Raw genomic sequence first — 62,751 nt, 5'->3', positions numbered from 1 at the left:
CAGGTGTTGAAACTGTGTTAGCACATCTCACATCTTGGATTAAAGAGAATAAACTGCTGGGTAAACAAAAAGAAATGCTGAACCACATATCCAAGCTCCCTCCACCCACCATGTCTGAACATCAGTCAAAAAGCTTGTGCTTAGATGTGGAGGCATGTCCTCAGAGTTTAAAAACTGTGATATTCACAATAAAACGTAAAGCTGCACCCAGAAGAATATGGCTGATGTAAAGCAGGGTATTAGCATGGAAAATGGAAATATCACAAAGTATTACTTTGTAAATGCATTTACAACTCTTGTTACTAATTGGAGTTGAAATACAAGGATTGTTTGTAAAAAGTGACAACTTCATTGGATTTTACAACATTGTATCACTCTTATTTCAATTCAGAGCAACACCTTTGCTGTGAAATCATGTGTTACAGCTGGGATAGATTAACAAATCTCCAAAGGTAACTAAGTATATCACATACATAAAAAGAATAATAAAACCCACAGGCTGCTTCATCATTTATCACAAAACACAGGTTGGAACAACACAGACACATTACAATGATTAATGGCAGGAGAAGAACACAGGAATATGTTGTTTACCTGCAGGAGATATCAGCAGACAAATGCAAGAGCCTGACTTATCAGTTAGTATTATTATAGGATTAGAAGTAACATATTGAACATGTGGATATTTGACAGACTCGTCAAGAATATTCTCAGTCGCCCAGTGAATTTAAACCACTGGGGTACAAAGTTAGACAGTATTTTATATAAAAGCACAGAACTTAGGATTAAGGAAGGAGAGCCTTTCAATGACATTACCTACTGAAACAAAACAAAACAGTCAATGGATAGGATGTACATTGGTTCATATCTCATTTTAATTGAAAAATCATAAACAAGACATAAAGCCATGTAAGGAGCTCTGTGAGGCTGTAGTTAGGCCCAGCGGTGCTTTGAGCTAAATGCTAACATCACCATGCTAATATGCTACTTAGCACTAGACATGAGTACAGTTGAGGCTCGTGGGAAAGTCATTCATTTTGTAGGATTTGGTCATAAACCAAAGAATTGGATGAAATTCAAAGAACAGCAACGAGATCTGAGAAAGAATAATATAAATATAAGGTGTCAATATTGATCATTTTCAAGTTCAAACTTGTATTTTGCATTTTTACTAATGTTACATAATGTAATAATGTAATGTACATTTTCTCATACTGTCTCTCTGAATATATCTGTATACAGTCTCTGTCTGAGATGCTCCGTTTTAGTGCCTGTCTCTTTAAGCATTCCTCCTGTAAATGTCCAGTCTGCCAGATCTTGACCATCTCTTGGGAGACTTTTGCAAACCTTGGGTTACCATCTAGACACAACCCACTCTCAGCATCTCTGCATGACAGTTACATCCCTGTATCAGCGCTTTCTACCTATATATAGTATAGTTATAGTATAGTATACTACTGGTGGCTCGTTTAAAGACACAGTTTCTGAATAAGGGCTGTGTTGTTTTGATACTTTCACAGTATTTATATTAGAGATGCACCGATCCGATACCAAGATCAGATATTGGCCCCGACATTGACTAATTAGTTGCTCGGATGAATAAGGACGATCCAGTCATTTTCTTTTTTATTAATCATACACAGCAATACAGTTACAGCGATCTAGTCACTTCAATTCTTTGTTTGTAACACCGGTTTGAGTTCAATATTACATTTTAAAATACCTGTTTGCCGTGCACTTTACATGGAAGTGTTATTTCTTTATTTTTCCTGCTAATGTACACTTTGTTATTTGTTAATAAATAATATTAAGTACATTTATATCTGTGTTCATTTGTTACCTTTCTTCAACAAGCCTAACAAGAGCTGGGTCTGTCAGACGTTCCTGTCTGTTATAGGGAAGGTTTTCGTTGCCACCGTACTCTACGGGGAATTGTTGGGTCTATGTAAATCATAAATAAGTCATAGAGTGTGGTCTTTACCTAGTTTGTAAAGTTTCCTGAGATAACTTTTGTTATGATTTGGCACTATAAATAAAATTGAATTGAATTAATGTTTATGTCAAGCCTGATGCCTTCACTCACATGGCAAGATATATGGTTTATTCATTCAACAGTAGTATCGGATCGGCAACGGGTACCAGCTTGCTTTATAATATAAAAAAGACAAGGATATCTCACTTTTTTACAATATGGGACCTTTAAAAGTCAAAGAAGAAAGCGTGATTTGAAAGTTCAAATTCCTCATTAGCTCTCAGCAACATTCACAGTGATCTGAAACCATTGGTGGCACCATGATTGACTGTGGTCGGCCTGTGGGCTGGTGATGCTTTTGTTTTTGAGTCATTTTCTTTGCACTTTGACTAAAAGGCCAGGAGAGCCCAAAAGGAGCAAGAATCTGGTCAGCGTACCTTACTCTTAGTGGTTACAAATTATTCCAGACAGTTTCTTAAACGTTGAATACCCAAAGATAAAAAGGTCTTTGGATGTTCAACATTTAAACTTGATCACTACAAACAAATACTGGGTAGGCACATCATCTCAAAGACCTGAAATAATTTCTTCACTCAACACAAACAAATACACTTTTTTATGAAATCCTAAAGTCAATAAAAGTCAAATCTTTGGCAGAAAGATGTAATTGCAGGCAAGCCTGTTCTTTCAGAGCCCTCACTCTTGTCACGTTCACTATGTGATGACTTTTTTCTTTTTTGCTCTTTTGTAAACTTTATTGACACACATTTACCTCTCTACTTCCAGTCCGTCCCCTATATGTTACCCTCTTAAATTCATACACACACACACACATGTTCCTATAACACTTGCCCTTACTACAAGCTTGACTCAGAAGTTGGAAGTTTCTGATTTCTGATTACAAGTGAAGGCAGCATAACCTGCAGTGACAAGCTCCACCGGCAGACTGACTGCTGTCAGCAGTGTCACTGACATGGCAGCGTATTTACATTTAGAGAGGCAATGTCACCATGGACACACAAATTGGAATACAGTACAAGTAGAAGTGCTTTCAGTAGTGGGTCATATGGTCAATCACGATTGTTTCAACTCACTCCTTGATCGATAGATACCTAACAGACAATTAACTGGATGAAAATCTTATGGATCACAAATTTAAAGGAGATTCTGCACACCATACTGTAAAATTGAGTTTACTTTAGTGTAAAATTGTTTTTTCAAACTTAATTTGAAAACATTTTGTCTTATCTTCTTACATTTTTCCACCAGATGAATGTGAGTCAACTCTTTGAATGCCAAAGACATAAATGTACTAACTACGTATTTGACCCTTGCATGGTTTGTAGCTTCAAAGGCCTCTTTGCTTATGTTTTGTTTGTGGCCCAACAGAGCCATAACTCATAGCGCTCCATCCTCCCACAGCTCATCTCTGCTCAACTATTCCCACAGTGCCGTTTCCTGGGTCAGATTGCACGAACCTCTATGGCTCCCTTGCCCGCAGATTTATTGGTTGAAAGCTAATTTGTCCATTATACACATACTAAATTTTAGGCTTCAGTCAGCAGGATGCCGGCAACTGAACAAGGAAGGAGAGAAGGAGAGGAAGAAAGCCACATTTCCCACTGGATCCAAAGGTTTTACCTTACCTGTGCATCAGTGCTAATGTTCAAAGAGATTCTTTAGAGTAAAGTGCTTGATAACACCATTATTAAGTGTTAAATACAGCACTGTCAGAACAGGCTGACTACATGAATGTAGAAAAACACAGCCAGCAAGAAAGGAGCAGATGGGAGTTTTGGTTAGTGATTGTACACGCACAATGTGTTATGATCAAAACTTTGGAGGCTCTGCCAGCATGGGTGTAACTTTTGGAATATTAGTTTTGGAAAGTCACAAAAAAAGTTAAATGTACAAGTGTCCAAATGACACAACAGAGCTTTTCTGTGTCTCACTGTCTGAGTAGTAGTCCTAGAAGTAAAACTTGACAGGAAGTTAGTTTTGCCTCTTCTTGTATCATATACATTACTATTCATATGGTACCCTGTGGGGCAAATAATTAACCTGACACGCCAGAGGGTTTGTTACACAGAACCATCTGAGAAGCAGTCATTGAAAAATGTTGGGAGGAAAGCAAATTTCAAAAAATACCTGCTAATTGATTTGATTTACCATTAACCCTTGCAAAGCTAGTCAGGAAAAGAGCCAAAACACATTTTCTATAGAGAAAAGCCCATAGTGCTATTCTTTGCTCTTCATTCAATGAATAAATCCTCTCTAGTTCTGATATAATTGATGCTATTGTAGCATCTAACCTCTTCAGGAGCCACCATTGTTGGTTTGAGCAAACAGTCACCTCTCCATGTCTTGACATACACCTAAACCAGCCCCACAGCTGCCAGTAGCTCCTCACAGGATCTTGATTGGTCCGAGCCTCTGGTGATTTGGACACAAACACACATGACTTGATGTCAAGATCTTTTCTCATCTGATCTCATAATATTGCGAAAATCCAGCTGCCATGCAAGGTAAGCAAATAATGCAAGGCAGAGATCATTAACCATCAGTTCTGCCTATTATTTTTAATGGCCATTTGAACTTCCAGTGCATCTTCAGTGCCGACCTGCATCATACTGGACAAGTTGGTGTAACTCAAAAAGTCGAGTGACATCACATAAATAAGAAATATTCAAATGAATTAGCAGATTGCACTGAAAGTCATGCTCCCCAGAAAGTGAAACCTCTCTTGGATGTTCCATTTGCGTTCCTTAAGGAGAAACTTCAGTTTGCTATGTGCATTTACTCCCAGTGGGATCTAAATGTAGCTTCGTCACGGCACACACACACCTTGTGATTGGCTGTCCTGTATGGCTGTGAGGCTAGGGGGCTGGGCTTACCTAGTTCCATCCGGCCTGAGTAATTAAGACGGCGTTCAAAGACAGGAGGGTGAGAGAGTTGTGGAGAAGAGTAACCTTGAGTACCTCAAGGAGAGATGATTTCCATGTTCCCTTTCTTTTGTGCCATTACGTTTGTTTAAGTTTTGTTCGTGTGCTATATGTCAAAAATGAACTGTCAAATGGAGTCCGAACGTAACTGAGTGTCGGACCGCTGGGAGCGAGCTGACCAAGTGACGGCCGGCAAAGGAGGCCAACAAAGAAGCAGGTGAGCCCACACACTTCACCCCCTAGCCTGGCAGCCCAATCGTTCCCCTCTGAAACGTACAAATGGGCAGCCAAGCCTCAGAAGCCCTAGTGTATGCCTATATGGAAATAGTATAATACCCAGGGTTGTGTTGGCCGTGTCATACTAGATATTTGGTAAATATTGGTTTCTTACTGAGAGTTAGATGAGATGATTGATAACACTCACAGAGTAGGAGCAGAAGGTGATCAGCCGATTAGTGCTGGTTGCCAAGAAATGGTAATACCACATAATTCAATGTGGAAACCACAAATTGTTGTTTTTGCATATGAATTTATTTATGAGATTCATAAAAAGTTGTTCATTTGTGAGTTTGTGAAATGGTAGGCATATTTTTTTTTAACTTTGGACAGAGCCAAGCTAGCTGATGTTTCCACTTGTTTCCAGTGGTCCTGTTAATCTCCTCCTGGCTATTCTGGATAGCATATTGATGACTCCATCTTACAATTTTAAACTGTAGGTACAGTGGACATTCAGCTTCTCAGGGCTGCTAGAAAGCCTTTAGACTTTTAGTGTTTAATCAAGTTAAAAATGCAGTATATAAAAATCCGAAGCCAGAATTTGAAGCAGAGTGAGACTTCTTATTGCATCTCTCCCGCTCTCATTGTCCTGAGCCAATAGGAACACTCTCTGAAATAACCTGTGATTGGCCAAAGTCTCTCATCACATGCTAGGTTTTCTAAAGCCTGAAAACAGGTGAAAGATTATTATGGATTTTTGTTTAACATCGCCAAAAATAAATTAAAATTTACTACCCTAAATGGATAGATGTAGAGATAGATAGATGTACTAACACTGCCTATGCTGAAAATATATTTTGCTGTTGGGTATTCTCACTTCTTAGCCTAAGGTTAGCTCTGCAACACATACAGTTTAAAGCCTTTCATAGATTTAGATGATTATTCTGACCATGTCGAATTTGGTAGTTAATCTAAGAATAAGAAGAAGAATTCATTTATTAGTCCCGCAATGGGGAAATTCAATTTTCACTCTATTATTATTTTATTTTACACACACACAGGCCCGAAATACACACACATGCACAGACAGGACCTATATACATGCAATTAATGGAGAGATGTCAGAGCGAGGGGGCTGCCAGTGACCGGCCCCCCGAGCAGTTGGGGGTTAGGTGCCTTGCTCAACAGCACCTCGACAGTGCCCAGGAGATGAACTGGCACCTCTCCAGCCACCAGTCCACGCTCCATTCATGGTCCACACAGGGACTCAAACCAGCGACCCTCCGGTTCCCAGCCAAGTCAACTATGGACTGAGCTACTGGATAGGATAGGATAATATTAGCATTTGACTTGCAGTCTGCACCTCAGAGAGTTCTTCAAGTTAACAATGTAATAGGCTTAATTAACTGATGGTCAAATTAAACTGCTTCTTGTTTTCAAAGGATTCCCGGCAAAGGCTCCACTTTAAGAACCACTGGAGTAAGGAATCACAATCTCAGCATGATACAAGCCGTAATTGAAAGACTTCACAGGACATAATTTCCAACTGCTGAAAGAAACAGGCTCAAACTGTAGTCTATTTATGAAATGATCAGTGATTTGGATAAAATGAACATTATCCTCAAACATTCTTACAGTATATTTATATCTATTTATATTTTTTATATATATTAAAGGACAAAAAATGTATCTATTTGTGTTCAAAATAAATGTGTACATACATGGGTGTATGTGTATGAGTACTTTGCTTTTATTGAACATTAGCAATTATTAATATCCCTGGAGAGCATGAGGTAAGGCTGAAGTTCACGTATTTAGGAATGCTTTATTCGGATAATTTAGATGTCAGTGTAAGTGTCTAATATTTACTATCTGCACCTTGCTTGTTCATTTAAAATATATGTGCCATTACATATCACTAGCATTTCAAGTCCTGTGCACATAAAATTCTGGTCTCTAGACCCTTTGGCAATTGTGTGACAGGATCTGAGTAACTCTTATTTCCTGCCTATTGATTTAGAATTCAACAAGCAGCTCTAAATGTGACAAAGGCTTTATTGTGGTTGTGAATGGACAGGGCTTATGGCACATGGTATTTCTGGCTTCACACAGCAGTAGATCTTAGCCATCTATGGTATGTTCTCACAAGCTACATATCAACTTTATGTTCTTCCAGCTGAAAGTCAAATCAATACAGCGTAAGTGTCCATTTCAAAAGTGTCCATTTCCTTTAGCTGCTTTTGAAAGGCTAAATTAAATAAATGCTAATTGTATTTAATATAAAGAGTTCAAGTTACCAGCCCAGTCACTTTCCCGTTAATTTATGTCTTTACTGTCAGACATATTTGAACTACAGACCTAAAAAATTACTATATGCCAGTGTTTGCTTGGACAGGTAGCAGCAGCTCAGACAATCCATTATCATCATCATAAAACATCCAAGCAGCCTGCCTCATCAGCTGCAGGATGCATGGACATACAATCCTGCAACAGCAGCATCACAACATTCACACTCAATTGCTGTAATTGCACCTTTATTAGACCCCCATTCACACTTTTTACAACCGCCGCAAAGAGCAGGTCGCATCTGCGAAAATGGCCTAAAAGCATGGGGCTGCTATAAACAAGACCCTTCAGTACCATTAGACAGAGTGGCTGGAGGAAGCAGACGGGCCCTGTGCTGCCAACATTGTGAGTAAATTCAATTAGTGTACTTCATTAGAGTGTAGTAAACACACTTGCAGAAAGACCATAACCTGATAAATACTACTAAGGTTTCTTATTTTAGAGGGATATTTTAGTATATATTTTAATATACTACAATTTAAATTTTGTCACTGCTTTTCAGAAATATGTTTGAGAGCCCAGGAGTGTCCAAAAGTCAATGCTGGCTGATTTTAAGTTACATATGCTAATTAGTTACGTAACAAACTTCTTTTTTCAAAACCAAACCATGACCATTTCTTAAGTTAATTGATAGAGCAACTAATTTGTGTGGAAACATACTTGTATAAAAGACGAGGTTGCCTCATGACTAAAGCCCAGTTCAGGCCAATGATTTGCAGCGCAATGAAACCGCTTTAGAACGTTGCAGGTCAAAGTTGCAGTCACAACAGTCGCTTCTCCGCTATGCAACATATATAAAACCCTTGAGTGAAGCTAGGCGGAGTCAAGGCGGAACAAAATTCATCTGGCGAGAGTCAGGTTACAACAAGCGTGTGTGTGAGAGAGAAAGAGACGGAGACAGTGAGGGTTGAGTGAGCAGTATAATAAATAATGAGAGGGAGCGCGGTGATCTAGAACAAAACAGTGAATCAGGGAAATAAAACGTCATTTTTTTTTTTTTTCTCACAACCAGAAATGCAGTTGTAGCAAGTATCTCACTACCTCTGTCCTCATTTATATTTTATAATGCTACGAATTATATCCAGTAACGAAGAAGTACAGAGAGACATTTCTATGGAGACGATATATCGTCTCGTCTCGTCTCACTGGTGCGAACTGGCAGGTTTCAGAACGTTGCAATCCTGCACATTGCAAGTATTTTCAATTTTCAACTTGTCTCGTTGCAAATCTTTGGTCTGAACTGGGCTTTAAACAACCTTTATCAAATCAAATCAATCTTTGTTTATATGGCACTTTTTATACTTTTTACAGCAGCACAAAGCGCTTTACAGAAAATAAAAGCAAAACAAAACATGAAGAACAGAGGAACACCATGAAAACCCAAACCTCCCACCCCCACAAATATACACACAGAGATACACAAAGACACACACTCTCACCACACACACACACATAGCCATACGCACACACACATACACCCACACACATTCACTAGCTGTCGCTGAGGAGACATGGGTGGGCACCGAGATCTGAGTTGAGGAATAAGCTACCTTTGGGGGCCGTTCACACTGAGAGGAATCATGGTCCATGGCTGCAGGGGGCGCCGCAACAGGGAACCCCCCAGCCCATGCAAACAGGAGGCTCCACACCACGGTTTAGAGCTCTCAAGCCACCCAAGCCAGGGCCTTCCACGGGACAGCACCCGCATCGGTGGACCAGAGACAACTCCCGTTGTGGTCGGCACCAAGAAGGAAACACTGGAAAACCGAGGGGCTAAAACAGTAAAATAAGATAAAAGGAATAGAAGCTAAAAACTGAGGGAATAAAAACAGTTAAAATAGTAAAATAAGATAAAAAAAAGTGTAGAAGCTAAAAACTGAGGGAATAAAACAGTCAAAACAGTAAAATAAGACAAAGGACTAGAAGCTAAAAATAATACAAAATATAAGAAGCATAAAAGGAATAAGAACAAATCGAACAGCTCAGTTAAAAGCCTGATTAAAAAGGTTGGTCTTGAGCCTCTTTTTAAAAACATCCACATTCTCTGCGTCCCTGAGGTTCTCCGGCAGGCTGTTCCACAATCGGGGGCCATAATAATAATGCTCTTCCCATGTGTTTTGGTTTTTACTTGTGGTATGGTTAAAAGGCCAGCATAGGAGGACCTCAGGGTCCGCGGGGATCGATAGGGTAAAAGTATTGCAGATAAATAAGAAGGCGAGAGGCCATTGAGACATTTAAAAACTAGTAAAAGAACCTGAGGGGGCACTCACACTGTCCATCCAAGTACCCTAGAGCACGGGGCATGGTAGCAGTGGACAGTGTGAGTGCGCCCATAAAATCGATCTTGAAGCACACGGGGAGCCAATGCAGCGATTTTGTGATTATCTAAATTACACCTGATGTCATTTAAAAAATGTAAAAGTGCGGTATCTGTTCTGTGGTTCCTCCTAAAACCAGACTGATGGGACTCTAAACTATGACTTGAGTATAAAGAATCGTTTACTTGATTCTTTTCTAAAATCTTTCTTAAAAATGGTACGTTGGATACAGGCGGGTAGTTATTAAAAACATTGGGGTCTAAATCACTCTTCTTCAGAAGGGGCTTCACCACCACCGTTTTAAAGGACGTGGGGAAGACACCCGTCCGTGGGGAAGACCCCCATCCGTGGGGAAGAGTGCAATTCACCAGATACAACAGCTGTTCCTCAAATAATCCATAGAGGGTTTTAAAAAATGGTGTGGGAATTTTATCTAAAAGGCAGGTTGTTGGCTTTACCTGGCAGAAAACAACCAGGGCAAAACTCTCCAGTGTTTCCTCCAGTAAAAGCAATGATCCAGGTGTTCAAAGCTGTTGTGATAGAAGACTGGGTCTGATGTCATTGATTTTTCTTCTGAAGTGGTCTTTAGGAATTTAGAGGTATTCTTATGGTCATTGATTAGTTTTTGGAAGTGGGAGATTCTTGCTTGTTTGACTGTGTAAATTTTGAGGTTTTGGAGAAAAATTTCATAGTGAACTGTTAACTTTGATTTCCTCCATCTCCTCTCAGCACTCCTGCATTCCCTTCCTCATTTGCTCATCACCTCGAGTCATCAGCTATGCCAGCACCTCTTTACTGCTAACTTCATAATTTGAACATCCTCACAATGAAAATGCTAATATGCTGATGGTTAGCAGGTATATAGTTAACCCAGATCATATCTTAGTGTAAGCCCTGTGGTTGACTGCCCACCTGTCCAGGGTGTGAAGAAGAAGACTGATTTACACAAAGACGGCAACAAAAAGGTAAAACTGGAGCGGTAAGAAACTTGGTTGCTGATGAGCATATTACGAACTGGCTCTCTGACCTTGGTTTAATCAGCGTTATGTCCTGCCTCCTGTACGGTCATAGTATTTCCAGAAAGTGGAAGAGATATTCTCCTCTTTTGTGCTACACATGCGAAAGTGACACTCGGCCAATGTCCGCACCTGATTCCCCCGACATTGTCTGGAGTTCATATAAGAAAACATCTCTAGACACATGTCATGGAAACATAAGGTTTAGCTTTCACAGCTTCTCCTTTGCTTATAGAAATTTTAACACCGACCTGATTTCCAGGCTTGCAGATAGCATTTTATTGCCGACCATACACTTTTTTGTAATGTGTGATGTCTCAGAATTTCCCTACACGCATTTTTGAAAGGATATCTGAAGTAGGATGCTGATAAGCACTGACACAAATAGACTAGCTAAATCAAAGCAAACACTTTTTCTTTCTATGTGATGATGCCATTCTGACAGAGAAGTGGAAATTCAAACAGCAGCCCCCTGAGGCCGGTGCCCGCTGAGCATTCTGCCCCCACACTGAGCCACATTAAAATCCACTCCTCAAACCCACTGGAGCCTGGATGTCAGAAAAATTGGATGTCTACGTTTTTCCACTGACCATTTCAGAGCATTAGATATTATTTCTCATCGTCCCCACTTTGCTTATGCGGTGTCTGTGAAGGCTGTCTGGAGGCCTCCTGTGGTGGAGCCTCCCTTCCACCTCCAGTTTTAGGTGCGCTTGGTATTCTTGAAGTGGTTGAAAATAAATATTTCTTTCCCCCAGACTTTTCTATTCTGCCAACACACTGAACACCGTCTCACCCACTGCTGGTGTTTGCCATTTGTCAGAGTGGTTCAGAATGTTTGACCCTGCTGGGTGCCAAGTAATGTAACAGTTATTGACACCAACCCCCACTTGATGTTGGATCCACTTGAGAACTCTGTCAAACCCATAAGGCAATGTAGAGACCTTCCCGTGTTAACTTTCTTAACAAATATGATGTGACTAGGACTTCACCACAAGGAAAGAAACTAGTATTTACAAGCAGCGTATTCTAGATCATTCTGATAAAGGTGTGAGATATGAGACACGTGGAAGTTGATCTGATATCTGTGGTTTTTGAAGAGGAGTGATAAATGTGTCACAGGTTCAGCCAAGCAGCAGGAGAAACTAAAACTCTAACTGGAATTTGTACAATAAAGAAAAAAAGATGGTTATGTCACCTCATATTCATTCACAGGGTGGCTCTCCCTGTTAAACAAAATTAGAAGAGCGAGGGTTCATCATGCGGGCAGAGCAGGAGGGAGCTGGAGGAGGTTGTGATGTCTGTGTGTGTGTGCTTTTTCAGCCGATTCAAGGCAGTGTATACAAAGCCAAACTGAATGTGTCACAGCCTGCATTCACTGACAGCCGGAGGACTCGGCATGCATTCTGATTTCAGGCCATTTGGTCTGGCTTAGAAACTAAACAGTACCCTCTATTGGATGACACGGAGATTGCATGTGGCAGTGCCTGACCCAGTTGAAGAGGTGAGAGAGAGTGGTGGTACGAATATAGCTATAGCTCCATCTGTGAACTTTCAATCCTGTTGGTGCACTTAATATGCACTTAAACTAAAAGAGCAACTCCTGTGTTATAATGACTTTCTTAAGACTTGATGTATTTCTCCTTTTAATCCTGTCAGTGTCAAGTGTGTCAAACACTGAAGTGCTTCCCCTTAACATGATGACTAGAGACAATTTGTTTGATTTGGTATGCTTTTCTACTGTATACAGATCCATTTAAAAGTTATTCTCATGAGGCAGGTGGTGAAGCATGAAACTCAAGTGTAACTATATAGGCAACCCAGTGGGGTTTAAGTGTAGTCCAGAGCCCCTCACAGATCCACAAGGGGGCTCCAGTGGGATCAGAAGTTAAATGAGGAAGGAGTTTAATTTCATAGTAATTTTACTGACTGGTTTGATCAAATGCTTCACTCTACTTACCATATCTATTATAATTATATACTCATACTTACTAAAAGTTGGATAACTTATATGACTTGGACAATGAAAAACACCAACCACCATAGTTTTTTTTACATAATTTTAAATAATTCTGGGAAAAAAGTGGTGCTGCCGCATTTACAAGAAATAGCCCTGCAGTGCGTTTTCTTTCATTTTCCATTTAATTAGATGTTTTGCTTCTCTGGGAGTTTAGAGGCAGCTTTTCTCATTGCGGACCTGACAACAGGCAAGCTGGTGTATTTACCTTTCTAAAATGTTATTCCCTGCTAATAAGAGTGCTGCTCCCCAGGGCTGCATACACAGAAGGCAGATAGATATAACTTGGGGCCCAAAGCAAAACCTGTAATGACATATAAAGTGTGGACAGGTAAGATAGACTGTCATACAAGTGAAAAATGTCAACAAAAAGCCATTTCAGCAGGCCACTGATGTCTCTTTAAAACGCTTTAAACCTTAAAGCCACCGTCCTCCTCTGTCCATATCATCTGCCATTCATAAAGCTAGGGTCAGATTAAAAATCATTCAGTGTCAAGCTGCTTTTAATATCCCTCCTGACCTGGTCTTTGTTTCCCTGGAGACAAGTCTTCAAAGCCCACTGGTAAAACAGCCCGGCATTTTTATTTCCTCAGAGGCTGGGCAAATTTCAGGAGTCAAAAGACTGATGACATATGGGATTTAAATCATGGGCAAAGGTTAGCTCCTCAAAGGTCAGTATTTTCTGATTACGACCAGCCAACAGATGGTGGGCCTCTAGAGGAGATGCTTGCCAAACACACCTTGTGTTGTTTTACTATTGCCATTATTACTTTCTAATCATGCTTCAACACGTCAGAGAAAAAAAAAAATCTTTAAAAACCTTCTTTATAAATACATATACATTAATATTGTGGCACCATTTCTACCTGGGGAAATAATATGCAGTGCATCTTGGCTACATGACATGACTTACTGGGATCTTAAATGGACTCAGGTCATGGATTATGGTTTTCTGGCTATGACAAGCCAAAACATTTAAGAAACCTCTTTTGTGCTGCTCAGTACCCAGACACCTGGCAGCCAATGAACCAATCAAAGACCATAATACACCTGCAAGTACAGGAGTATTCTGCCAGTGTCAAGTCAGCTGTTATTTGTCACATTACAGTGAGGAAGCATAAACTAAACTGCACCTGTGAATGCACAGAGTAAACAGAATAGCAAGACCACAACGCATAAAAATGTTAACATTTATTGCCGTTTCTGAATACTGCACTGAAAGCAAAAGCATTCAGAGTATACACAGAAATTATACAATTATATATGGTTTCACAAAGGTAGTGAACACATACTGTATTACAATCTACAAAAATCTACTTTACAGAAATTTTAAATTCTAAATATCAAAAAGTACAGCTGCAGAAAACAGATGTAGAACTGTTACCAGAAACTGCTCTGGGTATCGGTTGGTGAAACAACATGGTGACATCACAATACAAAGAAAACAGAAGTCATCTTTGTACTTTGTACAGCTGGTTTTGAAAACTACAACTTGCAGACGAAACAAAAACATACTCCAAAATAACTAACTGAATTGAAATGATCATATAAATTATGTGGTTTTATGCATCTAAAATATATATCAGTGTTTCCCCTACAATTATATTTGGGGGTGGGGGTCTATGGTCACAGTCAGTCAGTTAGCGTGTCTTCAGTGTGGGATTTCTATACCGAAAAAGACAGAAATATTGAAAACCTTGCAAGGCAAAAATAAGATGGGGACAAACTGACCAGCGGGAGGCGGGAGCTTGAGCGTAACGTTAGCTTAGCATTAGCCTGAAGCTGTGCTTTTCCACACACCATGGCCACTGGCCTAGTCAGAGACAACGGAGAGACTTCTCTAAAGTCACCGGTGTGGAAACATGTTTGCCTTCTCTGTGAGTTATGTAAACAAAAACAAACTGTAGTGCACTGATGGGACTTCATGGTGCATTCAGGTGCACCTTTGACCTGCGACAAGCGAATTCCACAACAACGATAAACAGAAACAGGTAGATGAGAAAAAGAGCCACCTGTCAGGTGACAGAGATGCCTCTCTTTGCTTCTCCCAAAGCTGTAAACCTAGGGGAAACACTGTATATCATTTTACAGAGGATGCCTCAACAAGGTAGCATGTCATTGTTGTGTAAGTGGGATTGGTAGTGTATCATTGAAAAGTGTGGTTAAAACAAAAGTATAATGCAAATAAAAAAAAAATCACCCATTTCAATGCATGTTCTCAACAGCCTGGTGGAACTTGATGGAGTTACAATAAAGTTGTGTTGCCTTCAGGTCATTGCTTGACTTAAAAAGGAACCTTTTTACATGAACTTCAGTCAAAAAGAGAAATGGCGATGGTAGCTCATATCTTTACAAAATTCATAAATAATAATCAGCTGCTGGTATGGCTCGGTTGTGGCCCTGGTAATGTGAAACGCTGGGCTGTAAGCGTACAAAACAGACTACCAATCCTGTCACAATGTCCAAATGGTTGGAGTGAGTGGTATAAGAAGTGATCCAGACCACCCTAGCAACCCAACAAACCCACTGAACACAAAAAAAGAAGAAAGAATCCAGCCAAGAAACACAAGGCTGCTGAAACCATACCCCTTTTAAGGGCAAAACAAAAGATAAGAAGATCAATAATATACTCCAGTAAAAAGGAAAATGTCAAAAAAATCTTTTTTTGTATGCCCACATCAATGCCAGGTACCCATTTTGGAGGAATGTCCAAAAGCGAAACAAGGCATTTGCCTTGTGTACAAGGTGCAGTTATCCTAATTCCCAGTGAAAGTCAAGCCTTATTAAAGGACAAGTTGGTTTATGGTCACACATTGCTGCAGTCTAGTCCTGCTCCATGGGCTCCTCAGTGGTCCCAGTGTTCAAGGTGGCACTTTCCATGGCAGTCGTACTGCTGGAGGGAGCGAGAGCTATGTCTTCTCTGGCTGCTTCTGCACTCTCCTCTATGCTACAGCTGCTACCACTGCTGCTACTGCTGCTGCTGCTGCTCACTGGGTCACTGTTGCTCTCCTCACGGTCCCTGCTGGTCTCGGGGCTCTCCAGGATGCCTGTCGGTGCCTGCTGCTCTGTCTGATCCATGTCACTGCCCTCTTCCTGGGAGCCGCATGGCACCTCCCTCTCAGCCTGCTCAGCCTCTGGTACTGAGCCTGCACACGCCTCGGCCTGCGTGCTGCTTGTTGGTTCTGTAGTGGAAAAAGACAAGTTGAAATACCACAGAGTATGTTTTGTGCTTCAGACTCAAATGACCCGCATCTTTCCTAACAATTTAAGACAGATGAATGCCTGGCTTGCTTTGTCTTCTTGTCAGGCAGCCAACTTCTAGAAGAACCATACCCAAACTACTTAATTTGTAATTCAACAGAACTTGTTCCATTAACTGAAATAAAAAAAAATCCTGTCATTTTTGCAGAGAAGTTAAAATATGTGTAATATAGATTTAATCTAAGTCAAGAATATCACAAGGATAATACAGTAAAAGACCAATGTGGGTCAGAGGAACTAATTCCTAAACTCAAATGGAACTTACATTTTAACACAACATGGTTCACTCTCAATATGCCACCTGCAACTAGTAAACCATATTAATGTGAATGCAAACCATGTCAAGCTGGCATAGACTATGAGAAAGAAAGAAAGTGCTTCTTTGCTCATCTTTTGAACATTTTCCAACAATAGGAGAAAACCACAGTGCACTTTACTTTAGCAGGCAGCTGTATGTTAAAAGGCTGAACATCACTGGTTAGAATGAACCTGTCCTAAATCGCAGCAAAGCAAGTCAAATTCAAAGTGACAGAGCTACAGCCAAACACTTTAATCTATATGAAACGTCACCACAACAATCTTGTAGGAAACATTATGTGTCGTCATAAAACAATGGGGACACAATTTGTGATGATGCCCCTAATGCCAGTCTGATCAAAAACCCCTGATGCCTTATCAGAACCGTCCCTCTCTCTCTCCCTCTCTCCCTGGCCTGTCTGTGCCTCTCTGTTCCTTAACACAGCGGTCCCCCTCCCTGCTCTACTCCCTTGACCCTTTTAGAGAAACCCACTCATTGAAGGGTGAACAAAATGACGTCAAGGTCATTAAATGAAGACTAATTTATGTTAGACAAACAGACAGTCAAAAAATTGAAATGTTTCTGTTAACTAATGGAGAAAAAGACTCAAGAGAACCTTTATTGCACCTCGACTCTCAAACTCAACTGCCCCAAACTTCCACAGAAACCTGTAAAACTTTTTATGACTGAACAACCCACACATATCTGATCAGATGAGACAAGATACTCAGACTTTAATATGTTCTTAAAGAAAACTATTATAGAAAGTGTAAACTGATATAAGGTGTATTATATTAATCTGTTAAGTATTTGGTGTTTTTTTAATGACTCTGGTTTTTATACGACAAAAAAAAAAACAAGTTACAGAAATGCGTTATTAAACCATTTACTGTAAGTATTGACATTAAGAAATCACAAAAAGATTATTAGAACATACGTATGTTATGCCACTGACAACATTCCCACAGGATGACTTTGTGTTCATTGACTGTACAAATTCATACATTTGTCTGATTTTCTTTGTTCATATGAAAACTGTGCTCTTCTTTTGGAAAAAAGAAAAAGAGTTCCTCCCACTTGGAGCGGGAAAATGAATGCATCTCATTATCCAGGCCACACCTCAGAACTGGATTTAAAGATATCAAACCCGGGACTTCCGGTTTGGCTGAGATGGAGTAGACACGCGCCTCAAAGCCTCCATTTCAACGCTCGAAGCAAAGCTGGACCACATCCATGCCACAGTGTCGAACCAAGCTCAGAAGATAGACTGCCTTGAGGTAAATGTGAATCTACAAGACGAGCATCTGCCAACACTGGAAGGCCTCCTGTGCCACACTAACAGAGAGCAACGCTAAACGACTGGCTTAAGTCAGCGACCTGTAGTCCCACAACCAGTGGAATAATCTCTGTGATTGGCGTACATGAATCAGTGGAGGGGACGCGGCCAACAGCCTTCTTTGCGGAGCTGCTTATGGAGGTTTTTGGCGAAGGCTTCCTGTGATCACCACCGGAATGTGACAGGGCTCATCGCACGCTATCCGAGCGGCCAAACCCAGGCCAGAGAGCATGGCCAGCCATTATCGGATGCACAGATACCAGGTGAAAGAAAATCATACGCGAAGCCCGCGCCAGGAGAGGGAAGCTGCAGTAGAGAAGAGGCTCCACCATTGCCATATGAGGATTATGCACCGGAGGTGGTTGCAGAACGCCAAAAATACCGAGAGGTGATGTTGGGGCTTTATAACTTGGGGTTCAGACCCACGTCACTGTTCCCTGCCAGGCTTGTCATCACGATAAAGGACAGAGGGAGGAAGAGGCTCTCTTCGGTCACCTAGGCTAAAGCCTTCATCACATCCACCGGCGCAGAGGAGACCTGATGACCGCGGGGGCTTTTGAGTTCATCGCAGACGAGCCACTGTCATGTTGTCTGGATAACCATGAGTCTATGTGGTGCTAAACCTGTTAGTTGCGAGCTGGAGCGCCCAGAAGGTGTTTTGCAGGAAACAGAGTTAGAGGGGCAGCAATCATTCATAAAAGGGTCCCGTTTGAGCCGACAAATTTAATCCTAGATACTGAAAGCCGTTAAATCATAGTTTTGGGCACACTTCAGAACACCCCAGTGGCCTTAGTTTCGGTTTATGCGCCCACCTCAGACGATGAACTGTTTTTTAAAAGGCTATTTGCAAGAATCCCAGGCACTGACAGTCACCGCATTATCATGGGTGGAGACTTCAATCTGGTGCAGGGTGTGACTTGATAGATCTTCTCCCACACAGATTACACTCTCCAAATCAGCACACATAGTAAAAACCTATGCATCACAGTTGGGAATTTCTGGTCCCTGCAGGTTTAGAAATTCTTATGGTAACGCTTTCTCCTTTTTCCCCCAATATACACCACACATTCTTTCAAATTTATATCTTTTTACTTAATACTCTCCTCGACTGTGTGAATACCACCCAATAGTCACTTCTGACCACGCTCCTACAACAGATGACAGTTTTCCACGGCATGCAACTCCACGTTCAGAGGTTCAACTCACACTTACTGTCGGACAGTAAGTTTAAGATTTGGTTGTGACTCAAATATGCTCTTACATAGAGTTTAATGACACCCCTGATGTAAGCAGCGTCATCCTGTCGGAAGTGTTAGAGGCTACTATCCGGGGACGTGATATCCTATATTTTTCCAATGATAAGGACTGAATGGGCTAGGCTGGTGGAAATTGCAGAGGAATTGTTAAAACTTCATGGAAATTAATTTCCAAAATAAATTCCCACATTTTCCGAACCGACCCCCTGAAGCTGAGATGGACCAATTCCTGTCTCTCAACACACAACACAGACGACCGATATCTGTCATTCATAATAAGTTTGCTCTTCTGAGCCCAGTCCCCACTGTATCACCTAAAAATGCATGGGAAAAGGATTTGGGGATAGACATAACTGAGGCCGAGTGGAGGGACATTCTAAAACTTGTCCACTCATCTTCGATTTGTGCCAGGCACGGCCTATTATAGTGAAAGGTGCTCCATAGAGCCCATTTCACCAATGCTAAATTGGCTAAGATATACTCTAGTCACAGTGATGCTTGTAACTGTTGTAAGCGGTCCTCACCCGACCACGCAAATATGTTCCGGACGTGCCCGAGTTTGCTGAATTTTGGTCCGATATATTTCGAACCCTCAAACAGGCTCTTAACACAATTTGGAGCCAAATCCCTTGACTGCTCTTTTTGGGCTTCCTCCGCCTAAAGATCTGCCCATTACTACACAATGTCTCGTGGCATTTACCACCATGCTCGCCAGATGTAACATTCTCCTTAAATGTAAAATTCCACGTATCTATTATAAGTCGGTGGAGAAACATGTTTCCAATGTCTAAGGTTAGAGAAGTTAAGGTTTTCACAGAGGGGACCCACTGCTGGCTCTGATGATGCTGAGGACACTTCCTAGTGTCATATGGTTTCATTGTACCCTAGTTAATTACTTATGTTATATGTTATTCAATTATTTAGTTGGTTACTGTGACCATGGCTGACATGGGTTGTTGGGATGGATAGTGGCATTTGCGTTGGGGTTTTTGTTCCCTTTTCTTCACTTTGAGGCAGTTGCATTGACACTGTATAACTGTTGTACTTTTTTGCTTTGCTCATCTGCAGTTTCAATAAAAAAAAGAAAATGTGGAAAAAAAGGATAGCAAACCCATGCCGTCTCCTCAGTCTACCACTCGCTTCTTTACTCTCCGTATAGGTCTTGGTTTTTGTCTTGTCTATGGTACAGTCTTATTTTGTAACATCCATCTAGTTTAATTTGTCTTTATTTTCATATGTAACTTTCTGCCTGACTTTGTTTCAATGAAGTTTTATTTGATTAATAACATTTTATAAATCAGTCATACGTCGTATTAGTTAGTGCTCGTGTTTTTTGAGGACAGGCTTATTTTTATTCCAGCCAGAAAAATCAAGCTTTAGTCAACAGCGCAAAGTTACTCTTTTAAAGTTTATATCTAAATCCAGTATTCGCCGAGAGCTCGCAACTCTCATCCACCAAGTGTCCAGAAAGACTTTTTTGGCTTAAAGCTGAAGAGTTAGGGTTCACATCGGAAGTTACCCTCTGACGGTCAAGACAGACGGCCATCCTCCACAGAGCTGGATCTGTCTGACGTTCCTGCCTGTAATAGGGAAGGTTTTCGTTGCCACCGTACTCTACGGGGGAATTGTTGGGTCTATGTTTATCATAAATAAGTCATAGTGTGTGGTCTTTGCCTAGTTTGTAAAGTGTCCTGAGAACTTTTGGTATGATTTGGCACTTTAAATAAAATTGAATAGAAATTGAATTGACGCTGGACATCCATTGACAGAGTGAAGCGTCCCCTATCAAGAGACGGCCTGCATGTCTGGAAACTGCTGTGGAGCTGAGACTTATACTTTCCCCTAGGACTTCCCTCTTCACGGCTGAGTTTGGGGAGAGGACATTGGTACTTTAGTGAGCAGATCGGGTGATCACTGACCAATTGATATTAAAGTTTACTTTCCATTAAGGTATGCTTAAAAATGACATTACCGTATCATAGCTTTTACCATGCCCATTCATTTTCTGTGTTATTCTCAAGTGTGTCATTTAATGTTATAATCTATCATGTATAAATGTTTATAAATTTAGGCTGGGACATAAACGCGTAAACTACGATTAATTACAGAAAAAAAAATAACGCAATTAATCTCAATTTATTTTGCACGGTGCGGAACGCTGCTCATTGCACAAGTTCCCGCCCTGTCCATAATAGTCACACGAAGGGCACATCATGAGAGAAATTACACCAATGTGAAGCAAGATGATGAGTTGATGCTGAGTTTAGTGGATGGACATTTGAGTTCTAAAAATGACCAAGTGAAAACATGGATAAAAAGCACGGCCGTGTCAAAACTGTGCAAGAAAGAATTCACCTCCCACTGGAGCTCTTTAGCCTCCGCTCCCGACCAAATGCTGAACATGTTGCAGCTAACGTTAGCACAGACAACGCTCCTAGGAGGGACTGTAATTAGTAGGAGGATCATTTTTGTTTCTTTGTTTTTGAAAACATGGGAGAAAAAGCAGTCCGTTTAACTTTTTATTTTATGCCAAGAATATTATTCTAAATATGTTCGCAATGTAATGTTTCCACTTTTCTTTAATATGCTTATAATGAATTAACATTTTTTTTAAATCATGTACCACCACCAATATAAACAATCATATTTTTGCAATAAAACCCTCAAAACCAGTCCACATTACCTGTCTATACGGTGGTGGTGCCCCTTTTTAACAAGAAATAGTTTATTAGCCTAAATAATACTTAATACGGGGATTAATTCATTTATTATAATGGGTGTAGTTCTCTCTTTCTCCTACAATCTGAAAATTCAGACAAAAGAATACTGTCTGTCAGCAATCAAACATTTACAGACAGATCTTTTTTTCTGTTTGGTCAGAACAGTCCATTGGATTGTGTGTAAACAAGTGCTCATGCAATAAGCCTACCTTGGTAGCCAGTGTTACCAGTGTAAAATGGTGTTTGGGGACCCATTACATTACATGCCTACCACCTTCACTGTTTTGTTTTTTTAAATTAATTTTGTTGTGAGGTGTGTGCTCCATACAGCAGCAGCAGCAGCAGAGTTGCAGTAGTTAGATTTCACTCATCAGGTGACGAGACGGACAAGACGATGGTTAAGAAAAATAGCAAAGTGAAAAGCAAAAGTGACAAATCTCCTCTTTCATATAATATTTAGATTGTTAAAAAAGATGATCAATCTGTTATATTTCTTGCAACATTCACTGAAAACAGACCAGAAACCAGATTGTGAGCATAGGTCTGAACAGCCCAATTGGTTAACACCACATTTACAGTATATGGTTATTATGGACACTGAATTGATGCGGGCAGCCCAATCATGCAGCAAATACAACAATGAAGCACTAGGACTAGTGAGAAAATACAAAGAAAAAAGCTGCTCATGGAAAAAGTGCAGACTGCAAACCTTTGTGCACAAAAGGTTCACCAAAATGATATACCATTATTCAAATCATCAAGCAACAGAAAGCGCTTATGTCTACAGTCAGTAGTGACTTTACATTAAAGGCAATTATGGACAATTAAATAAAAATCAACACATTTTCAGCCAATATGGTAATTAACCATCATTGACAGCATGCTTCCTGGCATAATGTCAGATGATACCGTATTTCTCCTTGTAATTGCTGCAAATAATGGAATGATGCTCATTTACAAACTGGAGAAATAATTAGAAAGCTTTTGAGCTACTGGAAAATATAAATAGGCAATTCTGATGGTGTAAGAAACATAGGACATAGTCCTGCAATATATTGACCTTAATGAAGGTTATAATGTTACGTTTTTTCAAACAGTTTTAGAGATGTGTCGAACCATGGTCAGTGATCATGTTGGAGGCTTTTGTTTTTGGTGCCGTCTACTGCCCTAACCCTAACCCCTGACTGAACTGACTGATTTTTTAATAAAGTATAGCATGAACAGCACACCATCATTTCCCCAGTAATGCAAAAAGCATCACATACAAACAAACTACTAATAAACACACATGGCATGTTAAAAAACCAACAACAACCCTACCTTGGTCCTCGGCTGCAGTAGCACTGCTGGAGGCTTCATTCTCCTTGCTGTACCCAACCTTCTCTTCTTCCTCTTCCTCCTGGACCATGGCTTCTGCCTCTTTTGAGAGGCAGGTGGCATGTAAAGGCCTCATTGTGTCCACCTCCTGCTCCTCCTCTTCATCTTCCTCATCTTCCTCTTCCTCCTCATCCTTGCTGAATTTAAGTCTCTTCACTTCCTGCTGCTCGGCTTCCATGTCCTCTTCTGCCTCTTTTGGGTGTTTGTTCTTCACTGAGCTCCCCAGAGAACCTCCCGACGCTGAAACCTCACTGACAAAGGCAGAATCAGGAGATACAGATGTGATTCCAGTGGATTTATATAGAACATGGAGAATAGGTTTTCTGGTGCTTTGTAGCTTCTGGCATACCTGGAGTCTTTGTCGTCATCTTCTGGCTCTATGTTGAGGTCTTTGTTGTCTGTGCTGTCTGGCAGGCCATTAGCTGCTAGGGAGTTGGCCAGAGACAACTTTGGTCGGTTCAGCGGTCGAGGAGTTCCAGGACCGTTCGCTTTCCTAATAAAAAGCCATAAAAAAAAGAGAAAAACTTTTAACAAAAAAAAGCATTTTAGCAAAAATTGAGAATATCATCTGTTAATTTATTTTAATCTGAATTTTAGAATCAAGGACTAAATCTGTCCGCAACACAACCTCTCTGTAAAAGCAGATGTGTTCCCAGGAAGCATCACTCCATTCATTCTGTTTACAGCACTGCATCCATTTTTCCTGTACAAAAAAGTTCAGAAAAACAGGAAAAAAATAACTCTCCATCCAGTGGAAAATATAATTCCCAAAATTCATATTAAGTTGGTATTAAGGTAATCTCAAAAGTGTTTCATTTGGACAGGACACTTACTCAGAGGTTGGGTGAACACAGCTTACCACCATTACATTCTAGAGGGAAAGATGAATTCCCAAATAAGTAACAGGTGACAGCAGGTTAACAACTAGAGGGAAAAAACGCCACAGTGTTAAGACATACCTTCTCCACCCCTCGAAGAAATTTATCTGTTCCTGCGTAGTTCCTCTTGGGTTCTGTGAGCAACTCACACAAGCGCTGAATTGTGAATGGAATTCTACAATTGAGAGAAAAAAGCATGTACTCAATACGTGACGTGAGCGAGCGTCAGTGATAAAATCACGTGAACTACATTGTCCTAACTGGCTGATGTTTTGTCAGACGTCCGTTTCTATTTAATCCTGTCGCACGTTGAAAGCGCTGCGATTGATTGATTGATTGATTGATGTGTGGGTGGCTGGATTGAATCTAGAACAGCTGATTGTGAAGTTGAAATGATGAGTCTGCTGGTGCATAGGACATTTACCCGTTTTTTCAGGGACACATTTTACAGCTTATTTCACACATTCTATGAATAAGTGTGGAGAGCGAACGTCAAGGCAACGTGATAGTCTGACGCTCATGTGCTGTTGGGCAGAAATGGTCACATGTCACCTTTGAAAATCAAGTCTCATGTCTGAGGGCAGCAGCAAGTTCCTAATCATGTCTCCTATGGTATTAATAAATATTAAACAAAATTTCAGTTTTCAATATTTGGTATAAGGATATTCTGGGTTTTTGTGTGTCCATAAACTCCAACTGGTCCAGAACTCAGCTGCCCAGATCATCCCCAGAACCCCCTCCATAGATCACATCACCCCTGTCCTTCAACAATTCCACTCGCTCTCTATCAAATATCACATTGGTTATGAGATTCTCCTTCTCACGAGACTTACCACAATCTCGCACCTCTGTACCTTTCAACCAGCAATGAGACAGAAACAATGTCAGCCTGCTATACGAACTCTATTTAATCAGCAACAATAATATGGTTCCAAGTCTCCTGAAACACCAGAAGATAAAGATTGTAGCTGAATACATTAGCACGAACCAGACCCCTGTTTACACTGTGGAGAAACCTGAAATCCAACAACTTATTCACCAGGTAATTCCAAGGTCTAACCTCCTTCATGGAATCATTAAATGAACACAGAGATCTCTGAGCTATACAACCCAATAAAAAGACAATAAAAAGAGAATTTAAAAAGATTTGTAATTTTTATATACACCCTAAAGTTATGTTCTTTCTTATTTTCCAGTACGTCAAACAACTTTTTTTAAAGTGTTATTGATGTTTGTATTGTTCTTATTCTTCATTTCTGTCTTAATTTTTTGTATCTGGGTATTTGTATCAACTTTGAAATTCTAGTATTGTGACAACCCTAGTTGTAGCACAGGTTGCCAGAGGGCGGGCGGGTGTGTGCGTGTGTCAGACATGCTCTACCTGACTTTTCCAACCATACAGTCAGCATGCCACTATTAGGGCCTACTCACACTGGGGGTGTACGGTATAAATGGTATAAAGAGTACACCGGTAGGAATTTGAGCTATGGTAAGGATTTTGACTTACTGTGTAACCAACAGAGCAGCACTGACTTAACCGAAGAATGCATGTGGATCCAGACCACGGGGGAACATTTACTGGGCCTTTGAGTAGGAGCCTGTGTGAAAAGTAATTCATGGCCGTAGTGGCCGATGTTGACTGCTGTCCTCTCACATCTCATCGATGGGGATCTGCTCCACGCATTTTCTGTAGGCGCGCAGCCACAGCGCCCCACTTGCTCCACCCTATAACAGCTCGCTTTGTGCCGGTTGTTGTTCTTGCACACGTTTCAGTCTGGTTAAATCCATGGCCAAATCACCACTACAATGTTTCTTTCTACTTTGAAAAAACGAAAGGGTGACAAAGAATACAGGCAATTTAACAGCGAATGGACAGAAGTATTTGTTTATAACTGTCACCGTGAAGCTTGTGTGTTTAACCTTCAACATGTGTGTATATCAATGTGAAGCAAAAATCATACTTGGTAAAATAACTACCGTATTTTTTAGATTATAAGTCACGTTTTTTGTCATAGTTTGGCCGGGGGTGTGACTTATACTCTGGAGCGACATGTGTGAAATTAACACATTACCGTAAAATATCAAATAATAGACCGGGCTATTATTTATGTCAGTCACGTAAGAGACTAGGCGTATATCAGCAATCGTCACACACACACGTCAACCAATCAAAATTTGGCGGGGGCAGGTCATGGCAGAAGTGCATTGTGAATAAAAAGATGCTAGCTGCTACTTCCGTACCGTTGAGTTGGCGGAGTTGTTCAGAAGTGACAGAGTAAGAAGAGTTCATTGGATTTAGTGATTGGGAGTGACAGATTGTTTGGTAAACGTATAGCATGTTCTATATGTTATAGTTATTTGAATGACTCTGACCGTAATATGTTATATACGTTAACATACCAGGCACGTTCTCAGTTTGTTGTTTATGCGTCATATAACGTACACTTATTGCGCCTGTTCTCTATTCTATTTTTATTTTAAATTGCCTTTCAAGATGAAATGTCTATTCTTGGTGTTGGATTTAATCAAATAAATTTCACCCAAAAATGCGACTTATACTCGAGTGTGACATATATATTTTTTTCTTTCTTTATTCTGCATTTTCGGCTGGTGAGACGATGGAGCGACTTATAATCCAATAAATACGGTACTAACTTAAGATATCCGATAAATGTAGTGGAGTAAAAAGTAGAATATTTCCCACTGAATAGTGGAGTAGAAGTATAAAGAAAGTACTCAAGTAAAAAAACAATGCTTAAAATTACACTAATATCAATTTTAGACTATACTGTACAGCCCTAACTCAAACTATTGATTCCCGTATGAGAGAGGTTGGCTTCAGCACAGCTCGGTTTCACATGTGCGCGCACATGTATGAGCATTAGCATTGACGGCCATCCTGAGACTATTTATATACCACTGTTCTCTGCGACAGGCATTTCGTGGTGTTCTGGTGTGGAGATAGAGTATTTACTGCTGATTTTGGAAGATGAAAATAAAAGCTGTCAGACAAAACAAAAACGCAGAGGGGTTATTGCGTATAAGCAAGAAGCACGACAAAGCTCTGGGCCAAGTGTGGGTAGACCCTTAGGGCCCGTCCACACGAGGACTTGTTTTCCTGTAACCGCACATCTTTAGTATCTATTTCAGCTGGTCACATACCCATTATATCCCTTTACAATCTTCAGGATTCTCTCCTTCATATCTTCAAATGGAATTGACTCCACATTGGGATTAGCAGGACCTCGCTGGTCAGGCGCCGAGGCTCTAAAGTCATCCATCACCTTCTCCAATTTAAATAGGAAGTAGTTCTTAAATTGAGACCATTGAACCCTAGAGGGAGATGGTAGACAGATCAATGCTTCATACATTTGGCATAATACATTAGAGTAGAAGAAAAACTGTTTGGTTGGATGTTGCAAATGGCAACATGTTAATTGAGAAGATGCATAGAAATACAGTTACACAACAAACTAAGAATAATATTCCTGAACCACATATCTATACAATTCATGATTACAGTTATAATTAAACAATAATGTGTTGTAGTAACGAGGGGAGAATGTATGAGGCCTGCTGTGTTCACTTACATGGTCTCGCCAGTCTTGGCAACATGACATAGAAACTGTTCAAGAAGAGGAGATGTCTCCGTCTTTGATTTCTTGTCAAAATCTAAGGAGAGAAAACAAACCATGGGATTAACAGAACGTTGTGTACTAGCATGATCAGAGAAGGACAGGCTGTAATTAAAGCTAGCTTCACGGTACAGTTTTGATAACTCGGCTTTTGCTCGGTTGATTTGGCCATCCGCAATTAGCACACTAACGTCAAATGGAGCTTGTTAGCAGGTCTCTGGCGACACTTTGCCTGCAAGACAATCACATGGTCCAATTAACGTTAGCTATTTACATATCACAGCGGGCTAGTGGGTGCTATCCATCTAGCTAGGTCGCCTGCTATCTATAACTAGCTTAAGTTTAGCGCACTTGCTAGCATGGGAAGTTAGCTGCAAAAGCGTAGCCGGTAAACAGAAACACCAACAACCAATGACACCGGCCACTTATTTCATCTCAGCCACAACTATGTCAGCGAATTAAATCTAATTATTGAGGGCAAACGCCCATAACTAAGGCAATAACGTTACGGGTAAAGAAAAGCATCATGTTAGCGTTAGCTTCCTTCCCCGGCTGATGAATTGGACAGACCGCTAACCATTTCCGTGAAACCGCTAGTACTGTTAGCGTTAGCTTGTCATTAGTAGCAGCTAACGTTAGCTAGTGACATTAGCTTGTGAGGTAAGCCCGTTTGTTTTTTTTTATTTTTATTATATAACAAATGCGGAAGCACACGTATAACGCGTGGTCTCATTAAACACAAAAACTATTAAAATAAACTTAAGTTACCTCCGAGGGCCTCTTGAAGCGAGTCAATTTCCATCACGCCGTCGCCCAATGTCAGTCCTGTGTGGGGAAAAAGCAGACTGGAGGATAGCTGCGGCTGCTAACTGAGCTACCGTCTCACAGGCAAAGAGGAGGGAGCTTTTCAATATGGCGCCGTGACGTCACTGCCTGTTCAGCAACAGACACGTCACTGCCATTTATAGGCCGTAACGTGAACCCGTTTTTCGTTTCATGCCGTTCCCACGTCAGGGCACTAAATATTTTTTGCTTCTTTAAAAGGGTGTGTAAAAGTTCCCCTCGTGATATCCTGTAGTATTGTTTTTAATTAGTGATTAAAGTCGGGACTATTTCTTGCTTGGCGTAGGAATATTTTCGTTCTCAGTGGTGAGGTTTTTATCACGTGCTTCACGTTAGACCAATCAGGGAGCCGCGCAAATCCAAGATGGCGGTGTCAACAACAAGTAGCGACAACGAAGGAAATGCTCCTAAACATGTTAAAAAAGTGCGAAAAGGGGATGGTTAAATATGCGATATGCATCTCACGGCTGTGAGGAATGAAGAGGTAAATACTTTCACTCTCCAAAGCTCGTCGAGAGTCAAAAGTAGCGGAGACATTTAAACACTAAAATATTGGATATGAAAATGTTCCCGATGACGCTGGGTTTCACCCGACTTGCTACGGGCTTTTTATTGAGAAAAGGCTTTTCTATTTTGTAGAGAAACGGGCCATATGGTTGGCTGAAGTTCAAGACGCACACGGGGGCGAGTCTTTGCCATCGGACGACGGTAGTGCGTCAAGCTCAAGATCATCACTGTGGGAGGCAAACTCCAGAAGGACCATCTGTCACAGGCTGAGACGTTAACAGCAGGTAAGCTAACACACACACACACACACAGTTCACAACACACATAGCACTTACATAAACATACAAACCTTTTAATTATAATTTATTTTTAGGTCAGTTGATGAAAGCTGCCAGGGCACAACAAGACAGTAACATGTTTGCATGTTCAAGACAAGGACTATGTAGCCATGGAGGTGCGGTACCACAAGTCCTGTTACAGACAGTACACCAGGTTCCTGACAAAGTCTACTGCAACAGTTACTGGGACATCAGACGAAGAAGTGTGAGTTATGATATTGCATTATCAACTAATAACAGTGTCATGAATTTGCAAAAATAGTATACAATTTATGAAAATGTAACTTTTTTAATAGACTTTTGTACTTCTGTACAGTGACTGTTGTATGTAGATACAATCTTGCCTGCTATGATGATATTCCAGAAGATTTGAACCTAAAAGTGATATCTGTTTGTCAAGACATTATGTATCTTGCAACTAACAGTCAGATGCAGTGGGCCTCATTTATCAATCTTGCGTGAAACCGGGTGCAGATCTGAGCGCAGAATTGGTCGTACGACAGGACACACGTGTGATTTATGAAACATTCGTATCTGACCAATCTCAGCGTACGAATGAGCAGGCTTTGATAAATGCGGCGGCTGTATTCGATCGTCATTAACATGGTACGCCCTTAAATATTCCTGTTTCGGAGGCCTCGCCCACTGAGGTCAAACACGGAGGGAAGAAACACTGGTACGAAAAGACACTTTTCCGACACAGAGATCGGCATCCTGACATCCGAGATGGAGCAAAATAAATATGTGCTTTTTGGCAGTCTTAAGAGTGGTATAAAAGGGCCCTGTAAAAACGCTGTAGGGAAAAGAATAACGGAGGCAGTCAACTCGAAGCAGCGCTCCACTGTGACCCGTGTGCGTGTGTGCGCACTGTTGAACCTGCGCTCCTGCTCTGTAGCGGGGTTTTGCCAGCAGGGTTATTAGGTATACCGTTAGAGGATAACCTTTGTCACCTAGAAGAACCATACCAAGATGTTAATCATCTGATACCTTGTTTGATTTGATGCAATTTATCGAGGGTAGGCACGAACCAAGGAGATGACTTTGGCTCTGCAGTGTGCCTTCCTGCAGCTGCGTGCCAACACATTTATTCATTCATTCATTCATCTTCAACCGCTTGTCCCTGTCGGGGTCACGAGAGGCTGGAGCCGAGCTGTTTTGAAATATTAAAGAATCGTGTGTGTCCCCCTGGCCACCTGGCCGCCACGTTTAAAAGCGACAGCTTGGCATCACAAATCACCTGTACATTTATGGAGTGGTAGTTTTTGCGATTGATGAGTGCGTAATCATTCATGGATGGTGCCTTCAGACGCACATGAGTACAATAAATCGCTCCAACCACAATTTTTTATTTGTTTTAAGAATCCGTTTTGATCTGTTCTTAATATGTGACTGCTTATGCTTAATGACAGCTGAGGTTTGTTTATTATTATCCGCCTGATTTTGCTGTGCTGCACCGCAAATACACAGGCTCAAATGTGCGTACACAATCTCAGACCTGACATGAGATTTGATCGTAGCTCCCGCTCACGTCCAAATTGATAAATGCCGAAGTTTGCGTGAAAACGGTCGAACGCACGTTTTTCTGCCGTATGTTCATTTGATAAATGAGGGCCAGTATGTCTTGGTCTAAGTATTCACCATTTAACAGGTTCCTCACAAGTTGTGTCACTCCTCAGTGGACGAGGACATTGTGTTTCATGGGACGCAGTTGTTAGTCTAGACACCAGCCTTGGTCAACTCTAACTTCTAGAGGCCAGAGACTAAATCCCTGTTGGATTCTAGAAAAATACTCCTACAATACCGTAGTAAAAAGGACAATATTGACTTTGGGGAGGAAACACTGTCAAGTCATGGAACTACTCACCATACAAACGGCATAATGCTGCAAAGTTCTGTGTCAAGAACAGACAACCACTGCAGAGGGGAGTGTCCTCATTCAACGCACCCCCTAGCACTTCTGTAGAACACTACCAACAGTACAAACAGTATTACTATATTACTTCTAATAAAAACATATATTTAAAAAATACTTGAGATATTTTGGAGCATGGTCCATTTTTTATTATATCATATTATTATTATTATATATTGTTATTATTATATTATATATTATTATATTTTCTATTTCTTACTTCCTCTTATTACACACTAGCAACTGACATTTTGTATGTATAAAACATAGTAACATAACATACACATAGCCAAATTTGCCATGTGTATGTTCAATTGTGTTGGTTGCTAGTCACTTAATTTCACACTTTTTTCTACAAACATATACATAAAAAAAAGACGTGCTGTGACATAAACACATTGGTTGTTCAGGTAAATATTGTCCTATACCGTATTGTGTACATATTCTGAACTGTACAGCATCTTTTGGTCCATTGACAATTTTGTATTATATTGTATTATTATTATATTTTTATGAATTTTTTACTTCCTCTAAGTACACAGTAGCTACTGACATTTTGTATATATAAAACATCATTGTTTAGCAAAATTGACCACATGTATGTTCAATTGTATTGGTTACTATTCACTTTTTTCTCTTTTTTTGTATATTTCATTGAAATTTAAGGATACTAATGCACAAATACTTCTTTCAGATGTAAGGTATATGTAGAAATGTCAGTTTGTGAGAGAGATTTTGTTCCCAAAATGAGTGAAAATAAATTTACAAGCAAAACCAGCGGCATAAGATTTTCGTTTTTTTGTAATTCACATTTTTATACATTTATGGCTCTTAAAAAAATGCAGGACATGTTGAGGAGAACTTTTAACCCAATGTCCACAACGGTATTATCTATGTAAAAATGAAAAAGAAAAAAAGAAGTGCCCAGACATGGGAACGATAATCACTTTCTAAACCCTTTTTCCTAGTTCACCTTATGGCCTATCACAATCCAATTTCAATGCACTGGGAAGAGCAACAGAGCCTGGAACAATCGCCTATACAATAACAATCGATTATGACTAAATAAAATAATTAACAATGAACAATTGAAATACAAGTTAATATACCAATGCAATGTAAAATAGCATTATATACAAATATATACAGTGGAGAGATCAAAATTAGAGAACCAAGTATACTTGATTCATTCTGAAATACTGTTATTTTGATTGTCTAGAATTTGATAGAATATCAGCTGTGACTTTACCACTGTTGTACTAGAATGTGTTTTTTTAAATAACCAAGGCACTTCAACAAAAACCTTTATTTAAAAAAAAAAGAAAAAACGTGAGCAAAATTAGAGATCAGTAACTACTGTGTTAAAAGAGAAGATTTGAAAAATTGGGATTAAAAAATGAATAGGAAGTGTAGAGGCCCTTGCTTTGAATGACTTCAGCACATCTGCGCCCACAGGACATCACTAGTTTCTCACACTGCTCTGGTTTGATCTTGGTCCATTCTTCTTCAGTCTCTTCCACAGTTTGGTAACTGTAGTGGGTTTCTTAGCCATTGCTTTGTTGAAAAGGAATTTCCAGAGATCCTCTATGAGGTTTAGATCTGGACTCTGGGCTGTTCATTTTATTGTTTCAATATTCTTAGCTTCAAGGAACTGCGTAACCTTTTGCAGTCTGACATTGTCTTGCATGAGAATTGCAGCTGATTGGGGGACAATTGCAGTGAAGATGAATTGGAGGGGGTTCACAAACATTTGCATTCACCCTGCCATGCAGCTGTACAAGAGGCCCAACTCCTGCTGCAGAAAACATCCCCCAACCATGACACTTCCTCCTCCAAATTGAAATTACATCTTTACACACTTTGGGTTCAGTATTTACCCAGTCCCAGTCAATTTTGCTAAACAATGATGTTTTAGACATACAAAATGTCAGTAGCTAGTGTGTAATAAGAGGAAGTACAATATATGTATATATATATAAAGAATTCATTACCTGTTTTCAACTGATGGTCCTTACATAGTGACAAATAGCATATAATAACAACAGTTGTTTAATGAAATGGTTTATGCATGTGTCAGTCTGTGAATGCTGAATCCATCAAACAGTCTCTGTTTCAGCAGTTTGTGCATGAAATATAGTCTCCCTGCATTATTCACTTTTAAAATTAAGAAGTCACTGAATATTAACTTAAGTCAAAGCAACTGGGTCATGACTACAAACACTTGAGTTGAATTGGAGTGTCACTATTGACCAGAGCTGTTATTATAAAAATTGGCCGACCTTGAACTCCTCATTCAGGCTGCTGATGGGGAGCTTCAGCTTGATGTTCTGGCAATACAGGGCGATGCTGCTCAGGCTTCTAGGTAGGCCCAGCCATTTCCGTAGAAACCTGCTGACTCGCCTTTCAAAGCCCTCGATGGTGGAGATTGGAACCTCATAGATCAGAAGGGGCCAGAGGATTCGTGGGAGGATGCCGGGTTGATAAATCAACCCTTTTAGCTACAATATTCCTCAAACATTAAAATATATATTACCACCATAAGCCATTATGGTGTCACACATACAGTGGTAAATTCAGTTATGTCCTGTTTCCGAATGTTCTTATGTTAAGTATGAAACCAAACTAAACATAAATACAGATGCTTATGTTAATACAAATCAATTGTGTTGTGATCCAGGACTTACCTTTCCAGTTGCTCAGGCATCAACAGTGCGTACCCAAAATGTGTATTCTCATTGCATATATGCTTGTGAGAATGCATGTATCCATTTGTATTGCTTTAGTATATTCCAATTCCCATAACAAGACTCAGTAAATTGCATTGATTTATTTAGAAACACGTGGACTGTGCGGCCATCAGTTTCCAGGTTGAATGATATATTTAGATCATTACATCACATTGAAAGTAATGCTGCTAAAACATGTGACTCGTGTTCACAACAGGTCATTCATCATATTACAAACTAAGATACCCTCTCAAACACACACATCTATATCACTCATTTTCGTGTTATAGTTAACATTGCAGACATGAATATTTACAGTATATGACACATAATCAGCTGTGGTATGTCACTACTTTTAAATTCTAGCACTTTTGGTTCACTCAAACAGTGAAGCATGTAATGCTGACATATTGCATACAAACAACCATCCAGTCCTAATATTCTAAAAAGTGCATTTTAACATTTGGTTTGTAACATAAAAGTATGCATTTCCTCTGCTGTGCTGTTTTTAATACTGTCATGTGGCATTTGGCAACACCTCTTCTCATTCACTAAAGCTCATATTTCAAGGTATTTGCTGGTAAAACATTCAAATTATTTTAGAAGAGCAGTTTATGAATCTACTACTTCAAGTAGTAAAACATTCCAAGTCCACTGTTGACATTGTTTAGTGTACACCACATTCATGAGGGGAAAAATTAAGGTAGATACACAAATATGCCTGAAATGTTGCTCTTAGCCTACACTTGAGATGAAGAGCTCATACTTTCATAATGCCTGATTTTAAAAATGTGTGCAGTCTTTTTTTCACTGTCACTTTCAACCATTCTCATACATTTCACAATCGATCATAACTTGGATGTGAAAAGTTCAAGAAGGCAATAAGGCAAACCTATTCTACGGCATCACTGACCAGCACTGTATGCTTGTCTGTACATATATTCTTATTACTCATACCATGGTTAGACGATCATAATGTTCATAAGACCAGTCCAGGAAGTGTGAGTATAAAAAAACTACAAACACAGAGCCAACAGTTCAACAAGCTGCTATGACACATAATCCACAGCAATATGATGTTGTCAGATAAAACAGAGTCCATTTCTCCATCAGTTATTTGTGCGGTCTGACGTGTCGGACCACTTTATCCTCAAACACCTTCTTCATTGTCTTTTCTATCTGCTTGAGGAAGACTTGAGGAACCCGTCCACACAGGGTGTTGACTGTGTCCAGGAACTTGGTTTGGATAGGGTAGAACAGCGACTGGAACATGTTGTCCTCAAAGGGAAACTGCAGGCACAGAGTCATTGTCCTGTGTCAGTTCTGATCCCAAAGCTATTTCAGTTTGATAGTGTTTTTAATGGAATATATCCCAGACTAAATGGTATTTATGAATTCTGTCAGCAGGGGTGGGGTGGTGGTGTTCTGTATTAATCACAAATTATGACCTAGCTCGTCTTTAAGAGGCTTATCTCAGCAGAGCAGGGGGGAACTGACTCTGCTGCGGGAGAAAACTAATTCTAAATTTAAAAAGTGACCCAGATTGTTTAATGCAAGCAAGAGAGAATGTGTATCACAGAGTAAATACTCAAAGCTGCTGCTTTTCTGCGTAGAGGTCATTAAAAGAACAGTCCAACATTTTGGGGAAATGTGCTTCATTGCATTATCTAGAGTCAGATGAAAATAGGGCAGGATAATATGGCCAAAACCTTCTATCCTGATATAGGTAATTTAATATCTTGATAACGTTATATCACAATATAGCATGTTTTTCTTATAATTCAATAAGTATGAAATAAACAAAAGGCAAAACAATGTACTGTTGTGGATGGGGACGGCAGAAAAACACATTTTTAGTCACTTACAAAAGGCTAACGCAGCTCATAGAAACCCACTTAAACTATCCAAAAGATCCTTTTAATATCAATAGATTTTTAGTTGTTGGGAGTGGATAGCGCTAGGCTAGCAGTTCCCCCCTGCTTCCAGTGTTTCGGCTCAGCTAGGCTAAACATGTCAGACTGTATTAAGAAGCACATAGTTGACGTTTATATTGAGCTTTTACCTGATTCTGGTGAAACAGTAAATGAGTATTTACCAAAATATTCTTCTTTATTTTAGGTATATTCTCATTGCTTATATATGGTTTGAAGGACTTTGAGAGACTATGGAGGAAAGTAGCTGTATAGGTCTTAATGTTTGTAGAGAATGTTTAGTTGCATCCGCTGTAGCCACGTAATACTCATAATTACTCAAAATACCATGACCTTTGCTTGAATATATAACTAAGGAATCAAATACAATTATATACTAAGTCGGGCTTATTACTTAATATATTGTAATACTACTCATACTCTTCCAATGTACATCCTCAGCAGACCTGGTTTACAGCAGATAATTTGATGTGCCATAGCAGGAAAAGCATAGGTAAAATTAGTAATACTACATTGTAGAAATACTCTGTTACAAGTAAAAGTCCTGCATTCAAACTTTTACTGAAGCGAAAGTAAAAAGCTATTACCATCAATCATATATATTTAATATTGGATTAGGCTAATTATTGATGCATTAACGTGTTCATCACTTTAATGCTGCAGCTGGTAAAGGTGAAAAAAAGTGAGCTAATTTTCATGACTTGAGATACTGATGGGTAGTTTAATCTGTAATCATACATAATCATTTACTAGTTGATCATATTTAGTTTTAATAATCTGAATCGTCAAAGTAACTAAAGCCATCAGATAAATATGTAGTGCAGTTAAAAGTAGAATATTTCCCTCTGAGATGGAGTGGAAGTAGCATAAAATGGAAATTCCTAGTACATCAAAATTGTACAGTACACAAGTACAGTACTTAGTAAGTGTACTTAGTTACTTTCCACCACTGCTAATATGTTTGTTTATGTTCATTTCAATCAATAAAAAACGAAAAAACACATGAATGAAAATGTTTCCACTGTTTTCTATCGAAGCTTATTAGTTGTGGATGACTTCTATATATATATATATATATATATATATATATATATATATATATATATATGTGCGGTTTCAACAGAGGGTGCTATGCATCAATATCATCATACTGTGTCATTAAATAGTTGAGAATCCTACAGGTACACTTACATCACGTATTGCATCATAGACTACTTTAAACGCGGGCTGCTTGTCATCATGATACACTCCACGGTTGCCATGGAGGATGGACACGCCCTCCTCTTCAGCCCCTTTACAGTTACTCCCATACATACAGTGATCTGGCCTGTAGTTCCACTGGCAGGGAAAGATGAAGAGAAATTCTGGGGAAAAACAACACACAAGAACACATAATTTATACGTGTTACACCAAAGGACAGTTTCAAAGGCAGGTTTGTGACTAGATTGATTGTTTGATTCCCCTGAAAATATATAATAAAAGCTGGACAAAGAACTTACATATCTGTCCTTCCTTAAAGTTAATAGAGGTTTATGCCAAAAATACCCACATATGCATAGAATACCCCCTTTCCTCCATTTCGCCTGGTTTATTAGAGTAATAAAATATCCACATGCAAATGTGGCCACAGTTCCCATAGGTTTGTATGACTGGACTTTGGAAAAATATGCAAATTGTATGTTTTTGAAATTATGTAGTGTGAAACAAAAATGTAGGCACCAGCCAGTAGTAGGATGTAGGTGTAGATGTAGGAGGATATGTCATCCCATGATGGATGCATCAATACGGATACAGTGTTCCAGGGTAGAGCACCATTCACTCTTATGACGAATAACTCAAAACTAATGTTCAGATCAGACTGGTGCTTTTTTGAATACACAGTATATTGCACCTTATGTTTTTCTCAATTCTGCTCAAAGTGGCTTGTCTGCCACACATGAACAATTCAGACACTATAAAGAAAAATAATAAAAGGATGGAAGACTAGTTGGAAACAAAGATTGCAAAATGGCAGCCTCTTCTGCCAGCTTGATTGTTTTCTCCTATCTATTTATTTATTTGCACATAAACAAAGACAGCAAAAACACACTCTTTATATGCAAGAAATGCTTGAGCAAAGCAATAAACCTCCAGCTGCTCCAGTACAGCAGCTACATGGCTCATGGTTATTACACTACAGCTGTGAGGTGGGGAAGTGTTATGCTGTATGAATATAAAGAAATATAAAAATAACCATATTTTGATGTATATGTTTGGTCATTTGAACCTTTTATAGTGATATTTTACAATATATACAGTAGTATATTTAATAGGCTCTGGTCTTTGCACAGTATGTGATCTATATGGTAAGGTAAACCTTCATTAATCCCCGGAGGAAAATTCTAGTGTCATAGTAGCAATAAGAATAATACACAGGAGAGGTACAGGTAAGAATAAAAGTATAGAACCAAACCAAGATAATAAGAATAAATGACCGCCTTGCTGTTGTATGCCTCCACCAGCCAATAAAGTTTCAGTTTACATCAAAACTGTCCAAACCTACATTACATATGTATGGATAACTGTTATCCATCATGGATAATCCTCTCCACCCTCTCCAACTCACACTGGTCAGACAGCGGAGCAGCTTCTCCAAGAGGCTGCTTCAGCTTCACTGTCGTAGCAACAGATACAGGAAATCTTTCCTGCCACAATCCATCACTGTATATAATAACTCTCTCACCTCTGCCTGACAGAGAACTCTGCTCTCTCTACTGTTTTGTTGTATATATTATTATTGTTATAGTATATTTTGCTAATTTTGTTGTATATATTATTATTGTTTATTGTTTATAGCACACTGTGCACTGTATATACACACTATGTATATATTGGATTCTATGTATGTTATGTACAAAGTGTTTATTTGCTGACCCACTACTGCTGTTACAAAATCATTTCCCAGTCTGGGATCATTAAAGTAATTCTATTATATTCTATTTAAAACTTAGAAGGAATTTAACGAAAGGTATTAGGTGTATTTCTTAGCGACATGTTGATGCTTCACACACACACATCTTCAACCCGGCAACACAGAAGATCTCTACAATCAACACAGTTTCAAGATTAGTTTCAGCAGTTCAGCAACCGACCGAATGTCTCACCTTCTGTTCCTGAAATATGGTGTTGAATAAAGGACAGAAACATTTCGATCTTACAGTGAAGTTGACCTGTGACTTTTAGGATTTTATCCTATTAGACATTTGTGTGAAATGTTGTCATAATTAGTGTAGAAATTCTTGATTTATGGCCAAAAATATATTTTTTGTAAGGTAGAGTGACCTTGAGTTATAAAATCTAATAAGTCCATCGTTGTTTTGTGCCAAATTTGGGGGAAATCGCTCCAGGGGTTCCTGAGATATTACATTCACGTACGTATGGTTGGACAACCTGAAAACATATTGCCACCAGCCATGGCTGTTGTCGGTGCAGAGGCATAATAAGAATAAAGTAAATCACTGGGAAACTTGCTCAAGATACAGTAGACTAAGAAACAGATCACTGAATGAATGAGTGAACATAATATGTGCAGTCTGATTGTCCATCAGTTCCTGATCTGAGGAGAGTTTGCAGTCTTCAGAAGCTTTTCCTGATTACAGAATAAGCAAAAAGAAGTCACAACAGTTCTTACAGATTAACTTAAATATCCTGCAGAGAGTGATCTTGAAGTCATACCACGTAAAACAAACACTTTATTGGCTGTATTTTGAAGCCAGTGATGTCAGCCCTGCCATAGCTCTGAGCACACCCACATCTGGCTGCTACAGCTGGAACTCAGTCTGCTGCTGCCTTCAGCCTTGTGTGTTTACTGATCCACACTCATAATGTAGACTGGCGTATCAAGGGGGAAATAAGACACACTTTATGTGAACATGTTGAGCATGTGAAACTACAATTCCTAATGGATATATATACACATTTTCATATATTGATTGTCTTTTGTGGGCCTTCAACAGAGCATTTTAAAGCCTTTTTTGGGGGGATACATAATGTGTTTTTCTTGTGATAAGATGTTTTCTTATGATCAATTTCAATGATTTATATACACTGCCGAAAAAGGACTGTACCTGGATTGTAGTGAAAGATAATGTTGAGGAGGTCCTGGTCTCCCCAGGTGATGTGGTTCTTGTACTTCTGATAGAGTGGATGTAGAATATCTTCCCATGACAAGCCAGTGGGGATCATACTGTTCTGAAATACCAGCAACAACGTTCACTCGCAAAGAGCTCAAGAGCAATTCTTTTCCACAATACACATCATCAAAGGAGTAGCACATTTACATTTCCACTTCCATTTGCAATCTGCTAGCAGTGTTAAGAGCTGGAGAGCTGCTAAATTGAGTTCTGAGGGCAGAAATCTGTGCTTTGAGCACAGTAATCAGAACGCAGCCCACTCAGAGCATTGCGACTTAAGCTCAAAGAAAACAACATTTCCAATGCAAAAAGGAAATCACAGCTCAAGCGTTTAACTGATCAGAGTGTGAGGAAATATGGCTATGTTTTGACCTTACTTTAAACATTGTGCTGCGGATCCTAGTGAGATTCATTAGCATGACACCAGAGTTGACCCCTGTGACTCCATAGAAAGGGTGGCGAGCAAAGCGGCTGTACCAGCCAATCTTTGGGACCTCGTGCTCTGGGGCCATTGCTGCCAGCTGGGTGCTGTTGAAGGACTTCAGGAGACTCCAGATATCATCCATGGGCCGCAGGAACAGCACATCAGTGTCTACGTAGAGTAACGAGTCCACATCTTTCAGGATGACCTGGAAGGACACAATTACATTCGTCATTAGAATATTCAGGATTCATTTCAAGAACTAGAATGGACATTACTACACCAAGTAATACGCATATATACAAATATACATACAAATAAATGAATACACCTGTTGTTGGAACATGGTCTCAAATACTTTTTTTGCCAATGTCTCTATATACCTGTATATTAGAATACACTCTCTATCATGTTCACCTCTTTCGCACAAAGAACTGGCTCTCCCGTACAACCACTCACATACTAATAAAACATAACTTTAAGGTATGCAAGGTTAAAATCAGAAGAACTAAATGTTACTAATTTAAAGTGTGATTTAAGGCAGTGGTTCCAAACTGTTTTGATCAGGGCTACCCCCCACAGCCTTCACTCTTAATATTATACATAACTGTCAATATTTAGGTTGGTTGGTCAGCAATCATACTACTTCTACTACTACTGCTATTATTATTTGGAGTGAAGCTGAATGGTTCAACCATTTACCATTTAGCTACTTTTAGCCAACTATTTTAACATGAATTTAACTAGTTAAGTTAAGCTAATTATTTGAACTGTTCAATCTACTTTTAGCGAAGTACTTAAACAATTTATGCATTAAGTTTAAGTATTTCAATTGTTATACATTACTTTGGATACATTAACTATTTATTTATAATATTTACTGTTTAAACGTTGTTTACTGTTTTGTGCTCGCTTGCTAACCACTTTTCATCCACATTACTGCAACATGTAGTGTTCAAGTGTTACAGCTGACATGTTCTTTTAGTCAAAGCATGAGTTCAGTTTTTTCAAATTAGTTGAGCTGCTCCACAATCATTTCCAAGTGACCCCTCGCAACAGCATAAGTGGAAATCAGGGACTTTAAATATAGTTCATCATTAAATATTTTCCCCATTTCAGAAAGAGTTGACAACCTTGGATTTTTGTCCATTACTGTTGCTAGCATGAATGATAACGTTAATAACAATTGGAGTGATGAAACCAAAAAATAAAGTCAATAAAAAGACGGAGGTTATCTGTGAAAGAGCATCTTACAATTCATATATCATCAAACATTGATTGCAAGAAATGCTGACTTCCACTGTCTGATAAGAACAATAAGAAGAGACAATTACTTCCTTTATCCACTGATGAATTGTGCTGCCAATGCACCACAGACAAATTACAGGCCAGTTTGGCTGAGATAAGTCTTGCTGAAGTCTTATTTGAGAGTTTAAACTAAGGTGAGGATGTCATTTTATTTCGCAAATGTAATGGTCTGCCTCCAAATAACGTCTGCACACCTGCACAAATATATTGGCAATCACGGTTGTTGGTAACACTTAATTTGAAAGGGTGTGCATATGACTATGACATGACACATATTATGAATATGAAGGAGTCTTCATGAATTTTTATGACTGTTGTCATTAAGTGTCAATCTGTAAATTATAACCCTTTTGTGCAAAGTTGACATTGTTTGCGATGTCTGTGTTAAGTCTAATTCACATTGAGCAAGAAAACATAATCTGTCATAAATATTTCATAGCAGTGTGAATTATGTATTAACAGTATATCAAGCTGTCCAAAGTGGTTGGTTTTGACATTGCCTATCATGAGACCATTATAAATGTGTCATGAATATTTTCCTTGACCTGAAGTAATGTGGCGCCATGTGGAATTGTCATTAAGATGTTGTTAAATGTTAAGGCTTTAAGATGACAGGGAATACAGTACAGATGTGATAATTAGGATTGATATGAGATACATAGACAAAAAAATAGACAAACCTAAAAATCAACTTTGCATTGAAAGTGTCATAATTTACAGAATGACACTTAAAGACAACATCCATAAAGACTCCTCCATGTTCATGACAGGTGTCATGTCAGTCTTATGCACACCCCTTCAAATAAAGTGATCGACCAACTCTAATCCAGACTGCTAACTGAGATGATTAAGTCTGAGGTGCAGGATCAATAAAACCAGAAGACCTTAAAGCCAGAGGGTAGAGTTGAGTGGAAGTAAGAAACCACGTCACCATGCTGCAGTGTGTTGGAGCATGGCTCTGTTGGATCATGTCGCTGACAGCAGCGAGGAGCAGGTGCTGGTGTGTGAGAAAAATCAACAGTCGATACCAACAAACCCAAATGGAGCAGTAACCAACTGTTTCAACAGCCTCATTTTATGTGTATATCCACAACTATGCAATAATGGCCACTCTGGAGTGAGTAGGAGAACACAGATCTATCAATATTAATGGTGTTTGCAAACTGGGGGTTTTACTCTTCATGGATTATAAACTGTTTTCTCTTAAAGCTTGTATCTTTTTTAACCTTAAATAAATCAACCATGTACATTATATTGAATATCTATTGTGTAGCGACTCAAGTATTGTAAAACCCACAAAAAATGATAAAGATATAACACCTCAGCTTAGTGTTGTTGATCAAACACTACAGAAAGCTGTTAATGACTAATCTCACTAAACTGTAATTAATCAAAATGAAAAGCACTAAAATATTGACCTTGTTTCACATCTACAAGTAATTACTTTCAAATGTCAGTGTCAATACATAATGATTGGCCACCCAAAGTCGGGTATCGAGGAGCACAGAGATAAAACAAGACTGGCACAACGCCACCTTGTTCCTCCCACGCCCAGACCAGACCCCCAGAACCATCTAACCCCCCCGTTGCTTGATTCTCTCCTGACTCAAAACATGGGGAGGTGGAGAATCATCGACAAAAATATGGCGATGTAGTGTTTGGTTGCACTGCCCCACTACTCTGTGGGGGAAAAAAGCACACTACTGGAAATGTTACATGATTTTAACAATATCAAGCAAGTAACAAGGACATAGGATTGTTGTTATTTGCTCCCCCTCACTTGTTTTTCTACCCCTCTGCTCTCACTCAGGTGCTTCTGATCTGAAGGTGGCCCTGCCCCTTGTATTTAAGGGAAGCTGGAGGAGAAGGAGCCCTCTTTGAAACCTAAAGCAGCTATTTCATGTTTTAGCCTCTATGCTTTTATGCTTTTATGTTTTAGTCCCTCGTGTTTTTAGCCTCCAAATTTTAACCCTTTACTGTTTTAGGCAACAGTTTTTAATCTCCAGTGTTTCCACAGGGGGCCTGCCAGACTGGGAGTTGTCTCTGGTCTGGCCGCGGGGGGTGCTGTCCCGTGGACGGTTCCGGCACGGGCCGCTAGAGGGCTCTGCACTTTGGTGCGGAGGCTCCTGTCTGCCCAGTTTGGGGTGGTCTCCGTGGCGGTGCTCCCTGCGACCTTGGACTGGGACCTCTCCCAGTGTGGTTGGCCCCCCAAAAGGTAGCTTCCTCTAGACTCCTCTGTACCTCAGGTCTCGCTGCCCGGCCATGTCTCTGTAGTGACAGCTAGTGTTGGTGTAGGTGTGAGTCTGTGTGTCTGTGTGTCAGCGTGGCTGTGTGTGTTTATGTGAATGTGTGAATGAACGTATACATTTGTGTGTGTTTCTGTGCATGACTCAGGGGGTGGGAGGGTTGGGTTCTTTTAACTTTCTTCTCCTGATTTTATTTGATGTTTCTCTTTTTCTGTACATCTCTGTGAGGCACTTTGCAATACTTTTCTGTATGAAAAGCGCCATATAAATAAAGATTGATTTGATTAGGTTGATTTGATTCATGACTGTTAAAAATGTTTCTTTTCTTTTGCTCCTTATAGCTCTGGATCCATCGGCCCTTGTTGGTTGGCCCAGGCTTCCTCTATTCTTTTGTTCTTTTTTGACAGACCTCCAGACTCCTATTGTGTTGGTTACCTTATGGCAGTTCTGTAAAATAAACATTTTGCTTCAAAACTAATCCTTGGATTATGGTGTCCATTCTATATGCTATATATATGGAAAAATACATTTCATTTTTATGTTGTTTCAAGTTGTTTTCTTTGTGGTCTAGCAGTAGGTGTCACTCAGCTAGACATATTGCATGCCCTATTGACCTATTTAGTAAACTAAGCTAATAAATAAATATAGAAGACACCTGCAAGCAGAGCTATGCTGATTGGATTATCACAACACTGACGCATTGGCAGCCTTAGCTATGTTGCGCCCTCCCAAGGGCGTCATAAATGCCTCTTGAAAAAGGCCCCCAGATGCCCCCTGCTGCTGTTATTTTGAAGCGGTCTGGTGAAGGAATTTCCTTGTGGATTATTAAAGGTCTTATCTTAAGGCCACCACTGCATAAAAGCATCTGAGAACAGTGTATGGAAGTATTTTGGAGTGCTAACATTAAGGGTCTAGTTTGTTTGACCAGTGTGAGTACAACTGTACCACGCTTAAGCAGTGGCACTGTTGAGTGGTGGGCTTCGGCACAGCACGATTGCACATGTACGAGCACAAGCATGCGTACAATAGTGCTGTAGCGATACACTAATCTCATGATACGATACAAGATATTCAGCTCAAGATACAATATATATCACAATATTTATCCAACAATACAATTCAAATTAATACGATATGATATAATACGATACGCTTACATCATTTTCTGAAATATTTTAAAGGGACGGTGGGATTTTGGTGACATCTTGTGAATGTTCCATTGACTGAATAAAAACTGAAAGAATCAATTACACAATATATGGCTCTGACTGGACAACAGAGATGGTCACAAGTAAAAAAAATTTGGTCCAAGTCAAGTCTCAAGTCTCTGAGCAAAGCAGCAAATCCTAATCAAGTCTCTTATAGTTTTAATAAATAATTAAACGGAGTTGAGTGCAACCATGTTGTATAATTGCAAAGTCCCAACTAATGACATCTTCATTCAATCATTAGATGATTTTAAAACTTGGAGGAAGACACATCTAGCTGTAGATATTCTGCATTATATATTCGTGATTATGCTCGATTTTGATGTATATTTGCTTTTTTCACGTTATTCAATATATTTTTTATTGTATTACAGTCATGTATTATATAGTGGCTGCTCATTATGTTTGTCACGTTAGTCGTTCTGCTGTCTGTCGCAGGGCACTCTGAAAAAATATTCTTAATGTCAGCGAGCTCTTTCTGTGAAATAAATAAAAAATCCTCCAGCCTCTCAAACGCAGTGTAAAGGTTAAAGCTAATAATGCAGTAACATAATCGCTATGTGGTCAACAGTAAACCTGTAACACTAACTTGCCTTTAGCTGACATTAATAATTAATGAGTAGTTCTCCCGGATTAACGCCGATAGCCAGCAGATGGAGGCAGCACCGGCAAGAAAACACTTTTCAAAATGATGTAATTTAATGAACGCCAATCTATAAATGAATCTCTCACAAAGCTAACATTAGTAGCAAGGTAAAGTTGATCATTTGTGCAGCTGAGCTTAACCGATGTTGCATTCTGTGATTCTTTTGTTTCGGCTGTGCCTGAAGTTATTAACGGTAATGGAACTGCAGCAGCAGGTGAGGTGCTCTCCGTGTCATCTGTCATCTCAAGCATGATCTCAAACCCCATCTGTGCTGGACAGACAGCTAGAAATGCTCTACAGCGACACTAGCGGCTGGCGGACCTAATAGCTCTTCCTGCAAAGCGAACAGGGATGGAAATGGGCAGTGAGCAGAGTGATTTGAATGGGACCTAATGTATCGATAATTAAAATCGATACTTTCTTTCTTCTTATATCGCAGAATCGATAAAATCCTACAGCCCTAGCTTACGAGTAGGAGCACTGGCATTGACGCGTTCCTGAGACTATTTATATATTTATAACATGTAAAATAACAATAATAGATCAAAAACAGTTGGACAAAACTCAACCTCCGAGGGGTTATGTGGTATAAGCAAGAAGCAATTGTGCCATGGCTAAGATCTTTTCAAGTAATGCGAATACAGGCCGTTCTGGGGCCCAGGAGAGGGGGATGAATCCCCCTAAAGCATGGCACAGATCATCTGGACCAAATGTGAGTGGACCATTAGTTCAAAGCAGCTTCATAGCAGAATGAGACCAGTGGAAACAAAAGCAGCACCCATGACAATGTCTATAAACACCTTAAGTTACTGTTAGTTTACTTTGTTAAGTTCCCATAGTGGAAACACCAAACTATTTTTCACTGAGTGATCCACAACATATGTGCAGGGCTGACCCCTTTACGAATAGTTGGATTTGGATTATTCCAGCATTTCCTGCCAAAACATCTGTGGAAGAATGTGATGGTACTTATCAGAATGGGCCAATCCAGCCCTCACATAAGTCAGACTATTGTAGAGGCAGAAAGACTGCAAGGTTCTCAAAAGATATCCCTGATAAAGTGAATAGTCAATGTTCATTGATTGTCTTAAAGCAAGTGAAATCACCTATGGATCTGTCTGACCTGCAATTTGGTTATTACATGGTAAGTAGTTATTTCAATGCAGACCAGACAAAAAAGAAAATCAATAGCCAAGCACAGCCTTCACGTAATGAAATCAGCGGTAAGTCTTCATCAATAATCACATAGGTATTGAATTATAACCTTTAGAAGAGATAAGATAAAAAGGTAAAATATTTAAGTAGAAAATGAAATGGATTGATGACATTTTTCCTTAACAGTGGTTGATGACATTATGCATGGTGAGAATATGGGAGGAGATAAGAGCTGCAGCCTTACAGGGAGGAAGAGTCTCTGAGCAGCGCAGGGCTTGAAGAGCTTCTTCCATTCCTCAGCATTCCCCACGGAGAAGGTGATGGGGTAGATCCTGTACTGGAACTTGGCTGAGATGGAGCGAGGCCACTGGTTCAGCTGCAACATATCACATTTAATACAGAGGAAGTGTCTAAAGGATCTCTTAAAAGAATGAGTAAGTGTGTGAGAAAGAGCCACTATAAATAAATAAACATGATTCTGAAAGCTAATCTCTCTCTTTTCACGGACTTATCACCGTAAAATGTCTCGTAAAGACATCCATTTAAAAACAATAAAGTCATGTCTCCTGGTGCTGTGTGGTTGTGCATGAAACAAACGCAAAAGCCAGCTGTTGTTTAATTAAAAAGCTACAGTCTAAACAATGGAAGGCACCCACTAAAACTCCATGGTGTATCTGAAGCGTGTGTTATCTGAACCGTACGGCGTCGTAGAGTCCCTCTATAATCATCAGTTTAACAGTTTGGCCCTGAAAAGCGTAAGAGCGCTGCAAGCTATTGGCAGTGTTTGTGCTGACTAGGACAAGAAATCAAAGGAGATTATGGACAACCCTTCTAACTCACTCAACACGCATACCCCATGTCTTTTACAATGTGGCTGGACATAAGCTCCTTTCTGTACATACCCAGCATATTTGCCCTCTTTAGGGCTGAATGATTAATTGCATTTGCAATATTATTGCGATACAATAAAACACAATTTTATAACCGCAAGTGACGCGATTACACAGGTTACGTGATACACAAGTGAGGGGAGCACTTGGTTCCAAGAACAAGCATCAGTCACGCTGCACTTTAACCTGGTGCGCAATGGCCTCAAGCTCGACGGAAGAGTCAGAAAATGATACAGTGGAGATCCCTCCGGACAAGGATCATTGACAGAAATATTTGAAAGTGTCACTTCATATGAACGCAATTCAATACAGAGAGAGAGGAGCGTGTGTGTGTGTGTATCAGTAAGATTCTCCTGCATAATCAGAATCAGAAATGCTTTAATGATCCCAGGGGGAAATGAATTGGTTTATATACATATCATTTTAAGTTACTTTTTCTGCAGTGTTTAAAAAGTGCATGCCATAGGTTTATACTTTAAAACATTTTTACAATGCCTTTGTTACAAAGACACTTTTGTCTGTGTGATTTGTTACAGACTTGACACCAACCTTATTTGATAGTTTGTTTTATATAGTTAAATAAAATAAATATTTCAAATCATGCTTTATTTAATTCTAACAAATAGGCACATTTAATGCTAAATGTGTCTAATGTATTGGTGTTTAAATTAAAATCATTAATAACTTTATTTTTGAGAAGGAAAAAAAAGAAAAGAATAACAGGATAAAATCATTTTTTTAAAATTGCATATTAAATCGCAGTTGCAATATTGCAGGGGGAAAAAAATCTCAATTAGATTATTTCCCCGAATTTTTTAGCTCTAGCCCTCTTATCTAGGCCTGACTACCACAACTCCTTGTCTGCCACAAGGCGATTTTCAACACATGGCAATGATTGGCCCTACACATGACGGCAAGCTCATAGCTTTACAGTTTGGTTTCAAAGCCATTTAACGTCCTTTAGGTGCTGTTTAAGGTCCATTAATAAAAGTGATGCTAATAGACTGTTAGTTACAATATCAGTGAAACTAATCAAAATCATACCAGGCACCTCTGTAAAGGTGACTTTGAAGTGCTCGGGAAAAAGCAGTGTGTCTTGGTGATATATTACTTCCCCCGCCTTGAGATAAAAGGGTTATGTGTCTGCGAGTGAGTCAGAGAAACAGAGTTAAAACTGCTCTGATCTTGATATCATCTATTACAAAGAGAGGGGGAATGTTTAACACGCAGCGGATTGAATCAGTAGTCAAGGACTCACTAAAGAAGTATATATATGTATATATATATACATAAATATATAGAAAATAGAAAATAACCCAAATCAAGTTTAGCCTATAGCCAAAGTCTCTGTGGCACTACATTTGATCTGTAAAAACCTACACTGTATACAATTGTACATCAGGCCAGTGGAGGGTTCTTACCCTTTCTTCAAACTGCGGGGCCAAAGGGTCCTCAGCAAAAATGTGAAACGTGATCCTCTTAAGGCTGAACAGGAGGGCTGATTTGACCATGGTGAGGGTCTCGTCCAGACGATTACCACAGGCCACCACAGCCAGGTGCATGACCACCTCCGCCCGTTTGCGCCTGGTCACAGATCGGGCAACATTATTCCGCGTTTTACTAAAAAAAAAAAAAAAGAAGACATGCAAAAGACAGGGATGAGAAGTGTACACAACTGCTACCGTCAAGTCCAAGATTAAAATGGGCCCCATTCAAACAGATGAGAAGTTTTTCTTCACCCAACAGTGGTTTCAGATCGAAATGGGCCAAGGTCATGTGTAGAGAGGGGGTTTGGATCTGCTGAATATCACTGAGTTTCCCTCACTCGTCACCTGTAAATTGGCATGTGTTCTGCAGTGCTTGGGAAAAGCAGTTGTACTATACAAGAGACGTAGTGATGACATAAATTCAAAGAGAAACTGTAATTAAATTCCATAGGTTTGACCAATATGGAAATTTGAAAGTAATACCCAAATTTCTGATTTACTAAACTTACCAACTCTGATAGTTTGTGCCAATATACAATACTAGCACATACATACATGCGCATGAACACTTTGATACAAAAAACAAAACAAAAAAGCAATTCAGCACTTCCTTCTATACTTTGAAAAGCCTATAAAACATGAACACCCTGAACCCCCCGTTGTAACTAGGGTAGTTATTAACCTCCTGCTCCTTAAAATCTCCTGTTGCTTAAACCTTTTTTTCACTGTACAAAAGCATACCCTTGTCCACTTTATTGCTTGTATTAAAGAAAACATTTAAACCTGAAGCACATTTTTTCCAGTTGCATGTTTCCATCAAATGGAAAAGATGTGTTTTGTATTGCTTATACACATTTCTCTGTAATTCAGTCTGACATATTTCAATGACAACATGTGTGACAACTGGGGATTTAGCTTTAGGCACTTGAATGAAGCTCGGCTGCTCAACATGCAATTATAGACTCAGTGGTAGGACTAAAAGTTCAGACCAATATTGTGAGGTTAAAAAGAAAATTGTTTCATAAGAAATCACCCAGGGTCTGTATTGGTGATCTACATAATATTAAACTACATAATAACAGATGAATGTTGTTTTTATAGAAATGTAATCACATAAAATGACACAGGAGTTGCTTAATTTAACAGCATCTTCAATCCTTAATAGCACTTGGATAGTTTTCCATAGACAAAATGGAACAATTTAGCTCACGTTGACCATAGTAAGGTATTCCATGTGTAGTTTATGGCAAGTTTAAGGCATAGTTTATAGTTTAAGTGGCTTTATGTTTATTGATAATAGCTTCAGAGTTGTCACGCAAGTCAGGTCTGACAATGTTAAGTTTTGATATCTTCCGGACATTTATGTATTAGCTTGCCTTGAGCTAATTAGTTAGTTAGTTAGTTAAGCTTGCGTTAACAGACCAGCTGCTTCCTAGAAAGAGTAGAGACTTTACAGTGATACGTTTAAAACAATATGCGCTTAAGCTTGTCACACAACATTTAAGCAAGTGACGATTACAGGATGATAAATGGTAAAACATAATTTAACAGTAGAGCATCCAAGCTAACATTTGCTAACTTTAGTCACTATAAGCTAATGGTCATACCAGACCAAATCAGGCTGTAGCAGTAAAAACCCCAGAGTGTTCTTAATTGAGCAAGGGTTTTGTTGATATGAATTCAACTTTTCACTTGTAAGAGGAATAATGTTTTGTGTCCTTGTTTAGGTTATGAAGTCTTGCGTTTAGGTCCGTGTTTTTTCCGTGAGTCTGACCAGTATTTTTCAGCAGAATGGATTCAGGTAAAGTGATTTTAATGGGATGCTGATACATTGTACAATGAATATTTAATAATCCAAAATGCACTGTATCCATTAAATCAGAATACGGACTGGGTAATATCATGCCTTCAAATTGTGCAAATGTATCCATTAGAAACACTTGCATGGAAGTAAATCTGTGTCATCAGATTTTGAAACTTAAATGCCACTGAATTTCTGGCACTGAATATTTATGCATTGAAATTAGGTATCTGAATATTTTGACTCTTTATTTTTCAATGAACATAAATTCAACTGTAAAGAATTCAAGGTTAAAAAAATTCACCATTAAAAAAATCCAACATCAATTTCAATATACCTAATTCAGATGCAAAACAACCATTTTCAACAGGCCAAATTCAATGTATACATTTCAGTGTTCACATCCGTTTAACCAAGAAAGAGCAATCAATTCTAAATACTAGATCAAATGTATGTGACTGAGCAAGGAAAGCTGTAACACAAGTGGCTGCTAGTTGTTTAATTCCATCACATACTTTGGTTCTAATATATAAACATAATAAACTATGATCCACCATGCTTTCGTGACACAGATTTACTTCCAAACACTTTCATGTCAAATGCATCCAGAGCGCAGCAGCACATAAGCTCCTGTCAACATGTCACTGTTAAACAGTAATGACATGTCACTCCATTGTAGGACTGGTTTTCTGATTGCACATGAAACTGTGGAAAATCTAAGGAATCCAATGGTGCCAACCATGTCATGCTAGCTTGTCAGGGAGGGGGTTAAATAATGCTCAAACGTTAGTCAAAAACTGTCATGGCCATAATCCTCTGACCCAAGATATCTGAATGAAAATGTCACTAAATACTCACTGGCTGTAGAGGTTGTAGAGTTGCAGTGGTTTTGTGACTGAAATATCTCTAATCAAGTCAATAAAGAATGAAATCGTAACAGAAATTGAATTAATTCGGGAAATCAGTGGAGATACCTATCCCTAGGACATGGCCATTATTAAAAAAAACGAATTCTATTGCAATGCGTATCTTATCGTGCGTGGCATCTGTATTGCGATATCGTATCATGAGATTGTGGACAATACCCAGCCCTACTTCATGAACATGTCAGAAGCATGGAAATTCATTTTGGACTTCAAGAATCAAGATAGATGAAAACAAGCAAAGCATTCAAGAAAACAGCAGATCATCAAATTCATCCTCCTTTTTTAATGTGCCTTCATATATTGTTCAACACTACCATCCCACACTACTACTTATTTTCTTCTGTAGCTGTTCCCACTGTTCTTTGTTCTTCCAAGCTCAAAGTCCTTTATCGAATGCTTAAAATGTGCTCTCTCTGCAGAGCTAGTGCTGCTATGGTATTAAAATAAACTCGGAAATATCTCCCACTACGATGCAGAAACATTTGTTCAATGGGGGAGCCTGAAGCTGAGGCCGACATCATCTACTTGTCATCCACATACACACCCTGCATGGGGCTGGTTGCAATAACAACATGTCCAACATGAATGTTCTCATAGCCGTAGGGAGAGAAGACTGGGAAACAAAAAAAACAACAGAGAACCTTTTCTCTCAGCATGTATCGTTATTTGGGAGAATAGTGGAAGGTAAATGGATTTACAACAAGACTGCATATTCCAATTGGCATGGCTCTCCTCTGAGTCTGGAGGAAGCAGAGTCGACCATAAAATGGATGGGAAGCGAGAAGAGTGAAATTTGACAGGTGGGCTTGGCAGTTTCCAAGCGTGACACTTCGTTTTCTGCATGGCTGAGGGACAATGATGAACCGCAGATTAGGATGAATGAGAAGGTGCTCAGAAATCTATCTGCCACGCTTCAAAGGCTGATGCTCTGTCATGGTTGTTGAACACACATTCCTATTTTCCCGTAGTAGATGCAACCCATATACCCCACACGGGTGTAATTACGCTGCACTTAGTCATGCAAAATAAATGCCCTTGAAGATTTCTGCATAAAATTGGCTGGACAAAAGACAAACACAAATTGCTTTGCTGCATAAAGCATGGGCTGCACACATGAGGTTTTGTGTCATGGCACTGTTTTCCACATCTGGAAGCAGTAAAAAAAAAAAAAGCACAGAAGAGGTACAAAAAGATTGAATTCATTACTGGCTGCAGAGTGAGCACATGAAGAGCCTTCTGCCTACAGAGCACCACAACCAACGCTTTTAAATCATGTAAGGAGGGGGAAAAGCAGCACCTTTGAAGATAATGTCAAAGAAAAATGTACATATACATAGTGAAGAGCCAGAGTACAAACTACACCAAAGAATACCTTGAAGGCATTTCATAAATCAGCATATAACTGGTGGACTCATATCCAACATGGTCACTTTGGTTAAGAACCAGTGGGTGTTGATTGAATACGTTCCCATCATGCCTTTCATCTACAGGGCAGTAAAACATAAGTTTGGGCGAGCTCTACTAAATTGTCAGGTGACGATGATTGCTCATAAATCCATTTGCACAGCACTGATGATTCAGAATTTTGACGCATTTAAGGGTACGTCCAAAAACAACATTTTTTTTCTCCGTTGTTCTTAAAAAGTTTTTCGTCCACACGGCCTCGGCTCAAGAAATATCTGCATCCATGCCAGGCCTGGATGTGGCGCTGTAACTGCCACAGAAATACACCAACAACGGAGAAAAAGAGACGGAGAGACGCTGTGTATAATAAAAACACTGGCGAGTTTCTTGCCAAATCTGGCGGTTTCCCAAATCCTCATCCATCCAAGAGAGAAATCTAGGGACTGTTTCTGGTGTTAATTGAGACTTTTGTGGTGTTTTGGAGTCTGATGCACAAATCACTCCGCAATTAGTGTCCTGATCGAGCAGGGGGTGCTGCTGCGAGCCCTTGTCCCGTTGTATTGCACTCACAGGCGAGCACAGATTTAGTGAGTTTTCCCACCTTCTTAGCAACTTTATTGATAAATGTCACTAGCGACCAGTTTAGCGACTTAGGGCGCACTCACACTGTCCTTCCGTACCGGGCCAAAACCGGTTTTTCAGCTAAAGCCTAGTGCGTTTGACCAGTGTGAGTGCACCCGCTCCGCGCATAACTGCGGACAGCGGGCCCTCCACGGCCCGCCTGAGAGAGGTGGGCTTTTGTAGAGCGTGTTTGCACATGTAGGAGCACGAGTGCGTGCACGTGTACGAGCATGAGCACGATGCCTACGGCGCTTCTGACGTCATTTATGTGCGCCTGTTTGGACATAGAAAATAGAAGGACGGACCATGCGCGGACATTTAACAACAACAACAATGGCGGTGAAAGGTTGGTCGGATGAAAATATTCAAAAACAGTCAGACAAGACGCACAAAAACTCAGAAGTCTATGGAAAGATTTGTAAACAAAAGGCGCATCGCGATGACGTCAATCAATGCGTGTGACGTGTTACGGCGTGATGACATATGGACAGCGTGAAGAATTTGCGCGAGGCCCAGGTACAAACCAGCCTGGGGCGCGTGGGGAGAGGGGGGAGGGGGAACAAGTACCGTAAAGTCCGGGGCGCGGTGCGGAAGGACAGTGTGAGTGCGCCCTTATTCAGAGCATCAGGGAAGTGGGAGAAATATCTGGTGTGTCTAATTCATTCCCATGCATGTCACTCAGAGTACAGTTCAGTCTGGGTCCATGTCTTTCTCCTCTCACGCAGCAGCACTGTTGTTGTTATGTGACGCCACGGGGGTTAGAGGCCGGAGGTGGGTCGATGACGGCATCATTTAACAAAGTATGCGGCTTCGCCCTCCAGACGACAACACCACGTTTCCAGACTCCGATAACGCCAGCTGCGTGTGGATTGTTGGACAAAATGATACTAAAGTTGTGCGGTTACAGGAAAACGCGTCTTCGTGTAGATGGGCCCTAAGCATGCGATGAATGCCACCACAAACCTGTGCCCGGCTGTTGGTGTGGACATCACGATGTTGGGCTGAGAGGCAATGAACGATGGCATCCTCCATTGATCCAATCCTAGATAAAGAAAATCCCACTCTTCCAAGATGTGAACCGCATGTCAATGAGAACCTACGGATGCTTCCTCAGACGGATTAACCGGATTCATCGATTGCATTTTTTAACAAGTTGCCAAGACGTGGCAGAGAGAGTTCTGAAACTGGAAAAAGTTGTAGCCACAGCCAGCTGATTCAAACTTTTATGGGAACCATATTATCTGTTTTCATTCCCTTAGCCTTATAAAATGATTTACAATCATCTGAACATCCAAAGCAAATATATCTCAATGTGTCAGCCCAACTCTTTATTCACCCAAGATGTGCTCATTAAACTGGATGACAGTCCATTTTAGAAGAGATTTTCTTTCATAGCACTCAAATATGTAACAAAAAAATCATAGACCTAAGAAGATCAAGCCAGGTCAATCATTCATCAAAGAATGTATTGTATAATACTAGGGATGTAATGTATACATTCTCCTTCCAAAGCATTCTGTAAAGGATGTTTGCATTGATGAACCCAATAATGACACGTTTGCCTAACACACAAATTAGATCTGCATCTTAGCACAAACTGAACATGGAGCAAGCACCACTGGGAAGGTTTGGGTAGTGAGAGTTGCTGTCTGTTAGGTAAACCATGCTAGCTGGGTTAGCCACTGGATGTATGGCTCCGTAGATTGTCTTTGGCATGGCAAACGCAAATAATAAAGTAGTGAGCCTGCACACTGATGTGTGTCATAGCATGGAACATTAATTGCATGCATTTTTACACTGCACAGCATATGCTGAGTGTTTATCCCATTGGCATGCTAGACCACCATATTCAGGCTAACTTATCTTCACTACTATACTTGGTATGGTGCCTCAGTTGATTCCAATCTATTGATCAGCTTATTTGTTACTCAATCAATCAATCAATCACTTTAGCATTTGCTGTATCAATAACTTATCTTCCAGGAAAACCTTGATTTCTTTAGGCATAACTTGGCTTTGACCTCCAAATCCTGCTCCTTAGAAATTATTTTAGCCAATGCAAGTATTTCTATCTTTTTAGTTTCTCCTTCCACACCCTCTATGACTCATTCACTAGTAAATTAAAAGTGAGTTAGCCAGTCTAACAGACAGATTCAACTGCCCTAAATGAGGCTCACACAAGCACCCCCTCCAACCACGTCAGGCTAAGCAGGCAAGCAGGAAGATTCGAAAACACTCCTAGCAGAGAGTGTTCAGTCATGCAAGATGACATTTTTATAGCTACGCATAATGCCACTGCCAGAGTGACTTCTTCACTGCGACCAGCGCTGCTGAACTATATTTGAGTTGACAAGGCAAGGGATTTCTTTCAACACAAAGTATCAACACCCATCTAATACTGTAAATATAGGCCTTAATTTGATGTAACAAGCATATAGAATGGTTTATGGTATTATTCTGCATCCAGAACATAGTCAAGGTAATAAAAAAAGAAGATCAAAGTGAATAACTGTATTTATAGCTGAAGGCTCTGTTTTGTGAGAATTATAATTACAGGTTTTGATATTGAGGGCTGCAGGTAGGGCCGGGTATAAGTATGCAATACCTTTAAGGTATTGACCGAAATAACCCAGTGCCAAGTAGTATCAAAACTTTCATTCAAAGGATACCTGCATTAAATCCTTTATATTCCCAGATCTAGAAAACAAACTACTTGGATGGTTTTGCTTATGAGTCAATCACGACAAGCCTTCTTCAATTTAATGCAACATGTAATTGGTCATTAGTACAGCAGCAACAACCCATACACTTGAGTGTGGTGTATTTAATGAAATTGGCAGTTCAGCATGCCAAGATGAGTATCGAATCAAGTAGGAAAAAAGGTATCAAATGTAGTACTCGATTGAAGAAGGCATATTTTATAAGTCTGTATCACTTTAAGGGTTCTGATATTGGTACTGGTAAAGGAATTTTTCACCGATACTCAGCCCTAACTGCAACCAACACTAGTTTTTATTATCCATATGTTAATATTTTTTTTTTAAGTGATTCACTGTTCAGTGTATTTAATGTTCAAAAGTAGTGAAAAATTCCAGTCAGAACTTCCTCGAGCCTGAGGGGAGAAAAGAAAAATAGAGAGAAGCAGCAAAATCTCATATGTGAATCTGGACCAGGAAATGTTTGGTGTTTGCTAAATGACCAAATTGGTGTAGATTATCTTTATGTCTTTCCACCAATAGATTAACCAAGTAAAGATGTTTGTCCCAAATCTGTATCTTCATTTTACACCCACAGCCAACGGTATGCTACAGTATATATGGTGTTTGTGGACAGATGGAGCTTTGCTCTCTATTTTTGGCCACAGGAAGTAGTGTGATGTGTCGAGAGGAAATGATATGATTAGGAAAAACAGGGATGTTTGTCTATTAAGCATGCTGCACAGGAAATCTGCCACTCATTTCAGAGTGTTAAACAACAAACGTCAAAAGGTACACACCTATTTAATACAATATTTTTGATACTAAAGTCAATGTTAATTAAAGATGTGGCATAGACAAAAAGCAATGAGTCAGGCCTCTGTATACTATCCCTATGATCCACAATAACAGAGCATTAGTACTGACTATTTTGCAAAGGCTTGTAAGTGTGTTACTAGAAAACTACACCCTATTGTTCAGATTCCTATGGCTTTTACACTCCCACCCTAACATCCATCTGATCAGCTCATGCAATTAAACATAGGAAGGCTTTTTGGAGGCTTTGGCCAGATGCTCAGTGTGTTTCTCTCTAATCGCAGAAGTCAGTGTAGAGCACTTTCTAAACCTGGTAGTGTCTTTTTACGGCCACCGTCGACCCCTTCCACCCCATCTCCCTTATCAGTGCTGGGCACACATGCAGGAGTGTGCTTTCAGGGAGGACGCAGAGGTCCTTTCTCAACGCAACGCCTTGATGGCTTTTATCTACAGAACAGTGTCCCAAACCTCCAGTCTGGATTTGGAGTAGAATATTGTTGCCTGCTGGCGTACCGGGTATCACCACGACCACAACGTGGCTATTATGGCAATGCTGGCATTCAGCCCAAGAGGAAACGTAAGGGATGTGTGAGGCTGAAATTAGAAAGCTGGAAGGCATGATAAAAACCTGTCCATCCTTGAACAGAAATAGCAACTGACAAACTGCTGCCTTTTGTCTAAATTTGAAAGGCTGCAAAGAGATGGTGACTTAATCAGATCATCTGCCAGGGTGCAACTTCTTTTAACCATCCAGAGAGGAAAATCACACCTGACAAGCTCTTCACTCCCACATAGACTGTTTTGGCGGACTTTGATGGGAGAACAGTCAACAGGATGGGTTTCCTTTTCTGTCATTTCCAGTTTTGCAGTGCAATTACTTTAACAGGCCACCACTCTGTGCTGAAGTGTGTTCCTCATTAATTGCAATTTATGTCTTTCAAGGTGACCTTTACCCATTTAAATCAACAGATGACTCAATCAAAGACCTAAAGGGTCAAATGATCAAGATTTAAAGGTCAGGTAATTATTTATCATTCTGCTGTGTTATTGTCTGATGTCCTCTCTGCAAATCCAGCCAATATTTCCACATTATCACATTAGTCATGCTCTCTACTCACATTCCCGTCAGACATTTGAGCAGTACAGCAGCATGATTCACAGTCCAATAAAAGAGGAAGAAATAATGGACATTAAATGCAGCAGATATGCATGTTTGAAGTGTACCTTGACAGATCAGACTATTGTGAAGCCAGCGTCCTTGAGCATAATGTTTGATGACGTCTGCTTCAAAGCATGATTAAACGCTCATTCTTCAACTTCCTAACGACAGGAAAGATGAGATCCAGCAACAACAAGTAGTTTATGCTGCTTTTTAGTGTGCACAAATGGAAACAGACGTGGAGGAAAAGGCTCATCCATTCTGCAAAACGACATAGGAGGAAGAAACAAACTCCCCTCACCTCTTTGCATTCACGCTGGCCCCTCTGTTGATCGCTTTCCCCTCTTTCCGTCCCTTGAGAGCTTCTTCCGCACGCACGCCGACTTTCGTGGAGGATTTCTTCGCAAACTTTGCAGCAACATCGCGCCCGAGCTCAGACCGGGAAGAGTAGCTGTCCTCCTCCTTCTGCTCTACAACTTCTTTCAACAACGGATCGTCCGCGGCGTTGCCCCCCAAAAAGTACAAAAGTAAGAAAACTCCGAAACACACGGCGATCACAACTACTTTGCAGTGGATCCGCATGGTGAAAGCGACTTGTTGCGGGTGGGAGAGGCAGACGAGACTCCGCTCATGTCTGCGGATGAGGGAGAGCAGCCACAGTTGACATTTTGTTGCCGCTACCCGCTCGCAATTTTCCGCAAATGATGATGGAGAGCAGAGAGAGGAGCTTCTCAACGTCCATGGAGGATTACACAGCGGAGGCGTGGCTTCTCCTGCATTACCGTAATCATGGTAGCTGGGGTATCAGAGAAACTCAGGAGGATCTTCAACAAACACTGCATCCCTGTGTATTTCAAACCCAGTAACACACTCAGACAGAGACTAGTACATCCAAAGGACTGAACACCACACACCCACAAAGGTCATCTGGTTTATGCTGTCCAATGCAACGAGGAATGCACAGATCTCTACATTGGAGAAACTAAACAACCACTGCATAAACACATGGGCCAACACACGAGAGCTAACTCCTCAGGCCTTGACTCTGCTGTCCACTTACATCTCAAGGTGAAAGCACACTCCTTTGATGACAACAATGTCCACATCCTGGACAGAGAGGACAGATGGTTTGAGTAAAGGAGGAGTATAAGAAGCCATCTATACAAAAATAGTGAAATTATCGCTGAACAGAGGAGGAGGTCTGAGACACTACTTATCTCCAATTTACAATGCTGCCCTTTCATCCCTTCCCAGGAGATTCAACAATCTAACCTCAAAGAACAACTGTTCACAAATGGCCTCCTGTGACTCCAACGACTGTCGTTATAGCCCAGTAGAGCACTAACAATGTCGAAACCTACTTCCCACCAACGACTGTCACTCCAATGACTGTCGTTGGCACTTGGAGCACAAAGGGTTTCAGTGACATCATCGGCCTTGTGACAGGTTGAATACCTGGATCTCCACACCAGTTAGTTGGACCAGTCCCAGCCTGGTCAGTTGCGTACATGAACTGATGAAGCCTCTTGGATGAGAGGTGAGACGTCTTCCAAGACAAATAACCAAGTCCAGTTGCTTTTGACTTAAATTTCTTTGGGGATAATCATGACCTGGACAAGTGACAACATTGACAGGCGTAATCATGGTAGATTTACTGCACTATTATATTGTAATTACCTTGAAGGGTTGAAATGTTTCTGTAATAAGAGTTTTTTTTTAGTTTTTTTGCTTTTTATCTCTGGCACAGAAGAAAACACTTTCAAACAACTTACATTGTATTGTTTATTAGTTTATCCATAATGACTGAAACTTTGACAATCTATGTTTTGTAAGGGACATTCATAAACCAATAATTGTTATCTTATTAAACAGTGAAATTGACTCTAATCATACAACAACTGGTGCCTTCTTTATCCTAATCATCACCACACAATATTGATTTTTACACTTTCACACACACACACACACACACACACACACACACACACACACACACACACACACACACACACACACACACACACACACACTATCTGCTCACTTGTGTGCAAACTCGACTAAGAGTAGGCCATTAAGACCAGTTATGCTAAACCACAGTCCTCCTCCATCTAATAATCCTTAGTCAAATAAGTACTGAGATCTTTGAAGCAAAAGTAGCAAAATCACATTATGTGTGGACAGATCATGCACAATGCACTTTAATAATTGCTCAGGCACTTTTGTAAAGCAGTTGCATTTTATTTGATTTTCACAGTTTGCACATTGCATATTTGCACTCTTAAATATAGTTTCATATTTATTTATTGTTGATATATTTATTGTTACTGGACACTTGGAGAACTGCAGTTTTTGGCACTTCTGTATTGGATCAAGTCCTTGTGGTGGAGGTGAGTAGTCCTGTAATACGAATTCACAAGTTATTAAAAAAAATTGTCTGATGAAATAGGATTCTGTGGAAAGACTATTAAGTCATTTCCACACCATGAGCCAAAACAAGGTCGAGGGTGTGTTTAAAACAGTGAGTAGGTTTATGTACACTCTAAATAAAACCAATCGAATATAATAGAGAGATAAACGCAATACTAAGGCTATAATTATTAACGTCCATGTGAATATTAAAATCTCCTACAATGATTACTTTATCAGATTTAAGGACTAAATTTGACAGAAACTCTGAGAATTCAGATAGAAATTCAGAGTATGGACCAGGAGCACGGTGCACTATAACAACTATAATTGGCTGCACAGTTTTGCAGGTTGAATGTGAAAGACTAAGAACAAGACTTTCAAATTAATTATAGTTTAGTTTAGGTTTAGGGTTGATTAATAGGCCTGAGTCATAAATAGCTGCAACGCCTCCTCCTCGGCCACCGTCTCGAGGAATATGAGTATTAATATGACTTGGAGGAGTGAATTCATTTAGGCTAACATATTCTTCATGACACAGCCAGGTTTCAGTCAGAGTAAATCAATATGATTATCTGATATCAGATCATTTATTAATACAGCTTTAGATGACAAAGAGCTGATGTTTTAAAGTCCATTATTGCAGATTTGGTGTTGATTTGTATCAAGTTTTGCTGTGTAGCTCCTCTTCTGTTCATTTTTTATTTAAGTAATTTAAATGATCGTGGGGCACACAGCGTTTATATAGGATACTGAGCTGGAAAGTGCTCCACAAGGAGCGCAGAGAGGGGTTTTAGACTGCTTCTTGATCCCAACACTGGGTTGTTGTCATGGACTATTCCATATCTTATTTCTTTTCTTACTACATTTGTGCAATACTGTTGAAAACTGTCACATACTTTTAAAAACTTATACACACACAACCCTCATTTTCATATACTGTATGTATTATATTGTACTAACATACACTTTAGTAATATCATCCTATTTTATCATGTTAATGTAATTTAACCTTAATATTGTCATCTTCTCTTATTTGATCTATTTATTTGCTGAGCTGTATTTTCAAATACCTACATTTCATTGTGCTGTTGAACATGTGTTAACCAAAACTTGAACTTGAAAATAGGTTTTGCGTGTAAATTATCAATCAAATCGAGTCTGAGTAACTAGTTAAAAGCTGTTACATTATAAATATATGTCCCAATAATAAAACTTAAATAGTTACTTCTGGAAAGTAGTAGATGTAGCGTACCATAAAAAGGAAATGCTCTTTGAACGTTATTGCCATTTACACAGTACAAGGCAGTGCAAGTAGTAGGCCTTCTTACCAATATTCAAGTAGAGTTATTAAGTAAAAAATGTACAGTTATACATTATATTCCACCACCACTTCCTATAATGGGCTTTCATTAAAGAAGCTTTAAGATGCGTTTTGTTTTTCGGTATTTAAAACCATGCATGAACTTGTGAAAGTTAGAACACACATTTGCATTTTAGCTTGTCGACCTGTCACCCCCACGAGGACCTTTATTTTTTATTTTAC

At 39.8% G+C, this 62,751-nt stretch overlaps 2 protein-coding genes across 3 annotated transcripts; both read right to left on the bottom strand.

The window, feature by feature from the left end:
- Positions 1-14,070: 14,070 nt before the first annotated feature.
- ppp4r2b (protein phosphatase 4, regulatory subunit 2b) lies at positions 14,071-28,464 on the bottom strand. Of its 2 annotated transcripts, XM_083939648.1 has the most exons (10): positions 28,354-28,464; positions 27,541-27,622; positions 27,113-27,283; positions 24,032-24,125; positions 23,906-23,943; positions 23,701-23,775; positions 23,422-23,565; positions 23,016-23,323; positions 15,797-16,006; positions 14,071-15,766 (listed from the first exon to the last, which is right to left on the bottom strand). In XM_083939648.1, exons 1-10 carry the CDS (start codon positions 28,385-28,387, stop codon positions 15,648-15,650), a joined length of 1,275 nt encoding a protein of 424 aa, XP_083795774.1. In that variant the 5' UTR covers positions 28,388-28,464; the 3' UTR covers positions 14,071-15,647. The 2 variants fall into 2 exon arrangements, with proteins under 2 accessions (XP_083795774.1, XP_083795773.1); XM_083939647.1 differs by having other exon boundaries at positions 14,071-16,006.
- Positions 28,465-34,013: 5,549 nt separating this feature from the next.
- On the bottom strand, positions 34,014-59,488 carry gxylt2 (glucoside xylosyltransferase 2). The gene is made up of 7 exons (XM_083939881.1): positions 59,101-59,488; positions 49,311-49,509; positions 47,244-47,375; positions 40,393-40,644; positions 39,950-40,073; positions 37,034-37,206; positions 34,014-35,201 (listed from the first exon to the last, which is right to left on the bottom strand). Exons 1-7 carry the CDS (start codon positions 59,379-59,381, stop codon positions 35,025-35,027), a joined length of 1,338 nt encoding a protein of 445 aa, XP_083796007.1. The 5' UTR covers positions 59,382-59,488; the 3' UTR covers positions 34,014-35,024.
- Positions 59,489-62,751: the final 3,263 nt, after the last annotated feature.

This window comes from Echiichthys vipera, assembly GCF_963691815.1.
Source record: "Echiichthys vipera genome assembly, chromosome: X".
Taxonomy (NCBI): Eukaryota; Metazoa; Chordata; class Actinopteri; order Perciformes; family Trachinidae; genus Echiichthys; species Echiichthys vipera.
The sequence above is the reverse complement of the archived record's forward strand: the minus strand, read 5'-3'. Positions and strand labels throughout refer to the sequence as shown.

Bases quoted from the DNA above. Each gene is read 5' to 3' on its own strand.
- ppp4r2b (XM_083939647.1), bottom strand. From the start codon at position 28,387: ATGGAAATTGACTCGCTTCAAGAGGCCCTCGGAG. The intron at 23,944-24,031 runs GTATGTCTTAAC...CTTTCCCTCTAG, and splicing joins TTCTTCGAGGGGTGGAGAAG to AATGTAATGGTGGTAAGCTG. The intron at 23,566-23,700 runs GTTGTGTTGCGG...GCTTTTTATTAG, and splicing joins ACATCTGCTTTTACAGAGAG to GAAAGCGAACGGTCCTGGAA.
- gxylt2 (XM_083939881.1), bottom strand. From the start codon at position 59,381: ATGCGGATCCACTGCAAAGTAGTTGTGATCGCCGTGTGTTTCGGAGTT. The intron at 49,510-59,100 runs GTGAGGGGAGTT...TTTTTTTTTTAG, and splicing joins GCCAGCGTGAATGCAAAGAG to TAAAACGCGGAATAATGTTG. The intron at 47,376-49,310 runs GTAAGAACCCTC...GATATGTTGCAG, and splicing joins CCCCGCAGTTTGAAGAAAGG to CTGAACCAGTGGCCTCGCTC.